A 67,138-nucleotide genomic window follows, 5' to 3' on the forward strand; every position below is an offset into this window, starting at 1 on the left:
TCTTTGCAAAAGAGAGATATCGACAAGGAAAAGCTGTATTGTACCTTTGCATTTTTCTCCCAAACGAAAGACACTAGAATTAAAATTTTAAAGCCTCCTGTTAGTGCTTCATCTACACGTTATAGCCCTGAATTTTCCAATGCCTATCTCTTTGCAAAAGAGAGATATCGGCAAGGAAAAGCTGTATTGTACCTTTGCATTTTTCTCCCAAACGAAGGACACTAGAATGAAAATTTTAAAGCCTCCTGTTAGTGCTTCATCTACACGTAATAGCCCTGAATTTTCCAATGCCTATCTCTTTGCAAAAGAGAGATATCGGCAAGGAAATGCTGTATTGTACCTTTGCATTTTTCTCCCAAACGAAAGACACTAGAATGAAAATTTTAAAGCCTCCTGTTAGTGCTTCATCTACACGTTATAGCCCTGCATTTTCCAATGCCTATCTCTTTGCAAAAGAGAGATATCGGCAAGGAAAAGTTGCATTGTACTTTTGCATTTTTCTCCCAAACGAAAGACACTAGAATGAAAATTGTAAAGCCTCCTGTTAGTGCTTCATCTACACGTTATAGCCCTGAATTTTCCAATGCCTATCTCTTTGCAAAAGAGAGATATCGGCAAGGAAAAGCTGTATTGTACCTTTGCATTTTTCTCCCAAACGAAAGACACTAGAATGAAAATGTTAAAGCCTACTGTTAGTGCTTCATCTACACGTTATAGCCCTGAATTTTCCAATGCCTATCTCTTTGCAAAAGAGATATATCGGCAAGGAAAAGCTGTATTGTACCTTTGCATTTTTCTCCCAAACGAAAGACACTAGAATGAAAATTTTAAAGCCTCCTGTTAGTGCTTCATCTACACGTTATAGCCCTGAATTTTCCAATGCCTAGCTCTTTGCAAAAGAGAGATATCGGCAAGGAAAAGCTGTATTGTACCTTTGCATTTTTCTCCCAAAAGAAAGACACTAGAATGAAAATTTTAAAGCCTCCTGTTAGTGCTTCATCTACACGTTATAGCCCTGAATTTTCCAATGCCTATCTCTTTGCAAAAGAGAGATATCGGCAAGGAAAAGCTGTATTGTACCTTTGCATTTTTCTCCCAAACGAAGGACACTAGAATGAAAATTTTAAAGCCTCCTATTAGTGCTTCATCTACACGTTATAGCCCTGAATTTTCCAATGCCTATCTCTTTGCAAAAGAGAGATATCGGCAAGGAAAAGCTGTATTGTACCTTTGCATTTTTCTCCCAAACGAAGTACACTAGAATGAAAATTTTAAAGCCTCCTGTTAGTGCTTCATCTACACGTTATAGCCCTGAATTTTCCAATGCCTATCTCTTTGCAAAAGAGAGATATCGGCAAGGAAATGCTGTATTGTACCTTTGCATTTTTCTCCCAAACGAAAGACACTAGAATGAAAATTTTAAAGCCTCCTTTTAGTGCTTCATCTACACGTTATAGCCCTGCATTTTCCAATGCCTATCTCTTTGCAAAAGAGAGATATCGGCAAGGAAAAGCTGCATTGTACTTTTGCATTTTTCTCCCAAACGAAAGACACTAGAGTGAAAATTTTAAAGCCTCCTGTTAGTGCTTCATCTACACGTTATAGCCCTGAATTTTCCAATGCCTAGCTCTTTGCAAAAGAGAGATATTGGCAAGGAAAAGCTGTATTGTACCTTTGCATTTTTCTCCCAAACGAAAGACACTAGAATGAAAATTTTAAAGCCTCCTGTTAGTGCTTCATCTACACGATATAGCCCTGAATTTTCCAATGCCTATCTCTTTGCAAAAGAGAGATATCGGCAAGGAAAAGCTGTATTGTACCTTTGCATTTTTCTCCCAAACGAAGGACACTAGAATGAAAATTTTAAAGCCTCCTGTTAGTGCTTCATCTACACGTTATAGCCCTGAATTTTCCAATGCCTATTTCTTTGCAAAAGAGAGATATCGGCAAGGAAAAGCTGTATTGTACCTTTGCATTTTTCTCCCAAACGAAAGACACTAGAATGAAAATTTTAAAGCCTACTGTTAGTGCTTCATCTACACGTTATAGCCCTGAATTTTCCAATGCCTAGCTCTTTGCAAAAGAGAGATATCGGCAAGGAAAAGCTGTATTGTACCTTTGCATTTTTCTCCCAAACGAAAGACACTAGAATGAAAATTTTAAAGCCTCCTGTTAGTGCTTCATCTACACGTTATAGCCCTGAATTTTCCAATGCCTATCTCTTTGCAAAAGAGAGATATCGGCAAGGAAAAGCTGTATTGTACCTTTGCTTTTTTCTCCCAAACGAAAGACACTAGAATGAAAATTTTAAAGCCTCCTATTAGTGCTTCATCTACACGTTATAGCCCTGAATTTTCCAATGCCTATCTCTTTGCAAAAGAGAGATATCGGCAAGGAAAAGCTGCATTGTACTTTTGCATTTTTCTCCCAAACGAAAGACACTAGAATGAAAATTTTAAAGCCTCCTGTTAGTGCTTCATCTACACGTTATAGCCCTGAATTTTCCAATGCCTAGCTCTTTGCAAAAGAGAGATATTGGCAAGGAAAAGCTGTATTGTACCTTTGCATTTTTCTCCCAAACGAAAGACACTAGAATGAAAATTTTAAAGCCTCCTGTTAGTGCTTCATGTACGCGGTATAGCCCTGAATTTTCCAATGCCTAGCTCTTTGCAAAAGAGAGATATCGGCAAGGAAAAGCTGTATTGTACCTTTGCATTTTTCTCCCAAACGAAAGACACTAGAATGAAAATTTTAAAGCCTCCTGTTAGTGCTTCATCTACACGTTATAGCCCTGAATTTTCCAATGCCTATCTCTTTGCAAAAGAGAGATATCGGCAAGGAAATGCTGTATTGTACCTTTGCATTTTTCTCCCAAACGAAAGACACTAGAATGAAAATTTTAAAGCCTCCTGTTAGTGCTTCATCTACACGTTATAGCCCTGCATTTTCCAATGCCTATCTCTTTGCAAAAGAGAGATATCGGCAAGGAAAAGCTGCATTGTACTTTTGCATTTTTCTCCCAAACGAAAGACACTAGAATGAAAATTTTAAAGCCTCCTGTTAGTGCTTCATCTACACGTTATTGCCCTGAATTTTCCAATGCCTAGCTCTTTGCAAAAGAGAGATATTGGCAAGGAAAAGCTGTATTGTACCTTTGCATTTTTCTCCCAAACGAAAGACACTAGAATGAAAATTTTAAAGCCTCCTGTTAGTGCTTCATCTACACGTTATAGCCCTGAATTTTCCAATGCCTATCTCTTTGCAAAAGAGAGATATCGGCAAGGAAAAACTGTATTGTACCTTTGCATTTTTCTCCCAAACGAAAGACACTAGAATGAAAATTTTAAAGCCTCCTGTTAGTGCTTCATCTACACGTTATAGCCCTGAATTTTCCAATGCCTATCTCTTTGCAAAAGAGAGATATCGGCAAGGAAAAGCTGTATTGTACCTTTGCATTTTTCTCCCAAACGAAGGACACTAGAATGAAAATTTTAAAGCCTCCTATTAGTGCTTCATCTACACGTTATAGCCCTGAATTTTCCAATGCCTATCTCTTTGCAAAAGAGAGATATCGGCAAGGAAAAGCTGTATTGTACCTTTGCATTTTTCTCCCAAACGAAGTACACTAGAATGAAAATGTTAAAGCCTCCTGTTAGTGCTTCATCTACACGTTATAGCCCTGAATTTTCCAATGCCTATCTCTTTGCAAAAGAGAGATATCGGCAAGGAAAAGCTGTATTGTACCTTTGCATTTTTCTCCCAAACGAAAGACACTAGAATGAAAATTTTAAAGCCTCCTGTTAGTGCTTCATCTACACGTTATAGCCCTGAATTTTCCAATGCCTATCTCTTTGCAAAAGAGAGATATCGGCAAGGAAATGCTGTATTGTACCTTTGCATTTTTCTCCCAAACGAAAGACACTAGAATGAAAATTTTAAAGCCTCCTGTTAGTGCTTCATCTACACGTTATAGCCCTGCATTTTCCAATGCCTATCTATTTGCAAAAGAGAGATATCGGCAAGGAAAAGCTGCATTGTACTTTTGCATTTTTCTCCCAAACGAAAGACACTAGAATGAAAATTTTAAAGCCTCCTGTTAGTGCTTCATCTACACGTTATAGCCCTGAATTTTCCAATGCCTAGCTCTTTGCAAAAGAGAGATATTGGCAAGGAAAAGCTGTATTGTACCTTTGCATTTTTCTCCCAAACGAAAGACACTAGAATGAAAATTTTAAAGCCTACTGTTAGTGCTTCATCTACACGTTATAGCCCTGAATTTTCCAATGCCTAGCTCTTTGCAAAAGAGAGATATCGGCAAGGAAAAGCTGTATTGTACCTTTGCATTTTTCTCCCAAACGAAAGACACTAGAATGAAAATTTTAAAGCCTCCTGTTAGTGCTTCATCTACACGTTATAGCCCTGAATTTTCCAATGCCTATCTCTTTGCAAAAGAGAGATATCGGCAAGGAAAAGCTGTATTGTACCTTTGCTTTTTTCTCCCAAACGAAAGACACTAGAATGAAAATTTTAAAGCCTCCTATTAGTGCTTCATCTACACGTTATAGCCCTGAATTTTCCAATGCCTATCTCTTTGCAAAAGAGAGATATCGGCAAGGAAATGCTGTATTGTACCTTTGCATTTTTCTCCCAAACGAAAGACACTAGAATGAAAATTTTAAAGCCTCCTGTTAGTGCTTCATCTACACGTTATAGCCCTGCATTTTCCAATGCCTATCTCTTTGCAAAAGAGAGATATCGGCAAGGAAAAGTTGCATTGTACTTTTGCATTTTTCTCCCAAACGAAAGACACTAGAATGAAAATTGTAAAGCCTCCTGTTAGTGCTTCATCTACACGTTATAGCCCTGCATTTTCCAATGCCTATCTCTTTGCAAAAGAGAGATATCGGCAAGGAAAAGCTGTATTGTACCTTTGCATTTTTCTCCCAAACGAAAGACACTAGAATGAAAATGTTAAAGCCTACTGTTAGTGCTTCATCTACACGTTATAGCCCTGAATTTTCCAATGCCTATCTCTTTGCAAAAGAGATATATCGGCAAGGAAAAGCTGTATTGTACCTTTGCATTTTTCTCCCAAACGAAAGACACTAGAATGAAAATTTTAAAGCCTCCTGTTAGTGCTTCATCTACACGTTATAGCCCTGAATTTTCCAATGCCTAGCTCTTTGCAAAAGAGAGATATCGGCAAGGAAAAGCTGTATTGTACCTTTGCATTTTTCTCCCAAACGAAAGACACTAGAATGAAAATTTTAAAGCCTCCTGTTAGTGCTTCATCTACACGATATAGCCCTGAATTTTCCAATGCCTATCTCTTTGCAAAAGAGAGATATCGGCAAGGAAAAGCTGTATTGTACCTTTGCATTTTTCTCCCAAACGAAGGACACTAGAATGAAAATTTTAAAGCCTCCTGTTAGTGCTTCATCTACACGTTATAGCCCTGAATTTCCCAATGCCTATCTCTTTGCAAAAGAGAGATATCAGCAAGGAAAAGCTGTATTGTACCTTTGCATTTTTCTCCCAAACGAAGGAAACTAGAATGAAAATTTTAAAGCCTCCTATTAGTGCTTCATCTACACGTTATAGCCCTGAATTTTCCAATGCCTATCTCTTTGCAAAAGAGAGATATCGGCAAGGAAAAACTGTATTGTACCTTTGCATTTTTCTCCCAAACGAAAGACACTAAAATGAATATTTTAAAGCCTCCTGTTAGTGCTTCATCTACACGTTATAGCCCTGAATTTTCCAATGCCTATCTCTTTGCAAAAGAGAGATATCGGCAAGGAAAAGCTGTATTGTACCTTTGCATTTTTCTCCCAAACGAAAGATACTAGAATGAAAATTTTAAATCCTACTGTTAGTGCTTCATCTGCACGTTATAGCCCTGAATTTTCCAATGCCTAGCTCTTTGCAAAAGAGAGATATCGGCAAGGAAAAGCTGTATTGTACCTTTGCATTTTTCTCCCAAACGAAAGACACTAGAATGAAAATTTTAAAGCCTACTGTTAGTGCTTCATCTACACGTTATAGCCCTGAATTTTCCAATGCCTATCTCTTTTCAAAAGAGAGATATCGGCAAGGAAAAGATGTATTGTACCTTTGCATTTTTCTCCCAAACGAAGGATACTAGAATGAAAATGTTAAAGCCTCCTATTAGTGCTTCATCTACACGTTATAGCCCTGAATTTTCCAATGCCTATCTCTTTGCAAAAGAGAGATATCGGCAAGGAAAAGTGTATTGTACTTTTGCATTTTTCTCCCAAACGAAAGACACTAGAATGATAATTTTAGTGCTTCATCTACACGTTATAGCCCTGCATTTTCCAATGCCTATCTCTTTGCAAAAGAGAGATATCGGCAAGGAAAAGCTGCATTGTACTTTTGCATTTTTCTCCCAAACGAAAGACACTAGAATGAAAATTTTAAAGCCTCCTGTTAGTGCTTCATCTACACGTTATAGCCCTGAATTTTCCAATGCCTATCTCTTTGCAAAAGAGAGATATCGGCAAGGAAAAGCTGTATTGTGCCTTTGCATTTTTCTCCCAAACGAAAGACACTAGAATGAAAATGTTAAAGCCTACTGTTAGTGCTTCATCTACACGTTATAGCCCTGAATTTTCCAATGCCTAGCTCTTTGCAAAAGAGAGATATCGGCAAGGAAAAGCTGTATTGTACCTTTGCATTTTTCTCCCAAACGAAAGACACTAGAATGAAAATTTTAAAGCCTCCTGTTAGTGCTTCATCTACACGTTATAGCCCTGAATTTTCCAATGCCTATCTCTTTGCAAAAGAGAGATATCGGCAAGGAAAAGCTGTATTGTACCTTTGCATTTTTCTCCCAAACGAAGGACACTAGAATGAAAATGTTAAAGCCTCCTATTAGTGCTTCATCTACACGTTATAGCCCTGAATTTTCCAATGCCTATCTCTTTGCAAAAGAGAGATATCGGCAAGGAAAAACTGTATTGTACCTTTGCATTTTTCTCCCAAACGAAAGACACTAGAATGAAAATTTTAAAGCCTCCTGTTAGTGCTTCATCTACACGTTATAGCCCTGAATTTTCCAATGCCTATCTCTTTGCAAAAGAGAGATATCGGCAAGGAAAAGCTGTATTGTACCTTTGCATTTTTCTCCCAAACGAAAGACACTAGAATGAAAATTTTAAATCCTACTGTTAGTGCTTCATCTACACGTTATAGCCCTGAATTTTCCAATGCCTAGCTCTTTGCAAAAGAGAGATATCGACAAGGAAAAGCTGTATTGTACCTTTGCATTTTTCTCCCAAACGAAAGACACTAGAATTAAAATTTTAAAGCCTCCTGTTAGTGCTTCATCTACACGTTATAGCCCTGAATTTTCCAATGCCTATCTCTTTGCAAAAGAGAGATATCGGCAAGGAAAAGCTGTATTGTACCTTTGCATTTTTCTCCCAAACGAAGGACACTAGAATGAAAATTTTAAAGCCTCCTGTTAGTGCTTCATCTACACGTAATAGCCCTGAATTTTCCAATGCCTATCTCTTTGCAAAAGAGAGATATCGGCAAGGAAATGCTGTATTGTACCTTTGCATTTTTCTCCCAAACGAAAGACACTAGAATGAAAATTTTAAAGCCTCCTGTTAGTGCTTCATCTACACGTTATAGCCCTGCATTTTCCAATGCCTATCTCTTTGCAAAAGAGAGATATCGGCAAGGAAAAGTTGCATTGTACTTTTGCATTTTTCTCCCAAACGAAAGACACTAGAATGAAAATTGTAAAGCCTCCTGTTAGTGCTTCATCTACACGTTATAGCCCTGAATTTTCCAATGCCTATCTCTTTGCAAAAGAGAGATATCGGCAAGGAAAAGCTGTATTGTACCTTTGCATTTTTCTCCCAAACGAAAGACACTAGAATGAAAATGTTAAAGCCTACTGTTAGTGCTTCATCTACACGTTATAGCCCTGAATTTTCCAATGCCTATCTCTTTGCAAAAGAGATATATCGGCAAGGAAAAGCTGTATTGTACCTTTGCATTTTTCTCCCAAACGAAAGACACTAGAATGAAAATTTTAAAGCCTCCTGTTAGTGCTTCATCTACACGTTATAGCCCTGAATTTTCCAATGCCTAGCTCTTTGCAAAAGAGAGATATCGGCAAGGAAAAGCTGTATTGTACCTTTGCATTTTTCTCCCAAAAGAAAGACACTAGAATGAAAATTTTAAAGCCTCCTGTTAGTGCTTCATCTACACGTTATAGCCCTGAATTTTCCAATGCCTATCTCTTTGCAAAAGAGAGATATCGGCAAGGAAAAGCTGTATTGTACCTTTGCATTTTTCTCCCAAACGAAGGACACTAGAATGAAAATTTTAAAGCCTCCTATTAGTGCTTCATCTACACGTTATAGCCCTGAATTTTCCAATGCCTATCTCTTTGCAAAAGAGAGATATCGGCAAGGAAAAGCTGTATTGTACCTTTGCATTTTTCTCCCAAACGAAGTACACTAGAATGAAAATTTTAAAGCCTCCTGTTAGTGCTTCATCTACACGTTATAGCCCTGAATTTTCCAATGCCTATCTCTTTGCAAAAGAGAGATATCGGCAAGGAAATGCTGTATTGTACCTTTGCATTTTTCTCCCAAACGAAAGACACTAGAATGAAAATTTTAAAGCCTCCTTTTAGTGCTTCATCTACACGTTATAGCCCTGCATTTTCCAATGCCTATCTCTTTGCAAAAGAGAGATATCGGCAAGGAAAAGCTGCATTGTACTTTTGCATTTTTCTCCCAAACGAAAGACACTAGAGTGAAAATTTTAAAGCCTCCTGTTAGTGCTTCATCTACACGTTATAGCCCTGAATTTTCCAATGCCTAGCTCTTTGCAAAAGAGAGATATTGGCAAGGAAAAGCTGTATTGTACCTTTGCATTTTTCTCCCAAACGAAAGACACTAGAATGAAAATTTTAAAGCCTCCTGTTAGTGCTTCATCTACACGATATAGCCCTGAATTTTCCAATGCCTATCTCTTTGCAAAAGAGAGATATCGGCAAGGAAAAGCTGTATTGTACCTTTGCATTTTTCTCCCAAACGAAGGACACTAGAATGAAAATTTTAAAGCCTCCTGTTAGTGCTTCATCTACACGTTATAGCCCTGAATTTTCCAATGCCTATTTCTTTGCAAAAGAGAGATATCGGCAAGGAAAAGCTGTATTGTACCTTTGCATTTTTCTCCCAAACGAAAGACACTAGAATGAAAATTTTAAAGCCTACTGTTAGTGCTTCATCTACACGTTATAGCCCTGAATTTTCCAATGCCTAGCTCTTTGCAAAAGAGAGATATCGGCAAGGAAAAGCTGTATTGTACCTTTGCATTTTTCTCCCAAACGAAAGACACTAGAATGAAAATTTTAAAGCCTCCTGTTAGTGCTTCATCTACACGTTATAGCCCTGAATTTTCCAATGCCTATCTCTTTGCAAAAGAGAGATATCGGCAAGGAAAAGCTGTATTGTACCTTTGCTTTTTTCTCCCAAACGAAAGACACTAGAATGAAAATTTTAAAGCCTCCTATTAGTGCTTCATCTACACGTTATAGCCCTGAATTTTCCAATGCCTATCTCTTTGCAAAAGAGAGATATCGGCAAGGAAAAGCTGCATTGTACTTTTGCATTTTTCTCCCAAACGAAAGACACTAGAATGAAAATTTTAAAGCCTCCTGTTAGTGCTTCATCTACACGTTATAGCCCTGAATTTTCCAATGCCTAGCTCTTTGCAAAAGAGAGATATTGGCAAGGAAAAGCTGTATTGTACCTTTGCATTTTTCTCCCAAACGAAAGACACTAGAATGAAAATTTTAAAGCCTCCTGTTAGTGCTTCATGTACGCGGTATAGCCCTGAATTTTCCAATGCCTAGCTCTTTGCAAAAGAGAGATATCGGCAAGGAAAAGCTGTATTGTACCTTTGCATTTTTCTCCCAAACGAAAGACACTAGAATGAAAATTTTAAAGCCTCCTGTTAGTGCTTCATCTACACGTTATAGCCCTGAATTTTCCAATGCCTATCTCTTTGCAAAAGAGAGATATCGGCAAGGAAATGCTGTATTGTACCTTTGCATTTTTCTCCCAAACGAAAGACACTAGAATGAAAATTTTAAAGCCTCCTGTTAGTGCTTCATCTACACGTTATAGCCCTGCATTTTCCAATGCCTATCTCTTTGCAAAAGAGAGATATCGGCAAGGAAAAGCTGCATTGTACTTTTGCATTTTTCTCCCAAACGAAAGACACTAGAATGAAAATTTTAAAGCCTCCTGTTAGTGCTTCATCTACACGTTATTGCCCTGAATTTTCCAATGCCTAGCTCTTTGCAAAAGAGAGATATTGGCAAGGAAAAGCTGTATTGTACCTTTGCATTTTTCTCCCAAACGAAAGACACTAGAATGAAAATTTTAAAGCCTCCTGTTAGTGCTTCATCTACACGTTATAGCCCTGAATTTTCCAATGCCTATCTCTTTGCAAAAGAGAGATATCGGCAAGGAAAAACTGTATTGTACCTTTGCATTTTTCTCCCAAACGAAAGACACTAGAATGAAAATTTTAAAGCCTCCTGTTAGTGCTTCATCTACACGTTATAGCCCTGAATTTTCCAATGCCTATCTCTTTGCAAAAGAGAGATATCGGCAAGGAAAAGCTGTATTGTACCTTTGCATTTTTCTCCCAAACGAAGGACACTAGAATGAAAATTTTAAAGCCTCCTATTAGTGCTTCATCTACACGTTATAGCCCTGAATTTTCCAATGCCTATCTCTTTGCAAAAGAGAGATATCGGCAAGGAAAAGCTGTATTGTACCTTTGCATTTTTCTCCCAAACGAAGTACACTAGAATGAAAATGTTAAAGCCTCCTGTTAGTGCTTCATCTACACGTTATAGCCCTGAATTTTCCAATGCCTATCTCTTTGCAAAAGAGAGATATCGGCAAGGAAAAGCTGTATTGTACCTTTGCATTTTTCTCCCAAACGAAAGACACTAGAATGAAAATTTTAAAGCCTCCTGTTAGTGCTTCATCTACACGTTATAGCCCTGAATTTTCCAATGCCTATCTCTTTGCAAAAGAGAGATATCGGCAAGGAAATGCTGTATTGTACCTTTGCATTTTTCTCCCAAACGAAAGACACTAGAATGAAAATTTTAAAGCCTCCTGTTAGTGCTTCATCTACACGTTATAGCCCTGCATTTTCCAATGCCTATCTATTTGCAAAAGAGAGATATCGGCAAGGAAAAGCTGCATTGTACTTTTGCATTTTTCTCCCAAACGAAAGACACTAGAATGAAAATTTTAAAGCCTCCTGTTAGTGCTTCATCTACACGTTATAGCCCTGAATTTTCCAATGCCTAGCTCTTTGCAAAAGAGAGATATTGGCAAGGAAAAGCTGTATTGTACCTTTGCATTTTTCTCCCAAACGAAAGACACTAGAATGAAAATTTTAAAGCCTACTGTTAGTGCTTCATCTACACGTTATAGCCCTGAATTTTCCAATGCCTAGCTCTTTGCAAAAGAGAGATATCGGCAAGGAAAAGCTGTATTGTACCTTTGCATTTTTCTCCCAAACGAAAGACACTAGAATGAAAATTTTAAAGCCTCCTGTTAGTGCTTCATCTACACGTTATAGCCCTGAATTTTCCAATGCCTAGCTCTTTGCAAAAGAGAGATATTGGCAAGGAAAAGCTGTATTGTACCTTTGCATTTTTCTCCCAAACGAAAGACACTAGAATGAAAATTTTAAAGCCTCCTGTTAGTGCTTCATGTACGCGGTATAGCCCTGAATTTTCCAATGCCTAGCTCTTTGCAAAAGAGAGATATCGGCAAGGAAAAGCTGTATTGTACCTTTGCATTTTTCTCCCAAACGAAAGACACTAGAATGAAAATTTTAAAGCCTCCTGTTAGTGCTTCATCTACACGTTATAGCCCTGAATTTTCCAATGCCTATCTCTTTGCAAAAGAGAGATATCGGCAAGGAAATGCTGTATTGTACCTTTGCATTTTTCTCCCAAACGAAAGACACTAGAATGAAAATTTTAAAGCCTCCTGTTAGTGCTTCATCTACACGTTATAGCCCTGCATTTTCCAATGCCTATCTCTTTGCAAAAGAGAGATATCGGCAAGGAAAAGCTGCATTGTACTTTTGCATTTTTCTCCCAAACGAAAGACACTAGAATGAAAATTTTAAAGCCTCCTGTTAGTGCTTCATCTACACGTTATTGCCCTGAATTTTCCAATGCCTAGCTCTTTGCAAAAGAGAGATATTGGCAAGGAAAAGCTGTATTGTACCTTTGCATTTTTCTCCCAAACGAAAGACACTAGAATGAAAATTTTAAAGCCTCCTGTTAGTGCTTCATCTACACGTTATAGCCCTGAATTTTCCAATGCCTATCTCTTTGCAAAAGAGAGATATCGGCAAGGAAAAACTGTATTGTACCTTTGCATTTTTCTCCCAAACGAAAGACACTAGAATGAAAATTTTAAAGCCTCCTGTTAGTGCTTCATCTACACGTTATAGCCCTGAATTTTCCAATGCCTATCTCTTTGCAAAAGAGAGATATCGGCAAGGAAAAGCTGTATTGTACCTTTGCATTTTTCTCCCAAACGAAGGACACTAGAATGAAAATTTTAAAGCCTCCTATTAGTGCTTCATCTACACGTTATAGCCCTGAATTTTCCAATGCCTATCTCTTTGCAAAAGAGAGATATCGGCAAGGAAAAGCTGTATTGTACCTTTGCATTTTTCTCCCAAACGAAGTACACTAGAATGAAAATGTTAAAGCCTCCTGTTAGTGCTTCATCTACACGTTATAGCCCTGAATTTTCCAATGCCTATCTCTTTGCAAAAGAGAGATATCGGCAAGGAAAAGCTGTATTGTACCTTTGCATTTTTCTCCCAAACGAAAGACACTAGAATGAAAATTTTAAAGCCTCCTGTTAGTGCTTCATCTACACGTTATAGCCCTGAATTTTCCAATGCCTATCTCTTTGCAAAAGAGAGATATCGGCAAGGAAATGCTGTATTGTACCTTTGCATTTTTCTCCCAAACGAAAGACACTAGAATGAAAATTTTAAAGCCTCCTGTTAGTGCTTCATCTACACGTTATAGCCCTGCATTTTCCAATGCCTATCTCTTTGCAAAAGAGAGATATCGGCAAGGAAAAGCTGCATTGTACTTTTGCATTTTTCTCCCAAACGAAAGACACTAGAATGAAAATTTTAAAGCCTCCTGTTAGTGCTTCATCTACACGTTATAGCCCTGAATTTTCCAATGCCTAGCTCTTTGCAAAAGAGAGATATTGGCAAGGAAAAGCTGTATTGTACCTTTGCATTTTTCTCCCAAACGAAAGACACTAGAATGAAAATTTTAAAGCCTACTGTTAGTGCTTCATCTACACGTTATAGCCCTGAATTTTCCAATGCCTAGCTCTTTGCAAAAGAGAGATATCGGCAAGGAAAAGCTGTATTGTACCTTTGCATTTTTCTCCCAAACGAAAGACACTAGAATGAAAATTTTAAAGCCTCCTGTTAGTGCTTCATCTACACGTTATAGCCCTGAATTTTCCAATGCCTATCTCTTTGCAAAAGAGAGATATCGGCAAGGAAAAGCTGTATTGTACCTTTGCTTTTTTCTCCCAGACGAAAGACACTAGAATGAAAATTTTAAAGCCTCCTATTAGTGCTTCATCTACACGTTATAGCCCTGAATTTTCCAATGCCTATCTCTTTGCAAAAGAGAGATATCGGCAAGGAAAAGCTGCATTGTACTTTTGCATTTTTCTCCCAAACGAAAGACACTAGAATGAAAATTTTAAAGCCTCCTGTTAGTGCTTCATCTACACGTTATAGCCCTGAATTTTCCAATGCCTAGCTCTTTGCAAAAGAGAGATATTGGCAAGGAAAAGCTGTATTGTACCTTTGCATTTTTCTCCCAAACGAAAGACACTAGAATGAAAATTTAAAAGCCTCCTGTTAGTGCTTCATCTACACGGTATAGCCCTGAATTTTCCAATGCCTAGCTCTTTGCAAAAGAGAGATATCGGCAAGGAAAAGCTGTATTGTACCTTTGCATTTTTCTCCCAAACGAAAGACACTAGAATGCAAACTACAGGTAGTGCTGCAGGGCCCACACCCTTTTACTTGCCTTACAGAGCAGCTCTGGAGCTGTTACAGTGCCCAGCTGCTGCAAGAAATCAGCTTGAATGCTTCAGGGGATGGGGCATGACCAAAGGAGGGGGGAGGTGTTTAATGCGAACTAGGGGTCATCCAAGCACTGCAAAAGGCCGCCATGCCCTGCATGCCCCTTTTCTCTTTTCATATGCAGATGAGGGTTCCAGTCAACTTTGGCCCACTGCTTGGATAACATCACCGTATGCAAATCCGTCTGCTGCAGACCTTCCCCCAGGAGTGCTTGTACTAGTTGTTGCATATGGTTTGATATTTGATGGTGCTTCAGTATTAGGCAGCCTTCCGCCCTCCCATGTTCATCTGAAAAGATGTGGTCTCCCTGCAGTTGTTGTCCCCAGATGAGAGTTCACTTGTGCTGCCTCAGTTGAATCTCCTTTACTTGACAGAGATGTGCCTGAGCAGCTGCCCTCACCAGCCCTATCCCAAATCATACTTATTTTGCATAGGAGATACCATGGTCATGAAGATTGTTCTCCAAGGGTGAGGTTCATTCATTGCATTCTGGGTATGCTGACCCCTGTGATTTTCCCAAATGTGGGAAACTCGACTGCATTATTTGTGGTAGTGGGGGACTGTGTTTGTGCTTTCCTCTGGTCAGCTCTGGTAAAAGTCAGATTTCTTTGTCTCAGATCTTCCTCTAGCCTTGTTCTTCTTTCGAGAGTTCCCTTGTGCTGCCTCAGTTGGATCTCTTTCACTTGACAGGGGGGTGCCCGAACAGCGACCCTCCCCAGCTCTAGCCCAACTCCTACTTACCTGCCAGGTGAGATACTATGATCATGAAGGTGCTTCTCCCAGGGCAAGGCTCACCCATTGCACTCTGGGTGTGCTGCCCCTGCGATTTCCCCAAATGTGGGAAACTTGACTGCATAATTTGTGTTTCCCCTGGTCGGCTCTCGTATAATTCAGATCTCTTTGTCTCAGGTCTCTCTCCAGCCTAGTTTGCTGTCTGTTTCCACTTCTCTTTTCTTCAACCGCTCCCTTCTATACCCTTGTGCACTATCCTGACTTCTCCTCCCGTCTGCTTACTTTGTGCCTTCCAATGCACAATGCAAACTACAGGTAGTGCTGCAGGGCCCACACCCTTTTACTTGCCTTACAGAGCAGCTCTGGAGCTGTTACAGTGCCCAGCTGCTGCAAGAAATCAGCTTGAATGCTTCAGGGGATGGGGCATGGCCAACATGAGCCCCACACCAAAGGAGGGTGGAGGTGTTTAATGCGAACTAGGGGTCATCCAAGCACCGCAAAAGGCCGCCATGCCCTGCACGCCCCTTTTCTCTTTTCATATGCAGATGAGGGTTGAAGCCAACTTTGACCCACTGCTTGGATGACATCACCGTATGCAAATCCGTCTTCTGCAGAACTTCCCCCAGGAATGCTTGCACTAGTTGTTGCATTTGGTTTGTTGTTTGGGGGTGCTTCAGTATTAGGCAGCCTTCTGCCCTCCCATGTTCATCTGAAAATATGTGTTCTCCCTGCAGTTGTTGTCCCCAGATGAGAGTTCCCTTGTGCTGCCTCAGTTGAATCTCCTTTACTTGACAGAGATGTGCCTGAGCAGCGGCCCTCCCCAGCTCTATCCCAAATCATACTTATTTTGCATAGGAGATACCATGGTCATGAAGATTATTCTCCCAGGGTGAGGTTCATTCATTGCATTATGGGTATGCTGACCCCTGTGATTTCCCCAAATGTGGGAAACTCGACTGCATTATTTGTGGTAGTGGGGGACTGTGTTTGTGCTTTCCTCTGGTCAGCTCTGGTAAAAGTCAGATTTCTTTGTCTCAGATCTTCCTCTAGCCTTGTTCTTCTTTCGAGAGTTCCCTGGTGCTGCCTCAGTTGGATCTCCTTCACTTCACAGGGGGGAACCCGAGCAGCGACCCTCCCCAGCTCTAGCCCAACTCCTACTTACCTGCCAGGTGAGATACTATGATCATGAAGGTGCTTCTCCCAGGGCAAGGCTCAACCATTGCACTCTGGGTGTGCTGCTCCTGCGATTTCCCCAAATGTGGGAAACTTGACTGCATAATTTGTGTTTCCCCTCGTCGGCTCTCGTATAATTCAGATCTCTTTGTCTCAGGTCTCTCTCCAGCCTAGTTTGCTGTCTGTTTCCACTTCTCTTTTCTTCAGCCGCTCCCTTCTATACCCTTGTGCACTATCCTGACTTCTCCTCCCGTCTGCTTACTTTGTGCCTTCCAATGCACAATGCAAACTACAGGTAGTGCTGCAGGGCCCACACCCTTTTACTTGCCTTACAGAGCAGCTCTGGAGCTGTTACAGTGCCCAGCTGCTGCAAGAAATCAGCTTGAATGCTTCAGGGGCTGGGGCATAGCCAACATGAGCCCCACACCAAAGGAGGGTGGAGGTGTTTAATGCAAACTAGGGGTCAGCCAAGCGCCGCAAAAGGCCACCATGCCCTGCACGCCCCTTTTCTCTTTTCATATGCAGACGAGGGTTGAAGCCAACTTTGACCCACTGCTTGGATGACATCACCATATGCAAATCCATCTGCGGCAGGCCTTCCCCCAGGAATGCTTGCACTAGTTGTTGCATTTGGTTTGTTGTTTGGGGGTGCTTCAGTATTAGGCAGCCTTCTGCCCTCCCATGTTCATCTTCAGGGGATGGGGCATGGCCAACATGAGCCCCACACCAAAGGAGGGTGGAGGTGTTTAATGCGAACTAGGGGTCATCCAAGCACCGCAAAAGGCCGCCATGCCCTGCACGCCCCTTTTCTCTTTTCATATGCAGATGAAGGTTGAAGCCAACTTTGACCCACTGCTTGGATGACATCACCGTATGCAAATCCGTCTTCTGCAGAACTTCACTTGACAGGGGGGTGCCCGAGCAGCGACCCTCCCCATCTCTAGCCCAACTCCTACTTACCTGCCAGGTGAGATACTATGATCAGGAAGGTGCTTCTCCCAGGGCAAGGCTCACCCATTGCACTCTGGGTGTGCTGCTCCTACGATTTCCCCAAATGTGGGACACTTGACTGCATAATTTGTGTTTCCTCTAGTCGGCTACTCGTATAATTCAGATCTCTTTGTCTCAGGTCTCTCTCCAGCCTAGTTTGCTGTCTGTTTCCACTTCTCTTTTCTTGAGCCGCTGCCTTCTATGCCCTTGTGCACTCTCCTGACTTCTCCTGTCTGCTTACTTTGTGCCTTCCAACGCACAATGCAAACTACAGGTAGTGCTGCAGGGCCCACACCCTTTTACTTGCCTTTCAGAGCAGCTCTGGAGCTGTTACAGTGCCCAGCTGCTGCAAGAAATCAGCTTGAATGCTTCAGGGGCTGGGGCATAGCCAACATGAGCCCCACACCGACGGAGGGTGGAGGTGTTTAATGCGAACTAAGGGTCATCCAAGCGCCGCAAAAGGCCGCCATGCCCTGCATACCCCTTTTCTCTTTTCATATGCAGATGAGGGTTCCAGCCAACTTTGGCCCACTGCTTGGATGACATCACCGTATGCAAATCCGTCTTCTGCAGACCTTCCCCCAGGAATGCTTGTACTAGTTGTTGCATTTGGTTTGTTGTTTGGGGTGCTTCAGTATTAGGCAGCCTTCAGCTCTCCCATGTTCATCTGAAAATATGTGTTCTCCCTGCAGTTGTTGTCCCCAGATGAGAGTTCCCTTGTGCTGCCTCAGTTGAATCTCCTTTACTTGAAAGAGATGTGCCTGAGCAGCGGCCCTCCCCAGCCCTATCCCAAATCATACTTATTTTGCATAGGAGATACCATGGTCATGAAGATTGTTCTCCCAGGGTGAGGTTCATTCATTGCATTCTGGGTATGCTGACCCCTGTGATTTCCCCAAATGTGGGAAACTCGACTGCATTATTTGTGGTAGTGGGGGACTGTGTTTGTGCTTTCCTCTGGTCAGCTCTGGTAAAAGTCAGATTTCTTTGTCTCAGATCTTCCTCTAGCCTTGTTCTTTTTTTGAGAGTTTCCTTGTGCTGCCTCAGTTGGATCTCCTTCACTTGACAGGGGGGTGCCCGAGCAGCGACCCTCCCCAGCTCAAGCCCAACTCCTACTTACCTGCCAAGTGAGATACTATGATCAGGAAGGTGCTTCTACCAGGGCAAGGCTCACCCATTGCACTCTGGGTGTGCTGCTCCTACGATTTCCCCAAATGTGGGACACTTGACTGCATAATTTGTGTTTCCTCTGGTCGGCTACTCGTATAATTCAGATCTCTTTGTCTCAGGTCTCTCTCCAGCCTAGTTTGCTGTCTGTTTCCACTTCTCTTTTCTTGAGCCCCTGCCTTCTATGCCCTTGTGCACTCTCCTGACTTCTCCTGTCTGCTTACTTTGTGCCTTCCAATGCACAATGCAAACTACAGGTAGTGCTGCAGGGCCAACACCCTTTTACTTGCCTTACAGAGCAGCTCTGGAGCTGTTACAGTGCCCAGCTGCTGCAAGAAATCAGCTTGAATGCTTCAGGGGCTGGGGCATAGCCAACATGAGCAGCAAGATGCAGCACTGGACTATTAGTAATGTACTGTTGTATGCTGAGCACCACAATGCAGCACAAGACAATGAGCAGTGATACTGAGCACTGATGAGGATACTACTGAGAACTGACACTGAGCAGGAGAGACACACTACTAGTATTACTGAGCAGCAATAAGTAACCACTGATACTGGGCACTGATATTGAGATTTCCACTGAGAGAACATAGCCACGTCCTCTCCGCTCTCTCTTCAATGCACGAGTAAAAATGGCGGCAACGCGCAGCTCTTTATATGGAATCCGAATCTCGCGAGAATCCGACAGCGGGATGATGACATTTTCCCTTGTTCAGGTTTTCCGAGTCAGGCGGGAACAACCGAGCCTGCCACGGACCAGTGTAAACCACGTGGAGTTCGTCGGGAATTCGGTTCTCGGAGTACCGAACCCGCTCCTCTATATATACTATATTACTATGTTACTGTAGTATACAGAACACCACAATGCAATGAGCAGTGATAGTGAGCACTGATGAGGATACTAGAACTGACACTGAGCAGCAAGATGCAGCACTGGACTATTAGTAATGTACTGTAGTATGCTGAGCACCACAATGCAGCACAAGACAATGAGCAGTGATACTGAGCACTGATGAGGATACTACTGAGAACTGACACTGAGCAGGAGAGACACACTACTAGTATTACTGAGCAGCAATAAGTAACCACTGATACTGAGCACTGATATTGAGATTTCCACTGAGAGAACATAGCCACGTCCTCTCCGCTCTCTCTTCAATGCACGAGTAAAAATGGCAGCAACGCGCAGCTCTTTATATGGAATCCGAATCTCGCAAGAATCCGACAGCGGGATGATGACATTTTCCCTTGTTCAGGTTTTCCGAGTCAGGCGGGAACAACCGAGCCTGCCTCGGACCAGTGTAAACCACGTGGAGTTCGTGGGGAATTCGGTTCTCGGAGAACCGAACCCGCTCCTCTCTACCTTATACCCATCAATTTTTTTATTTTCAATCTAAGCCCCTGCAGTTTTCTGTAAGCATCTGCTTCGCTATGATGATCAACAAGTCACAAGGGCAAACACTCAGGGCTTGAGGCGTAGATCTTAGGACCAGCTGCTACAAGCATGGCAGAGGTGTCACTATCACTGGTGACACCCAGAAAGGTGGCGAGGGAGATTGTAATGCAGTGCGCGCAGATAAACAGCGCAATGGTAAAAAGGAGGCATGGTTTCATAGGTAGGGGCGTGGCCTGGTGGCCTGAATCTACATTTTGTTGCTCCGGGTGTCCCGGGGGTTGGGGGCTGCACCCGGGGACTAGTGTGTGAGCTGTGCTGGCTCCTGCACAGTGACAGGGCATGGCCACCCAGCATGACGCCTCCCTTCTTGACCATGCTGTAATTGCAGTCGCACTGCAGTTCAGCGTGATCATAAAAAATGGTGTAGGCTCCTGCTGGTGCAGGCTGTAGAGAAAAGCTGCTGTGACCACGCCCCCTGTGTCTCCTCCGTTGCAGACCCCATTTTGAAGCCTTGCCCCCGGACTAAGAGAAAAGTATGCCCTTGCGCACTATCCTGACTTCTCCTCCCGTCTGCTTAATTTGTGCCTTCCAACGCACAATGCGAACAACAGGTGGTGCTGCAGGGCCCACACCCTTTTACTTGCCTTACAGAACAGCTCTGGAGCTGTTACAGTGCCCAGCTGCTGCAAGAAATCAGCTTGAATGCTTCAGGGGATGGGGCATGGCCAACATGAGCCCCACACCAAAGGAGGGTGGGGGTGTTTAATGCGAACTAGGGGTCATCCAAGCACTGCAAAAGGCCGCCATGCCCTGCATGCCCCTTTTCTCTTTTCATATGCAGATGAGGGTTCCAGTCAACTTTGGCCCACTGCTTGGATAACATCACCGTATGCAAATCCGTCTGCTGCAGACCTTCCCCAAGGAGTGCTTGTACTAGTTGTTGCATATGGTTTGATATTTGATGGTGCTTCAGTATTAGGCAGCCTTCCGCCCTCCCATGTTCATCTGAAAAGATGTGGTCTCCCTGCAGTTGTTGTCCCCAGATGAGAGTTCCCTTGTGCTGCCTCAGTTGAATCTCCTTTACTTGACAGAGATGTGCCTGAGCAGCGGCCCTCACCAGCCCTATCCCAAATCATACTTATTTTGCATAGGAGATACCATGGTCATGAAGATTGTTCTCCCAGGGTGAGGTTCATTCATTGCATTCTGGGTATGCTGACCCCTGTGATTTTCCCAAATGTGGGAAACTCGACTGCATTATTTGTGGTAGTGGGGGACTGTGTTTGTGCTTTCCTCTGGTCAGCTCTGGTAAAAGTCAGATTTCTTTGTCTCAGATCTTCCTCTAGCCTTGTTCTTCTTTCGAGAGTTCCCTTGTGCTGCCTCAGTTGGATCTCTTTCACTTGACAGGGGGGTGCCCGAACAGCGACCCTCCCCAGCTCTAGCCCAACTCCTACTTACCTGCCAGGTGAGATACTATGATCATGAAGGTGCTTCTCCCAGGGCAAGGCTCACCCATTGCACTCTGGGTGTGCTGCCCCTGCGATTTCCCCAAATGTGGGAAACTTGACTGCATAATTTGTGTTTCCCCTGGTCGGCTCTCGTATAATTCAGATCTCTTTGTCTCAGGTCTCTCTCCAGCCTAGTTTGCTGTCTGTTTCCACTTCTCTTTTCTTCAACCGCTCCCTTCTATACCCTTGTGCACTATCCTGACTTCTCCTCCCGTCTGCTTACTTTGTGCCTTCCAATGCACAATGCAAACTACAGGTAGTGCTGCAGGGCCCACACCCTTTTACTTGCCTTACAGAGCAGCTCTGGAGCTGTTACAGTGCCCAGCTGCTGCAAGAAATCAGCTTGAATGCTTCAGGGGATGGGGCATGGCCAACATGAGCCCCACACCAAAGGAGGGTGGAGGTGTTTAATGCGAACTAGGGGTCATCCAAGCACCGCAAAAGGCCGCCATGCCCTGCACGCCCCTTTTCTCTTTTCATATGCAGATGAGGGTTGAAGCCAACTTTGACCCACTGCTTGGATGACATCACCGTATGCAAATCCGTCTTCTGCAGAACTTCCCCCAGGAATGCTTGCACTAGTTGTTGCATTTGGTTTGTTGTTTGGGGGTGCTTCAGTATTAGGCAGCCTTCTGCCCTCCCATGTTCATCTGAAAATATGTGTTCTCCCTGCAGTTGTTGTCCCCAGATGAGAGTTCCCTTGTGCTGCCTCAGTTGAATCTCCTTTACTTGACAGAGATGTGCATGAGCAGCGGCCCTCCCCAGCCCTATTCCAAATCATACTTATTTTGCATAGGAGATACCATGGTCATGAAGATTGTTCTCCCAGGGTGAGGTTCATTCATTGCATTTTGGGTATGCTGACCCCTGTGATTTCCCCAAATGTGGGAAACTTGACTGCATTATTTGTGGTAGTGGGGGACTGTGTTTGTGCTTTCCTCTGGTCAGCTCTGGTAAAAGTCAGATTTCTTTGTCTCAGATTTTCCTCTAGCCTTGTTCTTCTTTCGAGAGTTCCATTGTGCTGCCTCAGTTGGATCTCCTTCACTTTACAGGGGGGTACCCGAGCAGCGACCCTCCCCAGCTCTAGCCCAACTCCTACTTACCTGCCAGGTGAGATACTATGATCATGAAGGTGCTTCTCCCAGGGCAAGGCTCACCCATTGCACTCTGGGTGTGCTGCCCCTGCGATTTCCCCAAATGTGGGAAACTTGACTGCATAATTTGTGTTTCCCCTGGTCGGCTCTCGTATAATTCAGATCTATTTGTCTCAGGTCTCTCTCCAGCCTAGTTTGCTGTCTGTTTCCACTTCTCTTTTCTTCAGCCGCTCCCTTCTATACCCTTGTGCACTATCCTGACTTCTCCTCCCGTCTGCTTACTTTGTGCCTTCCAATGCACAATGCAAACTACAGGTAGTGCTGCAGGGCCCACACCCTTTTACTTGCCTTACAGAGCAGCTCTGGAGCTGTTACAGTGCCCAGCTGCTGCAAGAAATCAGCTTGAATGCTTCAGGGGATGGGGCATGGCCAACATGAGCCCCACACCAAAGGAGGGGGGAGGTGTTTAATGCGAACTAGGGGTCATCCAAGCACTGCAAAAGGCCGCCATGCCCTGCATGCCCCTTTTCTCTTTTCATATGCAGATGAGGGTTCCAGTCAACTTTGGCCCACTGCTTGGATAACATCACCGTATGCAAATCCGTCTGCTGCAGACCTTCCCCCAGGAGTGCTTGTACTAGTTGTTGCATATGGTTTGATATTTGATGGTGCTTCAGTATTAGGCAGCCTTCCGCCCTCCCATGTTCATCTGAAAAGATGTGGTCTCCCTGCAGTTGTTGTCCCCAGATGAGAGTTCACTTGTGCTGCCTCAGTTGAATCTCCTTTACTTGACAGAGATGTGCCTGAGCAGCTGCCCTCACCAGCCCTATCCCAAATCATACTTATTTTGCATAGGAGATACCATGGTCATGAAGATTGTTCTCCCAGGGTGAGGTTCATTCATTGCATTCTGGGTATGCTGACCCCTGTGATTTTCCCAAATGTGGGAAACTCGACTGCATTATTTGTGGTAGTGGGGGACTGTGTTTGTGCTTTCCTCTGGTCAGCTCTGGTAAAAGTCAGATTTCTTTGTCTCAGATCTTCCTCTAGCCTTGTTCTTCTTTCGAGAGTTCCCTGGTGCTGCCTCAGTTGGATCTCCTTCACTTCACAGGGGGGAACCCGAGCAGCGACCCTCCCCAGCTCTAGCCCAACTCCTACTTACCTGCCAGGTGAGATACTATGATCATGAAGGTGCTTCTCCCAGGGCAAGGCTCAACCATTGCACTCTGGGTGTGCTGCTCCTGCGATTTCCCCAAATGTGGGAAACTTGACTGCATAATTTGTGTTTCCCCTGGTCGGCTCTCGTATAATTCAGATCTCTTTGTCTCAGGTCTCTCTCCAGCCTAGTTTGCTGTCTGTTTCCACTTCTCTTTTCTTCAGCCGCTCCCTTCTATACCCTTGTGCACTATCCTGACTTCTCCTCCCGTCTGCTTACTTTGTGCCTTCCAATGCACAATGCAAACTACAGGTAGTGCTGCAGGGCCCACACCCTTTTACTTGCCTTACAGAGCAGCTCTGGAGCTGTTACAGTGCCCAGCTGCTGCAAGAAATCAGCTTGAATGCTTCAGGGGCTGGGGCATAGCCAACATGAGCCCCACACCAAAGGAGGGTGGAGGTGTTTAATGCAAACTAGGGGTCAGCCAAGCGCCGCAAAAGGCCACCATGCCCTGCACGCCCCTTTTCTCTTTTCATATGCAGACGAGGGTTGAAGCCAACTTTGACCCACTGCTTGGATGACATCACCATATGCAAATCCATCTGCGGCAGGCCTTCCCCCAGGAATGCTTGCACTAGTTGTTGCATTTGGTTTGTTGTTTGGGGGTGCTTCAGTATTAGGCAGCCTTCTGCCCTCCCATGTTCATCTGAAAATATATGTTCTCCCTGCAGTTGTTGTCCCAAGATGAGAGTTCCCTTGTGCTGCCTCAGTTGAATCTCCTTTACTTGACAGAGATGTGCATGAGCAGCGGCCCTCCCCAGCCCTATTCCAAATCATACTTATTTTGCATAGGAGATACCATGGTCATGAAGATTTTTCTCCCAGGGTGAGGTTCATTCATTGCATTTTGGGTATGCTGACCCCTGTGATTTCCCCAAATGTGGGAAACTTGACTGCAATATTTGTGGTAGTGGGAGACTGTGTTTGTGCTTTCCTCTGGTCAGCTCTGGTAAAAGTCAGATTTCTTTGTCTCAGATTTTCCTTTAGCCTTGTTCTTTTTTCGAGAGTTCCCTTGTGCTGCCTCAGTTGGATCTCCTTCACTTTACAGGGGGGTACCCGAGCAGCGACCCTCCCCAGCTCTAGCCCAACTCCTACTTACCTGCCAGGTGAGATACTATGATCATGAAGGTGCTTCTCCCAGGGCAAGGCTCACCCATTGTACTCTGGGTGTGCTGCTCCTGTGATTTCCCCAAATGTGGGAAACTTGACTGCATAATTTGTGTTTCCCCTGGTCGGCTCTCGTATAATTCAGATCTCTTTGTCTCAGGTCTCTCTCCAGCCTAGTTTGCTGTCTGTTTCCACTTCTCTTTTCTTCAGCCGCTCCCTTCTATACCCTTGTGCACTATCCTGACTTCTCCTCCCGTCTGCTTACTTTGTGCCTTCCAATGCACAATGCAAACTACAGGTAGTGCTGCAGGGCCCACACCCTTTTACTTGCCTTACAGAGCAGCTCTGGAGCTGTTACAGTGCCCAGCTGCTGCAAGAAATCAGCTTGAATGCTTCAGGGGATGGGGCATGGCCAACATGAGCCCCACACCAAAGGAGGGTGGAGGTGTTTAATGCGAACTAGGGGTCATCCAAGCACCGCAAAAGGCCGCCATGCCCTGCACGCCCCTTTTCTCTTTTCATATGCAGATGAGGGTTGAAGCCAACTTTGACCCACTGCTTGGATGACATCACCGTATGCAAATCCGTCTTCTGCAGAACTTCCCCCAGGAATGCTTGCACTAGTTGTTGCATTTGGTTTGTTGTTTGGGGGTGCTTCAGTATTAGGCAGCCTTCTGCCCTCCCATGTTCATCTGAAAATATGTGTTCTCCCTGCAGTTGTTGTCCCCAGATGAGAGTTCCCTTGTGCTGCCTCAGTTGAATCTCCTTTACTTGACAGAGATGTGCATGAGCAGCGGCCCTCCCCAGCCCTATTCCAAATCATACTTATTTTGCATAGGAGATACCATGGTCATGAAGATTATTCTCCCAGGGTGAGGTTCATTCATTGCATTATGGGTATGCTGACCCCTGTGATTTCCCCAAATGTGGTAAACTCGCCTGCTTTATTTGTGGTAGTGGGGGACTGTGTTTGTGTTTTCCTCTGGTCAGCTCTGGTAAAAGTCAGATTTCTTTGTTCAGATCTTCCTCTAGCCTTGTTCTTCTTTCGAGAGTTCCCTTGTGCTGCCTCAGTTGGATCTCCTTCACTTGACAGGGGGGTGCCCAAGCAGAGACCCTCCCCAGCTCTAGCCCAACTCCTACTTACCTGCCAGGTGAGATACTATGATCATGAAGGTGCTTCTCCCAGGGCAAGGCTCACCCATTGCACTCTGGGTGTGCTGCCCCTGCGATTTCCCCAAATGTGGGAAACTTGACTGCATAATTTGTGTTTCCCCTGGTCGGCTCTCGTGTAATTCAGATCTCTTTGTCTCAGGTCTCTCTCCAACCTAGTTTGCTGTCTGTTTCCACTTCTCTTTTCTTCAGCCGCTCCCTTCTATACCCTTGTGCACTATCCTGACTTCTCCTCCCGTCTGCTTACTTTGTGCCTTCCAATGCACAATGCAAACTACAGGTAGTGCTGCAGGGCCCACACCCTTTTACTTGCCTTACAGAGCAGCTCTGGAGATGTTACAGTGCCCAGCTGCTGCAAGAAATCAGCTTGAATGCTTCAGGGGATGGGGCATGGCCAACATGAGCCCCACACCAAAGGAGGGTGGAGGTGTTTAATGCGAACTAGGGGTCATCCAAGCACCGCAAAAGGCCGCCATGCCCTGCACGCTCCTTTTCTCTTTTCATATGCAGATGAGGGTTGAAGCCAACTTTGACCCACTGCTTGGATGACATCACCGTATGCAAATCCGTCTTCTGCAGAACTTCCCCCCGGAATGCTTGCACTAGTTGTTGCATTTGGTTTGTTGTTTGGGGGTGCTTCAGTATTAGGCAGCCTTCTGCCCTCCCATGTTCATCTGAAAATATGTGTTCTCCCTGCAGTTGTTGTCCCCAGATGAGAGTTCCCTTGTGCTGCCTCAGTTGAATCTCCTTTACTTGACAGAGATGTGCATGAGCAGCGGCCCTCCCCAGCCCTATTCCAAATCATACTTATTTTGCATAGGAGATACCATGGTCATGAAGATTGTTCTCCCAGGGTGAGGTTCATTCATTGCATTTTGGGTATGCTGACCCCTGTGATTTCCCCAAATGTGGGAAACTTGACTGCATTATTTGTGGTAGTGGGGGACTGTGTTTGTGCTTTCCTCTGGTCAGCTCTGGTAAAAGTCAGATTTCTTTGTCTCAGATTTTCCTCTAGCCTTGTTCTTCTTTCGAGAGTTCCCTTGTGCTGCCTCAGTTGGATCTCCTTCAGTTTACAGGGGGGTACCCGAGCAGCGATCCTCCCCAGCTCTAGCCCAACTCCTACTTACCTGCCAGGTGAGATACTATGATCATGAAGGTGCTTCTCCCAGGGCAAGGCTCACCCATTGCACTCTAGGTGTGCTGCTCCTGCGATTTCCCCAAATGTGGGAAACTTGACTGCATAATTTGTGTTTCCCCTGGTCGGCTCTCGTATAATTCAGATCTCTTTGTCTCAGGTCTCTCTCCAGCCTAGTTTGCTGTTTGTTTCCACTTCTCTTTTCTTGAGCCGCTCCCTTCTATGCCCTTGCGCACTATCCTGACTTCTCCTCCTGTCTGCTTACTTTGTGCCTTCCAACGCACAATGCGAACTACAGGTAGTGCTGCAGGGCCCACACCCTTTTACTTGCCTTACAGAGCAGCTCTGGAGCTGTTACAGTGCCCAGCTGCTGCAAGACATCAGCTTGAATGCTTCAGGGGCTGGGGCATAGCCAACATGAGCCCCACACCGAAGAAGGGTGGAGGTGTTTAATGCAAACTAGGGGTCAGACAAGCGCAGCAAAAGGCCACCATGCCCTGCACGCCCCTTTTCTGTTTTCATATGCAGACGAGGGTTGAAGCCAACTTTGACCCACTGCTTGGATGACATCACCATATGCAAATCCATCTGCGGCAGGCCTTCCCCCAGGAATGCTTGCACTAGTTGTTGCATTTGGTTTGTTGTTTGGGGGTGCTTCAGTATTAGGCAGCCGTCTGCCCTCCCATGTTCATCTGAAAATATGTGTTCTCCCTGCAGTTGTTGTCCCTAGATGAGAGTTCCCTTGTGCTGCCTCAGTTGAATCTCCTTAACTTGACAGAGATGTGCCTGAGCAGCGGCCCTCCCCAGCTCTATCCCAAATCATACTTATTTTGCATAGGAGATACCATGGTCATGAAGATTATTCTCCCAGGGTGAGGTTCATTCATTGCATTCTGGGTATGCTGACCCCTGTGATTTCCCCAAATGTGGGAAACTCGACTGCTTTATTTGTGGTAGTGGGGGACTGTGTTTGTGTTTTCCTCTGGTCAGCTCTGGTAAAAGTCAGATTTCTTTGTTTCAGAGCCTTGTTCTTCTTTTGAGAGTTCCCTTGTGCTGCCTCAGTTGGATCTCCTTCACTTGACAGGGGGGTGCCCGAGCAGAGACCCTCCCCAGCTCTAGCCCAACTCCTACTTACCTGCCAGGTGAGATACTATGATCATGAAGGTGCTTCTCCCAGGGCAAGGCTCACCCATTGCACTCTGGGTGTGCTGCCCCTGCGATTTCCCCAAATGTGGGAAACTTGACTGCATAATTTGTGTTTCCCCTGGTCGGCTCTCGTATAATTCAGATCTCTTTGTCTCAGGTCTCTCTCCAGCCTAGTTTGCTGTCTGTTTCCACTTCTCTTTTCTTCAGCCGCTCCCTTCTATACCCTTGTGCACTATCCTGACTTCTCCTCCCGTCTGCTTACTTTGTGCCTTCCAATGCACAATGCAAACTACAGGTAGTGCTGCAGGGCCCACACCCTTTTACTTGCCTTACAGAGCAGCTCTGGAGCTGTTACAGTGCCCAGCTGCTGCAAGAAATCTGCTTGAATGCTTCAGGGGATGGGGCATGGCCAACATGAGCCCCGCACCAAAGGAGGGTGGAGGTGTTTAATGCGAACTAGGGGTCATCCAAGCACCGCAAAAGGCCGCCATGCCCTGCACGCCCCTTTTCTCTTTTCATATGCAGATGAGGGTTGAAGCCAACTTTGACCCACTGCTTGTATGACATCACCGTATGCAAATCCGTCTTCTGCAGAACTTCCCCCAGGAATGCTTGCACTAGTTGTTGCATTTGGTTTGTTGTTTGGGGGTGCTTCAGTATTAGGCAGCCTTCTGCCCTCCCATGTTCATCTGAAAATATGTGTTCTCCCTGCAGTTGTTGTCCCCAGATGAGAGTTCCCTTGTGCTGCCTCAGTTGAATCTCCTTTACTTGACAGAGATGTGCATGAGCAGCGGCCCTCCCCAGCCCTATTCCAAATCATACTTATTTTGCATAGGAGATACCATGGTCATGAAGATTGTTCTCCCAGGGTGAGGTTCATTCATTGCATTTTGGGTATGCTGACCCCTGTGATTTCCCCAAATGTGGGAAACTCAACTGCATTATTTGTGGTAGTGGGGGACTGTGTTTGTGCTTTCCTCTGGTCAGCTCTGGTAAAAGTCAGATTTCTTTGTCTCAGATTTTCCTCTTGCCTTGTTCTTCTTTCGAGAGTTCCCTTGTGCTGCCTCAGTTGGATCTCCTTCACTTGACAGGGGGGTACCCGAGCAGCGACCCTCCCCAGCTCTAGCCCAACTCCTACTTACCTGCCAGGTGAGATACTATGATCATGAAGGTGCTTCTCCCAGGGCAAGGCTCACCCATTGCACTCTGGGTGTGCTGCTCCTGCGATTTCCCCAAATGTGGGAAACTTGACTGCATAATTTGTGTTTCCCCTGGTCGGCTCTCGTATAATTCAGATCTCTTTGTCTCAGGTCTCTCTCCAGCCTAGTTTGCTGTCTGTTTCCACTTCTCTTTTCTTCAGCCGCTCCCTTCTATACCCTTGTGCACTATCCTGACTTCTCCTCCCGTCTGCTTACTTTGTGCCTTCCAATGCACAATGCAAACTACAGGTAGTGCTGCAGGGCCCACACCCTTTTACTTGCCTTACAGAGCAGCTCTGGAGCTGTTAAAGTGCCCAGCTGCTGCAAGAAATCAGCTTGAATGCTTCAGGGGCTGGGGCATAGCCAACATGAGCCCCACACCGAAGGAGGGTGGAGGTGTTTAATGCAAACTAGGGGTCGGTCAAGCGCCGCAAAAGGCCACCATGCCCTGCACGCCCCTTTTCTGTTTTCATATGCAGACGAGGGTTGAAGCCAACTTTGACCCACTGCTTGGATGACATCACCATATGCAAATCCATCTGCGGCAGGCCTTCCCCCAGGAATGCTTGCACTAGTTGTTGCATTTGGTTTGTTGTTTGGGGGTGCTTCAGTATTAGTCAGCCTTCTGCTCCACCCTCCTTTGGTGTGGGGCTCATGTTGGCCATGTCCCATCCCCTGAAGCATTCAAGCAGATTTCTTGCAGCAGCTGGGCACTGTAACAGCTCCAGAGCTGCTCTGTAAGGCAAGTAAAAGGGTGTGGGCCCTGCAGCACTACCTGTAGTTTGCATTGTGCATTGGAAGGCACAAAGTAAGCAGACGGGAGGAGAAGTCAGGATAGTGCACAAGGGTGTAGAAGGGAGCGGCTGAAGAAAAGAGAAGTGGAAACAGACAGCAAACTAGGCTGGAGAGAGATCTGAGACAAAGAGATCTGAATTATACGAGAGCCGACCAGGGGAAACACAAATTATGCAGTCAAGTTTCCCACATTTGGGGAAATCGCAGGGGCTGCACACCCAGAGTGCAATGGGTGAGCCTTGCCCTGGGAGAAGCACCTTCATGATCATAGTATCTCACCTGGCAGGTAAGTAGGAGTTGGGCTAGAGCTGGGGAGGGTCGCTGCTCGGGCACCCCCCTGTTAAGTGAAGGAGATCCAACTGAGGCAGCACAAGGGAACTCTCAAAAGAAAAACAAGGCTAGAGGAAGATCTGAAACAAAGAAATCTGACTTTTACCAGAGCTGACCAGAAGAAAACACAAACACAGTCCCCCACTACCACAAATAAAGCAGTCGAGTTTCCCACATTTGGGGAAATCACAGGGGTCAGCATACCCAAAATGCAATGAATGAACCTCACCTCGACTGCTTTATTTGTGGTAGTGGGGGACTGTGTTTGTGTTTTCTTCTGGTCAGCTCTGGTAAAAGTCAGATTTCTTTGTTTCAGATCTTCCTCTAGCCTTGTTCTTCTTTTGAGAGTTCCCTTGTGCTGCCTCAGTTGGATCTCCTTCACTTAACAGGGGGGTGCCCGAGCAGCGACCCTCCCCAGCTCTAGCCCAACTCATACTTACCTGCCAGGTGAGATACTATGATCATGAAGGTGCTTCTCCCAGGGCAAGGCTCACCCATTGCACTCTGGGTGTGCTGCCCCTGCGATTTCCCCAAATGTGGGAAACTTGACTGCATAATTTGTGTTTCCCCTGGTCGGCTATCGTATAATTCAGATCTCTTTGTCTCAGATCTCTCTCCAGCCTAGTTTGCTGTCTGTTTCCACTTCTCTTTTCTTCAGCCGCTCCCTTCTATACCCTTGTGCACTATCCTGACTTCTCCTCCCGTCTGCTTACTTTGTGCCTTCCAATGCACAATGCAAACTACAGGTAGTGCTGCAGGGCCCACACCCTTTTACTTGCCTTACAGAGCAGCTCTTGAGCTGTTACAGTGCCCAGCTGCTGCAAGAAATCTGCTTGAAAGCTTCAGGGGATGGGGCATGGCCAACATGAGCCCCACACCAAAGCAGGGTGCAGCAGAAGGCTGCCTAATACTGAAGCACCCCCAAACAACAAACCAAATGCAACAACTAGTGCAAGCATTCCTGGGGGAAGGCCTGCCGCAGATGGATTTGCATATGGTGATGTCATCCAAGCAGTGGGTCAAAGTTGGCTTCAACCCTCATCTGCATATGAAAACAGAAAAGGGGCGTGCAGGGCATGGTGGCCTTTTGCGGCGCTTGACTGACCCCTAGTTTGCATTAAACACCTCCACCCTCCTTCGGTGTGGGGCTGATGTTGGCTATGCCCCAGCCCCTGAAGCATTCAAGCTGATTTCTTGCAGCAGCTGGGCACTGTAACAGCTCCAGAGCTGCTCTGTAAGGCAAGTAAAAGGGTGTGGGCCCTGCAGCACTACCTGTAGTTTGCATTGTGCATTGGAAGGCACAAAGTAAGCAGACGGGAGGAGAAGTCAGGATAGTGCACAAGGGTATAGAAGGGAGCGGCTAAAGAAAAGAGAAGTGGAAACAGACAGCAAACTAGGCTGGAGAGAGACCTGAGACAAAGAGATCTGAATTATACGAGAGCCGACGAGGGGAAACACAAATTATGCAGTCAAGTTTCCCACATTTGGGGAAATCGCAGGAGCAGCACACCCAGAGTACAATGGGTGAGCCTTGCCCTGGGAGAAGCACCTTAATGATCATAGTATCTCACCTGGCAGGTAAGTAGGAGTTGGGCTAGAGCTGGGGAGGGTCGCTGCTCGGGTACCCCCCTGTAAAGTGAAGGAGATCCAACAAAGGCAGCACAAGGGAACTCTCGAAAGAAGAACAAGGCTAGAGGAAAATGTGAGACAAAGAAATCTGACTTTTACTAGAGCTGACCAGAGGAAAGCACAAACACAGTCCCCCACTACCACAAATAATGCAGTTGAGTTTCCCACATTTGGGGAAATCACAGGGGTCAGCATACCCAAAATGCAATGAATGAACCTCACCCTGGGAGAAAAATCTTCATGACCATGGTATCTCCTATGCAAAATAAGTATGATTTGGAATAGGGCTGGGGAGGGCCGCTGCTCATGCACATCTCTGTCAAGTAAAGGAGATTCAACTGAGGCAGCACAAGGGAACTCTCATCTGGGGACAACAACTGCAGGGAGAACATATATTTTCAGATGAACATGGGAGGGCAGAAAGCTGCCTAATACTGAAGCACCCCCAAACAACAAACCAAATGCAACAACTAGTGCAAGCATTCCTGGGGGAAGGCCTGCCGCAGATGGATTTGCATATGGTGATGTCATCCAAGCAGTGGGTCAAAGTTGGCTTCAACCCTCGTCTGCATATGAAAAGAGAAAAGGGGCGTGCAGGGCATGGTGGCCTTTTGCGGCACTTGGCTGACCCCTAGTTTGCATTAAACACCTCCACCCTCCTTTGGTGTGGGGCTCATGTTGGCTATGCCCCAGCCCCTGAAGCATTCAAGCTGATTTCTTGCAGCAGCTGGGCACTGTAACAGCTCCAGAGCTGCTCTGTAAGGCAAGTAAAAGGGTGTGGGCCCTGCAGCACTACCTGTAGTTCGCATTGTGCGTTGGAAGGCACAAAGTAAGCAGACAGGAGGAGAAGTCAGGATAGTGCGCAAGGGCATAGAAGGGAGCGGCTCAAGAAAAGAGAAGTGGAAACAGACAGCAAACTAGGCTGGAGAGAGACCTGAGACAAAGAGATCTGAATTATACGAGAGCCGACCAGGGGAAACACAAATTATGCAGTCAAGTTTCCCACATTTGGGGAAATCGCAGGAGCAGCACACCTAGAGTGCAATGGGTGAGCCTTGCCCTGGGAGAAGCACCTTCATGATCATAGTATCTCACCTGGCACGTAAGTAGGAGTTGGGCTAGAGCTGGGGAGGATCGCTGCTCGGGTACCCCCCTGTAAACTGAAGGAGATCCAACTGAGGCAGCACAAGGGAACTCTCGAAAGAAGAACAAGGCTAGAGGAAAATCTGAGACAAAGAAATCTGACTTTTACCAGAGCTGACCAGAGGAAAGCACAAACACAGTCCCCCACTACCACAAATAATGCAGTCAAGTTTCCCACATTTGGGGAAATCACAGGGGTCAGCATACCCAAAATGCAATGAATGAACCTCACCCTGGGAGAACAATCTTCATGACCATGGTATCTCCTATGCAAAATAAGTATGATTTGGAATAGGGCTGGGGAGGGCCGCTGCTCATGCACATCTCTGTCAAGTAAAGGAGATTCAACTGAGGCAGCACAAGGGAACTCTCATCTGGGGACAACAACTGCAGGGAGAACACATATTTTCAGATGAACATGGGAGGGCAGAAGGCTGCCTAATACTGAAGCACCCCCAAACAACAAACCAAATGCAACAACTAGTGCAAGCATTCCTGGGGGAAGTTCTGCAGAAGACGGATTTGCATACGGTGATGTCATCCAAGCAGTGGGTCAAAGTTGGCTTCAACCCTCATCTGCATATGAAAAGAGAAAAGGAGCGTGCAGGGCATGGCGGCCTTTTGCGGTGCTTGGATGACCCCTAGTTCGCATTAAACACCTCCACCCTCCTTTGGTGTGGGGCTCATGTTGGCCATGCCCCATCCCCTGAAGCATTCAAGCTGATTTCTTGCAGCAGCTGGGCACTGTAACATCTCCAGAGCTGCTCTGTAAGGCAAGTAAAAGGGTGTGGGCCCTGCAGCACTACCTGTAGTTTGCATTGTGCATTGGAAGGCACAAAGTAAGCAGACGGGAGGAGAAGTCAGGATAGTGCACAAGGGTATAGAAGGGAGCGGCTGAAGAAAAGAGAAGTGGAAACAGACAGCAAACTAGGTTGGAGAGAGACCTGAGACAAAGAGATCTGAATTACACGAGAGCCGACCAGGGGAAACACAAATTATGCAGTCAAGTTTCCCACATTTGGGGAAATCGCAGGGGCAGCACACCCAGAGTGCAATGGGTGAGCCTTGCCCTGGGAGAAGCACCTTCATGATCATAGTATCTCACCTGGCAGGTAAGTAGGAGTTGGGCTAGAGCTGGGGAGGGTCTCTGCTTGGGCACCCCCCTGTCAAGTGAAGGAGATCCAACTGAGGCAGCACAAGGGAACTCTCGAAAGAAGAACAAGGCTAGAGGAAGATCTGAACAAAGAAATCTGACTTTTACCAGAGCTGACCAGAGGAAAACACAAACACAGTCCCCCACTACCACAAATAAAGCAGTCGAGTTTCCCACATTTGGGGAAATCACAGGGGTCAGCATACCCATAATGCAATGAATGAACCTCACCCTGGGAGAATAATCTTCATGACCATGGTATCTCCTATGCAAAATAAGTATGATTTGGGATAGAGCTGGGGAGGGCCGCTGCTCAGGCACATCTCTGTCAAGTAAAGGAGATTCAACTGAGGCAGCACAAGGGAACTCTCATCTGGGGACAACAACTGCAGGGAGAACACATATTTTCAGATGAACATGGGAGGGCAGAAGGCTGCCTAATACTGAAGCACCCCCAAACAACAAACCAAATGCAACAACTAGTGCAAGCATTCCTGGGGGAAGTTCTGCAGAAGACGGATTTGCATACGGTGATGTCATCCAAGCAGTGGGTCAAAGTTGGCTTCAACCCTCATCTGCATATGAAAAGAGAAAAGGGGCGTGCAGGGCATGGCGGCCTTTTGCGGTGCTTGGATGACCCCTAGTTCGCATTAAACACCTCCACCCTCCTTTGGTGTGGGGCTCATGTTGGCCATGCCCCATCCCCTGAAGCATTCAAGCTGATTTCTTGCAGCAGCTGGGCACTGTAACAGCTCCAGAGCTGCTCTGTAAGGCAAGTAAAAGGGTGTGGGCCCTGCAGCACTACCTGTAGTTTGCATTGTGCATTGGAAGGCACAAAGTAAGCAGACGGGAGGAGAAGTCAGGATAGTGCACAAGGGTATAGAAGGGAGCGGCTGAAGAAAAGAGAAGTGGAAACAGACAGCAAACTAGGCTGGAGAGAGACCTGAGACAAAGAGATCTGAATTATACGAGAGCCGACCAGGGGAAACACAAATTATGCAGTCAAGTTTCCCACATTTGGGGAAATCACAGGAGCAGCACACCCAGAGTACAATGGGTGAGCCTTGCCCTGGGAGAAGCACCTTCATGATCATAGTATCTCACCTGGCAGGTAAGTAGGAGTTGGGCTAGAGCTGGGGAGGGTCGCTGCTCGGGTACCCCCCTGTAAAGTGAAGGAGATCCAACTGAGGCAGCACAAGGGAACTCTCGAAAAAAGAACAAGGCTAAAGTAAAATCTGAGACAAAGAAATCTGACTTTTACCAGAGCTGACCAGAGGAAAGCACAAACACAGTCTCCCACTACCACAAATAATGCAGTCAAGTTTCCCACATTTGGGGAAATCACAGGGGTCAGCATACCCAAAATGCAATGAATGAACCTCACCCTGGGAGAAAAATCTTCATGACCATGGTATCTCCTATGCAAAATAAGTATGATTTGGAATAGGGCTGGGGAGGGCCGCTGCTCATGCACATCTCTGTCAAGTAAAGGAGATTCAACTGAGGCAGCACAAGGGAACTCTCATCTTGGGACAACAACTGCAGGGAGAACATATATTTTCAGATGAACATGGGAGGGCAGAAGGCTGCCTAATACTGAAGCACCCCCAAACAACAAACCAAATGCAACAACTAGTGCAAGCATTCCTGGGGGAAGGCCTGCCGCAGATGGATTTGCATATGGTGATGTCATCCAAGCAGTGGGTCAAAGTTGGCTTCAACCCTCATCTGCATATGAAAAGAGAAAAGGGGCGTGCAGGGCATGGTGGCCTTTTGCGGCGCTTGGCTGACCCCTAGTTTGCATTAAACACCTCCACCCTCCTTTGGTGTGGGGCTCATGTTGGCTATGCCCCAGCCCCTGAAGCATTCAAGCTGATTTCTTGCAGCAGCTGGGCACTGTAACAGCTCCAGAGCTGCTCTGTAAGGCAAGTAAAAGGGTGTGGGCCCTGCAGCACTACCTGTAGTTTGCATTGTGCATTGGAAGGCACAAAGTAAGCAGACGGGAGGAGAAGTCAGGATAGTGCACAAGGGTATAGAAGGGAGCGGCTGAAGAAAAGAGAAGTGGAAACAGACAGCAAACTAGGCTGGAGAGAGACCTGAGACAAAGAGATCTGAATTATACGAGAGCCGACGAGGGGAAACACAAATTATGCAGTCAAGTTTCCCACATTTGGGGAAATCGCAGGAGCAGCACACCCAGAGTGCAATGGTTGAGCCTTGCCCTGGGAGAAGCACCTTCATGATCATAGTATCTCACCTGGCAGGTAAGTAGGAGTTGGGCTAGAGCTGGGGAGGGTCGCTGTTCGGGCACCCCCCTGTCAAGTGAAAGAGATCCAACTGAGGCAGCACAAGGGAACTCTCGAAAGAAGAACAAGGCTAGAGGAAGATCTGAGACAAAGAAATCTGACTTTTACCAGAGCTGACCAGAGGAAAGCACAAACACAGTCCCCCACTACCACAAATAATGCAGTCGAGTTTCCCACATTTGGGAAAATCACAGGGGTCAGCATACCCAGAATGCAATGAATGAACCTCACCCTTGGAGAACAATCTTCATGACCATGGTATCTCCTATGCAAAATAAGTATGATTTGGGATAGGGCTGGTGAGGGCAGCTGCTCAGGCACATCTCTGTCAAGTAAAGGAGATTCAACTGAGGCAGCACAAGTGAACTCTCATCTGGGGACAACAACTGCAGGGAGACCACATCTTTTCAGATGAACATGGGAGGGCGGAAGGCTGCCTAATACTGAAGCACCATCAAATATCAAACCATATGCAACAACTAGTACAAGCACTCCTGGGGGAAGGTCTGCAGTAGACGGATTTGCATACGGTGATGTTATCCAAGCAGTGGGCCAAAGTTGACTGGAACCCTCATCTGCATATGAAAAGAGAAAAGGGGCATGCAGGGCATGGCGGCCTTTTGCAGTGCTTGGATGACCCCTAGTTCGCATTAAACACCTCCCCCCTCCTTTGGTGTGGGGCTCATGTTGGCCATGCCCCATCCCCTGAAGCATTCAAGCTGATTTCTTGCAGCAGCTGGGCACTGTAACAGCTCCAGAGCTGCTCTGTAAGGCAAGTAAAAGGGTGTGGGCCCTGCAGCACTACCTGTAGTTTGCATTCTAGTGTCTTTCGTTTGGGAGAAAAATGCAAAGGTACAATACAGCTTTTCCTTGCCGATATCTCTCTTTTGTAAAGAGCTAGGCATTGGAAAATTCAGGGCTATACCGTGTAGATGAAGCACTAACAGGAGGCTTTTAAATTTTCATTCTAGTGTCTTTCGTTTGGGAGAAAAATGCAAAGGTACAATACAGCTTTTCCTTGCCAATATCTCTCTTTTGCAAAGAGCTAGGCATTGGAAAATTCAGGGCTATAACGTGTAGATGAAGCACTAGCAGGAGGCTTTAAAATTTTCATTCTAGTGTCTTTCGTTTGGGAGAAAAATGCAAAAGTACAATGCAGCTTTTCCTTGCCGATATCTCTCTTTTGCAAAGAGATAGGCATTGGAAAATTCAGGGCTATAACGTGTAGATGAAGCACTAATAGGAGGCTTTAAAATTTTCATTCTAGTGTCTTTCGTTTGGGAGAAAAAAGCAAAGGTACAATACAGCTTTTCCTTGCCGATATCTCTCTTTTGCAAAGAGATAGGCATTGGAAAATTCAGGGCTATAACGTGTAGATGAAGCACTAACAGGAGGCTTTAAAATTTTCATTCTAGTGTCTTTCGTTTGGGAGAAAAATGCAAAGGTACAATACAGCTTTTCCTTGCCGATATCTCTCTTTTGCAAAGAGCTAGGCATTGGAAAATTCAGGGCTATAACGTGTAGATGAAGCACTAACAGTAGGCTTTAAAATTTTCATTCTAGTGTCTTTCGTTTGGGAGAAAAATGCAAAGGTACAATACAGCTTTTCCTTGCCAATATCTCTCTTTTGCAAAGAGCTAGGCATTGGAAAATTCAGGGCTATAACGTGTAGATGAAGCACTAACAGGAGGCTTTAAAATTTTCATTCTAGTGTCTTTCGTTTGGGAGAAAAATGCAAAAGTACAATGCAGCTTTTCCTTGCCGATATCTCTCTTTTGCAAAGAGATAGGCATTGGAAAATGCAGGGCTATAACGTGTAGATGAAGCACTAACAGGAGGCTTTAAAATTTTCATTCTAGTGTCTTTCGTTTGGGAGAAAAATGCAAAGGTACAATACAGCATTTCCTTGCCGATATCTCTCTTTTGCAAAGAGATAGGCATTGGAAAATTCAGGGCTATAACGTGTAGATGAAGCACTAACAGGAGGCTTTAAAATTTTCATTCTAGTGTCTTTCGTTTGGGAGAAAAATGCAAAGGTACAATACAGCTTTTCCTTGCCGATATCTCTCTTTTGCAAAGAGATAGGCATTGGAAAATTCAGGGCTATAACGTGTAGATGAAGCACTAACAGGAGGCTTTAAAATTTTCATTCTAGTGTCTTTCGTTTGGGAGAAAAATGCAAAGGTACAATACAGTTTTTCCTTGCCGATATCTCTCTTTTGCAAAGAGATAGGCATTGGAAAATTCAGGGCTATAACGTGTAGATGAAGCACTAACAGGAGGCTTTAAAATTTTCATTCTAGTGTCTTTCGTTTGGGAGAAAAATGCAAAAGTACAATGCAGCTTTTCCTTGCCGATATCTCTCTTTTGCAAAGAGATAGGCATTGGAAAATGCAGGGCTATAACGTGTAGATGAAGCACTAACAGGAGGCTTTAAAATTTTCATTCTAGTGTCTTTCGTTTGGGAGAAAAATGCAAAGGTACAATACAGCATTTCCTTGCCGATATCTCTCTTTTGCAAAGAGATAGGCATTGGAAAATTCAGGGCTATAACGTGTAGATGAAGCACTAACAGGAGGCTTTAAAATTTTCATTCTAGTGTCTTTCGTTTGGGAGAAAAATGCAAAGGTACAATACAGCTTTTCCTTGCCGATATCTCTCTTTTGCAAAGAGCTAGGCATTGGAAAATTCAGGGCTATACCGCGTACATGAAGCACTAACAGGAGGCTTTTAAATTTTCATTCTAGTGTCTTTCGTTTGGGAGAAAAATGCAAATACAATACAGCTTTTCCTTGCCAATATCTCTCTTTTGCAAAGAGCTAGGCATTGGAAAATTCAGGGCTATAACGTGTAGATGAAGCACTAACAGGAGGCTTTAAAATTTTCATTCTAGTGTCTTTCGTTTGGGAGAAAAATGCAAAAGTACAATGCAGCTTTTCCTTGCCGATATCTCTCTTTTGCAAAGAGATAGGCATTGGAAAATTCAGGGCTATAACGTGTAGATGAAGCATTAATAGGAGGCTTTAAAATTTTCATTCTAGTGTCTTTCGTTTGGGAGAAAAAAGCAAAGGTACAATACAGCTTTTCCTTGCCGATATCTCTCTTTTGCAAAGAGATAGGCATTGGAAAATTCAGGGCTATAACGTGTAGATGAAGCACTAACAGGAGGCTTTAAAATTTTCATTCTAGTGTCTTTCGTTTGGGAGAAAAATGCAAAGGTACAATACAGCTTTTCCTTGCCAATATCTCTCTTTTGCAAAGAGCTAGGCATTGGAAAATTCAGGGCTATAACGTGTAGATGAAGCACTAACAGGAGGCTTTAAAATTTTCATTCTAGTGTCTTTCGTTTGGGAGAAAAATGCAAAAGTACAATGCAGCTTTTCCTTGCCGATATCTCTCTTTTGCAAAGAGATAGGCATTGGAAAATGCAGGGCTATAACGTGTAGATGAAGCACTAACAGGAGGCTTTAAAATTTTCATTCTAGTGTCTTTCGTTTGGGAGAAAAATGCAAAGGTACAATACAGCATTTCCTTGCCGATATCTCTCTTTTGCAAAGAGATAGGCATTGGAAAATTCAGGGCTATAACGTGTAGATGAAGCACTAACAGGAGGCTTTAAAATTTTCATTCTAGTGTACTTCGTTTGGGAGAAAAATGCAAAGGTACAATACAGCTTTTCCTTGCCGATATCTCTCTTTTGCAAAGAGATAGGCATTGGAAAATTCAGGGCTATAACGTGTAGATGAAGCACTAATAGGAGGCTTTAAAATTTTCATTCTAGTGTCCTTCGTTTGGGAGAAAAATGCAAAGGTACAATACAGCTTTTCCTTGCCGATATCTCTCTTTTGCAAAGAGATAGGCATTGGAAAATTCAGGGCTATAACGTGTAGATGAAGCACTAACAGGAGGCTTTAAAATTTTCATTCTAGTGTCTTTCGTTTGGGAGAAAAATGCAAAGGTACAATACAGCTTTTCCTTGCCGATATCTCTCTTTTGCAAAGAGATAGGCATTGGAAAATTCAGGGCTATAACGTGTAGATGAAGCACTAACAGTAGGCTTTAACATTTTCATTCTAGTGTCTTTCGTTTGGGAGAAAAATGCAAAGGTACAATACAGCTTTTCCTTGCCGATATCTCTCTTTTGCAAAGAGATAGGCATTGGAAAATGCAGGGCTATAACGTGTAGATGAAGCACTAACAGGAGGCTTTACAATTTTCATTCTAGTGTCTTTCGTTTGGGAGAAAAATGCAAAAGTACAATGCAACTTTTCCTTGCCGATATCTCTCTTTTGCAAAGAGATAGGCATTGGAAAATGCAGGGCTATAACGTGTAGATGAAGCACTAACAGGAGGCTTTAAAATTTTCATTCTAGTGTCTTTCGTTTGGGAGAAAAATGCAAAGGTACAATACAGCATTTCCTTGCCGATATCTCTCTTTTGCAAAGAGATAGGCATTGGAAAATTCAGGGCTATTACGTGTAGATGAAGCACTAACAGGAGGCTTTAAAATTTTCATTCTAGTGTCCTTCGTTTGGGAGAAAAATGCAAAGGTACAATACAGCTTTTCCTTGCCGATATCTCTCTTTTGCAAAGAGATAGGCATTGGAAAATTCAGGGCTATAACGTGTAGATGAAGCACTAACAGGAGGCTTTAAAATTTTCATTCTAGTGTCTTTCGTTTGGGAGAAAAATGCAAAGGTACAATACAGCTTTTCCTTGTCGATATCTCTCTTTTGCAAAGAGCTAGGCATTGGAAAATTCAGGGCTATAACGTGTAGATGAAGCACTAACAGTAGGATTTAAAATTTTCATTCTAGTGTCTTTCGTTTGGGAGAAAAATGCAAAGGTACAATACAGCTTTTCCTTGCCGATATCTCTCTTTTGCAAAGAGATAGGCATTGGAAAATTCAGGGCTATAACGTGTAGATGAAGCACTAACAGGAGGCTTTAAAATTTTCATTCTAGTGTCTTTCGTTTGGGAGAAAAATGCAAAGGTACAATACAGTTTTTCCTTGCCGATATCTCTCTTTTGCAAAGAGATAGGCATTGGAAAATTCAGGGCTATAACGTGTAGATGAAGCACTAATAGGAGGCTTTAACATTTTCATTCTAGTGTCCTTCGTTTGGGAGAAAAATGCAAAGGTACAATACAGCTTTTCCTTGCCGATATCTCTCTTTTGCAAAGAGATAGGCATTGGAAAATTCAGGGCTATAACGTGTAGATGAAGCACTAAGAGGAGGCTTTAAAATTTTCATTCTAGTGTCTTTCGTTTGGGAGAAAAATGCAAAGGTACAATACAGCTTTTCCTTGCCGATATCTCTCTTTTGCAAAGAGCTAGGCATTGGAAAATTCAGGGCTATAACGTGTAGATGAAGCACTAACAGTAGGCTTTAACATTTTCATTCTAGTGTCTTTCGTTTGGGAGAAAAATGCAAAGGCACAATACAGCTTTTCCTTGCCGATATCTCTCTTTTGCAAAGAGATAGGCATTGGAAAATTCAGGGCTATAACGTGTAGATGAAGCACTAACAGGAGACTTTAAAATTTTCATTCTAGTGTCTTTCGTTTGGGAGAAAAATGCAAAAGTACAATGCAGCTTTTCCTTGCCGATATCTCTCTTTTGCAAAGAGATAGGCATTGGAAAATGCAGGGCTATAACGTGTAGATGAAGCACTAACAGGAGGCTTTAAAATTATCATTCTAGTGTCTTTCGTTTGGGAGAAAAATGCAAAAGTACAATACACTTTTCCTTGCCGATATCTCTCTTTTGCAAAGAGATAGGCATTGGAAAATTCAGGGCTATAACGTGTAGATGAAGCACTAATAGGAGGCTTTAACATTTTCATTCTAGTATCCTTCGTTTGGGAGAAAAATGCAAAGGTACAATACATCTTTTCCTTGCCGATATCTCTCTTTTGAAAAGAGATAGGCATTGGAAAATTCAGGGCTATAACGTGTAGATGAAGCACTAACAGGAGGCTTTAAAATTTTCATTCTAGTGTCTTTCGTTTGGGAGAAAAATGCAAAGGTACAATACAGCTTTTCCTTGCCGATATCTCTCTTTTGCAAAGAGCTAGGCATTGGAAAATTCAGGGCTATAACGTGTAGATGAAGCACTAACAGTAGGCTTTAAAATTTTCATTCTAGTGTCTTTCGTTTGGGAGAAAAATGCAAAGGTACAATACAGCTTTTCCTTGCCGATATCTCTCTTTTGCAAAGAGCTAGGCATTGGAAAATTCAGGGCTATAACGTGCAGATGAAGCACTAACAGTAGGATTTAAAATTTTCATTCTAGTATCTTTCGTTTGGGAGAAAAATGCAAAGGTACAATACAGCTTTTCCTTGCCGATATCTCTCTTTTGCAAAGAGATAGGCATTGGAAAATTCAGGGCTATAACGTGTAGATGAAGCACTAACAGGAGGCTTTAAAATTTTCATTTTAGTGTCTTTCGTTTGGGAGAAAAATGCAAAGGTACAATACAGTTTTTCCTTGCCGATATCTCTCTTTTGCAAAGAGATAGGCATTGGAAAATTCAGGGCTATAACGTGTAGATGAAGCACTAATAGGAGGCTTTAAAATTTTCATTCTAGTGTCCTTCGTTTGGGAGAAAAATGCAAAGGTACAATACAGCTTTTCCTTGCTGATATCTCTCTTTTGCAAAGAGATAGGCATTGGAAAATTCAGGGCTATAACGTGTAGATGAAGCACTAACAGGAGGCTTTAAAATTTTCATTCTAGTGTCTTTCGTTTGGGAGAAAAATGCAAAGGTACAATACAGTTTTTCCTTGCCGATATCTCTCTTTTGCAAAGAGCTAGGCATTGGAAAATTCAGGGCTATAACGTGTAGATGAAGCACTAACAGTAGGCTTTAACATTTTCATTCTAGTGTCTTTCGTTTGGGAGAAAAATGCAAAGGTACAATACAGCATTTCCTTGCCGATATCTCTCTTTTGCAAAGAGCTAGGCATTGGAAAATTCAGGGCTATAACGTGTAGATGAAGCACTAACAGTAGGCTTTAAAATTTTCATTCTAGTGTCTTTCGTTTGGGAGAAAAATGCAAAGGTATAATACAGCTTTTCCTTGCCGATATCTCTCTTTTGCAAAGAGATAGGCATTGGAAAATTCAGGGCTATAACGTGTAGATGAAGCACTAACAGGAGGCTTTAAATTTTTCATTCTAGTGTCCTTCGTTTGGGAGAAAAATGCAAAGGTACAATACAGCTTTTCCTTGCCGATATCTCTCTTTTGCAAAGAGATAGGCATTGGAAAATTCAGGGCTATAACGTATAGATGAAGCACTAACAGGAGGCTTTAAAATTTTCATTCTAGTGTCTTTCGTTTGGGAGAAAAATGCAAAAGTACAATGCAGCTTTTCCTTGCCGATATCTCTCTTTTGCAAAGAGATAGGCATTGGAAAATGCAGGGCTATAACGTGTAGATGAAGCACTAACAGGAGTCTTTAAAATTTTCATTCTAGTGTCTTTCGTTTGGGAGAAAAATGCAAAGGTACAATACAGCTTTTCCTTGCCGATATCTCTCTTTTGCAAAGAGATAGGCATTGGAAAATTCAGGGCTATAACGTGTAGATGAAGCACTAACAGGAGGCTTTAACATTTTCATTCTAGTGTACTTCGTTTGGGAGAAAAATGCAAAGGTACAATACAGCTTTTCCTTGCCGATATCTCTCTTTTGCAAAGAGATAGGCATTGGAAAATTCAGGGCTATAACGTGTAGATGAAGCACTAATAGGAGGTTTTAAAATTTTCATTCTAGTGTCCTTCGTTTGGGAGAAAAATGCAAAGGTACAATACAGCTTTTCCTTGCCGATATCTCTCTTTTGCAAAGAGATAGGCATTGGAAAATTCAGGGCTATAACGTGTAGATGAAGCACTAACAGGAGGCTTTAAAATTTTCATTCTAGTGTCTTTCGTTTGGGAGAAAAATGCAAAGGTACAATACAGCTTTTCCTTGCCGATATCTCTCTTTTGCAAAGAGCTAGGCATTGGAAAATTCAGGGCTATAACGTGTAGATGAAGCACTAACAGGAGGCTTTAAAATTTTCATTCTAGTGTCTTTCGTTTGGGAGAAAAATGCAAAGGTACTATACAGCTTTTCCTTGCCGATATCTCTCTTTTGCAAAGAGATAGGCATTGGAAAATTCAGGGCTATAACGTGTAGATGAAGCACTAATAGGAGGCTTTAAAATTTTCATTCTAGTGTCCTTCGTTTGGGAGAAAAATGCAAAGGTACAATACAGCTTTTCCTTGCCGATATCTCTCTTTTGCAAAGAGATAGGCATTGGAAAATTCAGGGCTATAACGTGTAGATGAAGCACTAACAGGAGGCTTTAAAATTTTCATTCTAGTGTCTTTCGTTTGGGAGAAAAATGCAAAGGTACAATACAGCATTTCCTTGCCGATATCTCTCTTTTGCAAAGAGATAGGCATTGGAAAATTCAGGGCTATAACGTGTAGATGAAGCACTAACAGGAGGCTTTAAAATTTTCATTCTAGTGTACTTCGTTTGGGAGAAAAATGCAAAGGTACAATACAGCTTTTCCTTGCCGATATCTCTCTTTTGCAAAGAGATAGGCATTGGAAAATTCAGGGCTATAACGTGTAGATGAAGCACTAATAGGAGGCTTTAAAATTTTCATTCTAGTGTCCTTCGTTTGGGAGAAAAATGCAAAGGTACAATACAGCTTTTCCTTGCCGATATCTCTCTTTTGCAAAGAGATAGGCATTGGAAAATTCAGGGCTATAACGTGTAGATGAAGCACTAACAGGAGGCTTTAAAATTTTCATTCTAGTGTCTTTCGTTTGGGAGAAAAATGCAAAGGTACAATACAGCTTTTCCTTGCCGATATCTCTCTTTTGCAAAGAGATAGGCATTGGAAAATTCAGGGTTATAACGTGTAGATGAAGCACTAACAGTAGGCTTTAACATTTTCATTCTAGTGTCTTTCGTTTGGGAGAAAAATGCAAAGGTACAATACAGCTTTTCCTTGCCGATATCTCTCTTTTGCAAAGAGATAGGCATTGGAAAATGCAGGGCTATAACGTGTAGATGAAGCACTAACAGGAGGCTTTACAATTTTCATTCTAGTGTCTTTCGTTTGGGAGAAAAATGCAAAAGTACAATGCAACTTTTCCTTGCCGATATCTCTCTTTTGCAAAGAGATAGGCATTGGAAAATGCAGGGCTATAACGTGTAGATGAAGCACTAACAGGAGGCTTTAAAATTTTCATTCTAGTGTCTTTCGTTTGGGAGAAAAATGCAAAGGTACAATACAGCATTTCCTTGCCGATATCTCTCTTTTGCAAAGAGATAGGCATTGGAAAATTCAGGGCTATTACGTGTAGATGAAGCACTAACAGGAGGCTTTAAAATTTTCATTCTAGTGTCCTTCGTTTGGGAGAAAAATGCAAAGGTACAATACAGCTTTTCCTTGCCGATATCTCTCTTTTGCAAAGAGATAGGCATTGGAAAATTCAGGGCTATAACGTGTAGATGAAGCACTAACAGGAGGCTTTAAAATTTTCATTCTAGTGTCTTTCGTTTGGGAGAAAAATGCAAAGGTACAATACAGCTTTTCCTTGTCGATATCTCTCTTTTGCAAAGAGCTAGGCATTGGAAAATTCAGGGCTATAACGTGTAGATGAAGCACTAACAGTAGGATTTAAAATTTTCATTCTAGTGTCTTTCGTTTGGGAGAAAAATGCAAAGGTACAATACAGCTTTTCCTTGCCGATATCTCTCTTTTGCAAAGAGATAGGCATTGGAAAATTCAGGGCTATAACGTGTAGATGAAGCACTAACAGGAGGCTTTAAAATTTTCATTCTAGTGTCTTTCGTTTGGGAGAAAAATGCAAAGGTACAATACAGTTTTTCCTTGCCGATATCTCTCTTTTGCAAAGAGATAGGCATTGGAAAATTCAGGGCTATAACGTGTAGATGAAGCACTAATAGGAGGCTTTAACATTTTCATTCTAGTGTCCTTCGTTTGGGAGAAAAATGCAAAGGTACAATACAGCTTTTCCTTGCCGATATCTCTCTTTTGCAAAGAGATAGGCATTGGAAAATTCAGGGCTATAACGTGTAGATGAAGCACTAAGAGGAGGCTTTAAAATTTTCATTCTAGTGTCTTTCGTTTGGGAGAAAAATGCAAAGGTACAATACAGCTTTTCCTTGCCGATATCTCTCTTTTGCAAAGAGCTAGGCATTGGAAAATTCAGGGCTATAACGTGTAGATGAAGCACTAACAGTAGGCTTTAACATTTTCATTCTAGTGTCTTTCGTTTGGGAGAAAAATGCAAAGGCACAATACAGCTTTTCCTTGCCGATATCTCTCTTTTGCAAAGAGATAGGCATTGGAAAATTCAGGGCTATAACGTGTAGATGAAGCACTAACAGGAGACTTTAAAATTTTCATTCTAGTGTCTTTCGTTTGGGAGAAAAATGCAAAAGTACAATGCAGCTTTTCCTTGCCGATATCTCTCTTTTGCAAAGAGATAGGCATTGGAAAATGCAGGGCTATAACGTGTAGATGAAGCACTAACAGGAGGCTTTAAAATTATCATTCTAGTGTCTTTCGTTTGGGAGAAAAATGCAAAAGTACAATACACTTTTCCTTGCCGATATCTCTCTTTTGCAAAGAGATAGGCATTGGAAAATTCAGGGCTATAACGTGTAGATGAAGCACTAATAGGAGGCTTTAACATTTTCATTCTAGTATCCTTCGTTTGGGAGAAAAATGCAAAGGTACAATACATCTTTTCCTTGCCGATATCTCTCTTTTGAAAAGAGATAGGCATTGGAAAATTCAGGGCTATAACGTGTAGATGAAGCACTAACAGGAGGCTTTAAAATTTTCATTCTAGTGTCTTTCGTTTGGGAGAAAAATGCAAAGGTACAATACAGCTTTTCCTTGCCGATATCTCTCTTTTGCAAAGAGCTAGGCATTGGAAAATTCAGGGCTATAACGTGTAGATGAAGCACTAACAGTAGGCTTTAAAATTTTCATTCTAGTGTCTTTCGTTTGGGAGAAAAATGCAAAGGTACAATACAGCTTTTCCTTGCCGATATCTCTCTTTTGCAAAGAGCTAGGCATTGGAAAATTCAGGGCTATAACGTGCAGATGAAGCACTAACAGTAGGATTTAAAATTTTCATTCTAGTATCTTTCGTTTGGGAGAAAAATGCAAAGGTACAATACAGCTTTTCCTTGCCGATATCTCTCTTTTGCAAAGAGATAGGCATTGGAAAATTCAGGGCTATAACGTGTAGATGAAGCACTAACAGGAGGCTTTAAAATTTTCATTTTAGTGTCTTTCGTTTGGGAGAAAAATGCAAAGGTACAATACAGTTTTTCCTTGCCGATATCTCTCTTTTGCAAAGAGATAGGCATTGGAAAATTCAGGGCTATAACGTGTAGATGAAGCACTAATAGGAGGCTTTAAAATTTTCATTCTAGTGTCCTTCGTTTGGGAGAAAAATGCAAAGGTACAATACAGCTTTTCCTTGCTGATATCTCTCTTTTGCAAAGAGATAGGCATTGGAAAATTCAGGGCTATAACGTGTAGATGAAGCACTAACAGGAGGCTTTAAAATTTTCATTCTAGTGTCTTTCGTTTGGGAGAAAAATGCAAAGGTACAATACAGTTTTTCCTTGCCGATATCTCTCTTTTGCAAAGAGCTAGGCATTGGAAAATTCAGGGCTATAACGTGTAGATGAAGCACTAACAGTAGGCTTTAACATTTTCATTCTAGTGTCTTTCGTTTGGGAGAAAAATGCAAAGGTACAATACAGCATTTCCTTGCCGATATCTCTCTTTTGCAAAGAGCTAGGCATTGGAAAATTCAGGGCTATAACGTGTAGATGAAGCACTAACAGTAGGCTTTAAAATTTTCATTCTAGTGTCTTTCGTTTGGGAGAAAAATGCAAAGGTATAATACAGCTTTTCCTTGCCGATATCTCTCTTTTGCAAAGAGATAGGCATTGGAAAATTCAGGGCTATAACGTGTAGATGAAGCACTAACAGGAGGCTTTAAATTTTTCATTCTAGTGTCCTTCGTTTGGGAGAAAAATGCAAAGGTACAATACAGCTTTTCCTTGCCGATATCTCTCTTTTGCAAAGAGATAGGCATTGGAAAATTCAGGGCTATAACGTATAGATGAAGCACTAACAGGAGGCTTTAAAATTTTCATTCTAGTGTCTTTCGTTTGGGAGAAAAATGCAAAAGTACAATGCAGCTTTTCCTTGCCGATATCTCTCTTTTGCAAAGAGATAGGCATTGGAAAATGCAGGGCTATAACGTGTAGATGAAGCACTAACAGGAGTCTTTAAAATTTTCATTCTAGTGTCTTTCGTTTGGGAGAAAAATGCAAAGGTACAATACAGCTTTTCCTTGCCGATATCTCTCTTTTGCAAAGAGATAGGCATTGGAAAATTCAGGGCTATAACGTGTAGATGAAGCACTAACAGGAGGCTTTAACATTTTCATTCTAGTGTACTTCGTTTGGGAGAAAAATGCAAAGGTACAATACAGCTTTTCCTTGCCGATATCTCTCTTTTGCAAAGAGATAGGCATTGGAAAATTCAGGGCTATAACGTGTAGATGAAGCACTAATAGGAGGTTTTAAAATTTTCATTCTAGTGTCCTTCGTTTGGGAGAAAAATGCAAAGGTACAATACAGCTTTTCCTTGCCGATATCTCTCTTTTGCAAAGAGATAGGCATTGGAAAATTCAGGGCTATAACGTGTAGATGAAGCACTAACAGGAGGCTTTAAAATTTTCATTCTAGTGTCTTTCGTTTGGGAGAAAAATGCAAAGGTACAATACAGCTTTTCCTTGCCGATATCTCTCTTTTGCAAAGAGCTAGGCATTGGAAAATTCAGGGCTATAACGTGTAGATGAAGCACTAACAGGAGGCTTTAAAATTTTCATTCTAGTGTCTTTCGTTTGGGAGAAAAATGCAAAGGTACTATACAGCTTTTCCTTGCCGATATCTCTCTTTTGCAAAGAGATAGGCATTGGAAAATTCAGGGCTATAACGTGTAGATGAAGCACTAATAGGAGGCTTTAAAATTTTCATTCTAGTGTCCTTCGTTTGGGAGAAAAATGCAAAGGTACAATACAGCTTTTCCTTGCCGATATCTCTCTTTTGCAAAGAGATAGGCATTGGAAAATTCAGGGCTATAACGTGTAGATGAAGCACTAACAGGAGGCTTTAAAATTTTCATTCTAGTGTCTTTCGTTTGGGAGAAAAATGCAAAGGTACAATACAGCATTTCCTTGCCGATATCTCTCTTTTGCAAAGAGATAGGCATTGGAAAATTCAGGGCTATAACGTGTAGATGAAGCACTAACAGGAGGCTTTAAAATTTTCATTCTAGTGTACTTCGTTTGGGAGAAAAATGCAAAGGTACAATACAGCTTTTCCTTGCCGATATCTCTCTTTTGCAAAGAGATAGGCATTGGAAAATTCAGGGCTATAACGTGTAGATGAAGCACTAATAGGAGGCTTTAAAATTTTCATTCTAGTGTCCTTCGTTTGGGAGAAAAATGCAAAGGTACAATACAGCTTTTCCTTGCCGATATCTCTCTTTTGCAAAGAGATAGGCATTGGAAAATTCAGGGCTATAACGTGTAGATGAAGCACTAACAGGAGGCTTTAAAATTTTCATTCTAGTGTCTTTCGTTTGGGAGAAAAATGCAAAGGTACAATACAGCTTTTCCTTGCCGATATCTCTCTTTTGCAAAGAGATAGGCATTGGAAAATTCAGGGTTATAACGTGTAGATGAAGCACTAACAGTAGGCTTTAACATTTTCATTCTAGTGTCTTTCGTTTGGGAGAAAAATGCAAAGGTACAATACAGCTTTTCCTTGCCGATATCTCTCTTTTGCAAAGAGATAGGCATTGGAAAATGCAGGGCTATAACGTGTAGATGAAGCACTAACAGGAGGCTTTACAATTTTCATTCTAGTGTCTTTCGTTTGGGAGAAAAATGCAAAAGTACAATGCAACTTTTCCTTGCCGATATCTCTCTTTTGCAAAGAGATAGGCATTGGAAAATGCAGGGCTATAACGTGTAGATGAAGCACTAACAGGAGGCTTTAAAATTTTCATTCTAGTGTCTTTCGTTTGGGAGAAAAATGCAAAGGTACAATACAGCATTTCCTTGCCGATATCTCTCTTTTGCAAAGAGATAGGCATTGGAAAATTCAGGGCTATTACGTGTAGATGAAGCACTAACAGGAGGCTTTAAAATTTTCATTCTAGTGTCCTTCGTTTGGGAGAAAAATGCAAAGGTACAATACAGCTTTTCCTTGCCGATATCTCTCTTTTGCAAAGAGATAGGCATTGGAAAATTCAGGGCTATAACGTGTAGATGAAGCACTAACAGGAGGCTTTAAAATTTTCATTCTAGTGTCTTTCGTTTGGGAGAAAAATGCAAAGGTACAATACAGCTTTTCCTTGTCGATATCTCTCTTTTGCAAAGAGCTAGGCATTGGAAAATTCAGGGCTATAACGTGTAGATGAAGCACTAACAGTAGGATTTAAAATTTTCATTCTAGTGTCTTTCGTTTGGGAGAAAAATGCAAAGGTACAATACAGCTTTTCCTTGCCGATATCTCTCTTTTGCAAAGAGATAGGCATTGGAAAATTCAGGGCTATAACGTGTAGATGAAGCACTAACAGGAGGCTTTAAAATTTTCATTCTAGTGTCTTTCGTTTGGGAGAAAAATGCAAAGGTACAATACAGTTTTTCCTTGCCGATATCTCTCTTTTGCAAAGAGATAGGCATTGGAAAATTCAGGGCTATAACGTGTAGATGAAGCACTAATAGGAGGCTTTAACATTTTCATTCTAGTGTCCTTCGTTTGGGAGAAAAATGCAAAGGTACAATACAGCTTTTCCTTGCCGATATCTCTCTTTTGCAAAGAGATAGGCATTGGAAAATTCAGGGCTATAACGTGTAGATGAAGCACTAAGAGGAGGCTTTAAAATTTTCATTCTAGTGTCTTTCGTTTGGGAGAAAAATGCAAAGGTACAATACAGCTTTTCCTTGCCGATATCTCTCTTTTGCAAAGAGCTAGGCATTGGAAAATTCAGGGCTATAACGTGTAGATGAAGCACTAACAGTAGGCTTTAACATTTTCATTCTAGTGTCTTTCGTTTGGGAGAAAAATGCAAAGGCACAATACAGCTTTTCCTTGCCGATATCTCTCTTTTGCAAAGAGATAGGCATTGGAAAATTCAGGGCTATAACGTGTAGATGAAGCACTAACAGGAGACTTTAAAATTTTCATTCTAGTGTCTTTCGTTTGGGAGAAAAATGCAAAAGTACAATGCAGCTTTTCCTTGCCGATATCTCTCTTTTGCAAAGAGATAGGCATTGGAAAATGCAGGGCTATAACGTGTAGATGAAGCACTAACAGGAGGCTTTAAAATTATCATTCTAGTGTCTTTCGTTTGGGAGAAAAATGCAAAAGTACAATACACTTTTCCTTGCCGATATCTCTCTTTTGCAAAGAGATAGGCATTGGAAAATTCAGGGCTATAACGTGTAGATGAAGCACTAATAGGAGGCTTTAACATTTTCATTCTAGTATCCTTCGTTTGGGAGAAAAATGCAAAGGTACAATACATCTTTTCCTTGCCGATATCTCTCTTTTGAAAAGAGATAGGCATTGGAAAATTCAGGGCTATAACGTGTAGATGAAGCACTAACAGGAGGCTTTAAAATTTTCATTCTAGTGTCTTTCGTTTGGGAGAAAAATGCAAAGGTACAATACAGCTTTTCCTTGCCGATATCTCTCTTTTGCAAAGAGCTAGGCATTGGAAAATTCAGGGCTATAACGTGTAGATGAAGCACTAACAGTAGGCTTTAAAATTTTCATTCTAGTGTCTTTCGTTTGGGAGAAAAATGCAAAGGTACAATACAGCTTTTCCTTGCCGATATCTCTCTTTTGCAAAGAGCTAGGCATTGGAAAATTCAGGGCTATAACGTGCAGATGAAGCACTAACAGTAGGATTTAAAATTTTCATTCTAGTATCTTTCGTTTGGGAGAAAAATGCAAAGGTACAATACAGCTTTTCCTTGCCGATATCTCTCTTTTGCAAAGAGATAGGCATTGGAAAATTCAGGGCTATAACGTGTAGATGAAGCACTAACAGGAGGCTTTAAAATTTTCATTTTAGTGTCTTTCGTTTGGGAGAAAAATGCAAAGGTACAATACAGTTTTTCCTTGCCGATATCTCTCTTTTGCAAAGAGATAGGCATTGGAAAATTCAGGGCTATAACGTGTAGATGAAGCACTAATAGGAGGCTTTAAAATTTTCATTCTAGTGTCCTTCGTTTGGGAGAAAAATGCAAAGGTACAATACAGCTTTTCCTTGCTGATATCTCTCTTTTGCAAAGAGATAGGCATTGGAAAATTCAGGGCTATAACGTGTAGATGAAGCACTAACAGGAGGCTTTAAAATTTTCATTCTAGTGTCTTTCGTTTGGGAGAAAAATGCAAAGGTACAATACAGTTTTTCCTTGCCGATATCTCTCTTTTGCAAAGAGCTAGGCATTGGAAAATTCAGGGCTATAACGTGTAGATGAAGCACTAACAGTAGGCTTTAACATTTTCATTCTAGTGTCTTTCGTTTGGGAGAAAAATGCAAAGGTACAATACAGCATTTCCTTGCCGATATCTCTCTTTTGCAAAGAGCTAGGCATTGGAAAATTCAGGGCTATAACGTGTAGATGAAGCACTAACAGTAGGCTTTAAAATTTTCATTCTAGTGTCTTTCGTTTGGGAGAAAAATGCAAAGGTATAATACAGCTTTTCCTTGCCGATATCTCTCTTTTGCAAAGAGATAGGCATTGGAAAATTCAGGGCTATAACGTGTAGATGAAGCACTAACAGGAGGCTTTAAATTTTTCATTCTAGTGTCCTTCGTTTGGGAGAAAAATGCAAAGGTACAATACAGCTTTTCCTTGCCGATATCTCTCTTTTGCAAAGAGATAGGCATTGGAAAATTCAGGGCTATAACGTATAGATGAAGCACTAACAGGAGGCTTTAAAATTTTCATTCTAGTGTCTTTCGTTTGGGAGAAAAATGCAAAAGTACAATGCAGCTTTTCCTTGCCGATATCTCTCTTTTGCAAAGAGATAGGCATTGGAAAATGCAGGGCTATAACGTGTAGATGAAGCACTAACAGGAGTCTTTAAAATTTTCATTCTAGTGTCTTTCGTTTGGGAGAAAAATGCAAAGGTACAATACAGCTTTTCCTTGCCGATATCTCTCTTTTGCAAAGAGATAGGCATTGGAAAATTCAGGGCTATAACGTGTAGATGAAGCACTAACAGGAGGCTTTAACATTTTCATTCTAGTGTACTTCGTTTGGGAGAAAAATGCAAAGGTACAATACAGCTTTTCCTTGCCGATATCTCTCTTTTGCAAAGAGATAGGCATTGGAAAATTCAGGGCTATAACGTGTAGATGAAGCACTAATAGGAGGTTTTAAAATTTTCATTCTAGTGTCCTTCGTTTGGGAGAAAAATGCAAAGGTACAATACAGCTTTTCCTTGCCGATATCTCTCTTTTGCAAAGAGATAGGCATTGGAAAATTCAGGGCTATAACGTGTAGATGAAGCACTAACAGGAGGCTTTAAAATTTTCATTCTAGTGTCTTTCGTTTGGGAGAAAAATGCAAAGGTACAATACAGCTTTTCCTTGCCGATATCTCTCTTTTGCAAAGAGCTAGGCATTGGAAAATTCAGGGCTATAACGTGTAGATGAAGCACTAACAGGAGGCTTTAAAATTTTCATTCTAGTGTCTTTCGTTTGGGAGAAAAATGCAAAGGTACTATACAGCTTTTCCTTGCCGATATCTCTCTTTTGCAAAGAGATAGGCATTGGAAAATTCAGGGCTATAACGTGTATATGAAGCACTAACAGGAGGCTTTAAAATTTTCATTCTAGTGTCTTTCGTTTGGGAGAAAAATGCAAAGGTACAATACAGCTTTTCCTTGCCGATATCTCTCTTTTGCAAAGAGATAGGCATTGGAAAATTCAGGGCTATAACGTGTAGATGAAGCACTAACAGTAGACTTTAAAATTTTCATTCTAGTGTCTTTCGTTTGGGAGAAAAATGCAAAGGTACAATACAGCTTTTCCTTGCCAATATCTCTCTTTTGCAAAGAGCTAGGCATTGGAAAATTCAGGGCTATAACGTGTAGATGAAGCACTAACAGGAGGCTTTAAAATTTTCATTCTAGTGTCTTTCGTTCGGGAGAAAAATGCAAAGGTACAATACAGTTTTTCCTTGCCGATATCTCTCTTTTGCAAAGAGATAGGCATTGGAAAATTCAGGGCTATAACGTGTAGATGAAGCACTAACAGGAGGCTTTAAAATTTTCATTCTAGTGTCCTTCGTTTGGGAGAAAAATGCAAAGGTACAATACAGCTTTTCCTTGCCAATATCTCTCTTTTGCAAAGAGCTAGGCATTGGAAAATTCAGGGCTATAACGTGTAGATGAAGCACTAAAAGGAGGCTTTAAAATTTTCATTCTAGTGTCTTTCGTTTGGGAGAAAAATGTAAAAGTACAATGCAGCTTTTCCTTGCCGATATCTCTCTTTTGCAAAGAGATAGGCATTGGAAAATTCAGGGCTATAACGTGTAGATGAAGCACTAACAGGAGGCTTTAAAATTTTCATTCTAGTGTCCTTCGTTTGGGAGAAAAATGCAAAGGTACAATACAGCTTTTCCTTGCCGATATCTCTCTTTTGCAAAGAGATAGGCATTGGAAAATTCAGGGCTATAACGTGTAGATGAAGCACTAACAGGAGGCTTTAAAATTTTCATTCTAGTGTCTTTCGTTTGGGAGAAAAATGCAAAGGTACAATACAGCTTTTCCTTGCCGATATCTCTCTTTTGCAAAGAGCTAGGCATTGGAAAATTCAGGGCTATAACGTGTAGATGAAGCACTAACAGTAGACTTTAAAATTTTCATTCTAGTGTCTTTCGTTTGGGAGAAAAATACAGCTTTTCCTTGCCAATATCTCTCTTTTGCAAAGAGCTAGGCATTGGAAAATTCAGGGCTATAACGTGTAGATGAAGCACTAACAGGAGGCTTTAAAATTTTCATTCTAGTGTCTTTCGTTTGGGAGAAAAATGCAAATGTACAATACAGTTTTTCCTTGCCGATATCTCTCTTTTGCAAAGAGATAGGCATTGGAAAATTCAGGGCTATAACGTGTAGATGAAGCACTAACAGGAGGCTTTAAAATTTTCATTCTAGTGTCTTTCGTTTGGGAGAAAAATGCAAAGGTACAATACAGCTTTTCCTTGCCGATATCTCTCTTTTGCAAAGAGATAGGCATTGGAAAATTCAGGGCTATAACGTGTAGATGAAGCACTAACAGGAGGCTTTAAAATTTTCATTCTAGTGTCCTTCGTTTGGGAGAAAAATGCAAAGGTACAATACAGCTTTTCCTTGCCGATATCTCTCTTTTGCAAAGAGATAGGCATTGGAAAATTCAGGGCTATAACGTGTAGATGAAGCACTAATAGGAGGCTTTAAAATTTTCATTCTAGTGTCCTTCGTTTGGGAGAAACATGCAAAGGTACAATACAGCTTTTCCTTGCCGATATCTCTCTTTTGCAAAGAGATAGGCATTGGAAAATTCAGGGCTATAACGTGTAGATGAAGCACTAACAGGAGGCTTTAAAATTTTCATTCTAGTGTCTTTCGTTTGGGAGAAAAATGCAAAGGTACAATACAGCTTTTCCTTGCCGATATCTCTCTTTTGCAAAGAGATAGGCATTGGAAAATTCAGGGCTATAACGTGTAGATGAAGCACTAATAGGAGGCTTTAAAATTTTCATTCTAGTGTCTTTCGTTTGGGAGAAAAATGCAAAAGTACAATGCTGCTTTTCCTTGCCGATATCTCTCTTTTGCAAAGAGATAGGCATTGGAAAATTCAGGGCTATAACGTGTAGATGAAGCACTAACAGGAGGCTTTAAAATTTTCATTCTAGTGTCCTTCGTTTGGGAGAAAAATGTAAAGGTACATTACAGCTTTTCCTTGCCAATATCTCTCTTTTGCAAAGAGCTAGGCATTGGAAAATTCAGGGCTATAACGTGTAGATGAAGCACTAACAGGAGGCTTTAAAATTTTCATTCTAGTGTCCTTCGTTTGGGAGAAAAATGCAAAGGTACAATACAGCTTTTCCTTGCCGATATCTCTCTTTTGCAAAGAGATAGGCATTGGAAAATTCAGGGCTATAACGTGTAGATGAAGCACTAACAGGAGGCTTTAAAATTTTCATTCTAGTGTCTTTCTTTTGGGAGAAAAATGCAAAGGTACAATACAGCTTTTCCTTGCCGATATCTCTCTTTTGCAAAGAGCTAGGCATTGGAAAATTCAGGGCTATAACGTGTAGATGAAGCACTAACAGTAGACTTTAAAATTTTCATTCTAGTGTCTTTCGTTTGGGAGAAAAATGCAAAGGTACAATACAGCTTTTCCTTGCCAATATCTCTCTTTTGCAAAGAGCTAGGCATTGGAAAATTCAGGGCTATAACGTGTAGATGAAGCACTAACAGGAGGCTTTAAAATTTTCATTCTAGTGTCTTTCGTTTGGGAGAAAAATGCAAAGGTACAATACAGTTTTTCCTTGCCGATATCTCTCTTTTGCAAAGAGATATGCATTGGAAAATTCAGGGCTATAACGTGTAGATGAAGCACTAACAGGAGGCTTTAAAATTTTCATTCTAGTGTCTTTCGTTTGGGAGAAAAATGCAAAGGTACAATACAGCTTTTCCTTGCCGATATCTCTCTTTTGCAAAGAGATAGGCATTTGAAAATTCAGGGCTATAACGTGTAGATGAAGCACTAACAGGAGGCTTTAAAATTTTCATTCTAGTGTCCTTCGTTTGGGAGAAAAATGCAAAGGTACAATACAGCTTTTCCTTGCCGATATCTCTCTTTTGCAAAGAGATAGGCATTGGAAAATTCAGGGCTATAACGTGTAGATGAAGCACTAATAGGAGGCTTTAAAATTTTCATTCTAGTGTCCTTCGTTTGGGAGAAACATGCAAAGGTACAATACAGCTTTTCCTTGCCGATATCTCTCTTTTGCAAAGAGATAGGCATTGGAAAATTCAGGGCTATAACGTGTAGATGAAGCACTAACAGGAGGCTTTAAAATTTTCATTCTAGTGTCTTTCGTTTGGGAGAAAAATGCAAAGGTACAATACAGCTTTTCCTTGCCGATATCTCTCTTTTGCAAAGAGCTAGGCATTGGAAAATTCAGGGCTATAACGTGTAGATGAAGCACTAATAGGAGGCTTTAAAATTTTCATTCTAGTGTCTTTCGTTTGGGAGAAAAATGCAAAAGTACAATGCTGCTTTTCCTTGCCGATATCTCTCTTTTGCAAAGAGATAGGCATTGGAAAATTCAGGGCTATAACGTGTAGATGAAGCACTAACAGGAGGCTTTAAAATTTTCACTCTAGTGTCCTTCGTTTGGGAGAAAAATGCAAAGGTACATTACAGCTTTTCCTTGCCAATATCTCTCTTTTGCAAAGAGCTAGGCATTGGAAAATTCAGGGCTATAACGTGTAGATGAAGCACTAACAGGAGGCTTTAAAATTTTCATTCTAGTGTCTTTCGTTTGGGAGAAAAATGCAAAGGTACAATACAGCATTTCCTTGCCGATATCTCTCTTTTGCAAAGAGATAGGCATTGGAAAATTCAGGGCTATTACGTGTAGATGAAGCACTAAAAGGAGGCTTTAAAATTTTCATTCTAGTGTCTTTCGTTTGGGAGAAAAATGTAAAAGTACAATGCCGCTTTTCCTTGCCATTATCTCTCTTTTGCAAAGAGATAGGCATTGGAAAATTCAGGGCTATAACGTGTAGATGAAGCACTAACAGGAGGCTTTAAAATTTTCATTCTAGTGTCTTTCGTTTGGGAGAAAAATGTAAAAGTACAATGCAGCTTTTCCTTGCCGATATCTCTCTTTTGCAAAGAGATAGGCATGAGAAAATTCAGGGCTATAAAGTGTATATGAAGCACTAACAGGAGGCTTTAAAATTTTCATTCTAGTGTCTTTCGTTTGGGAGAAAAATGCAAAGGTACAATACAGCTTTTCCTTGCTGATATCTCTCTTTTGCTAAGAGATAGGCATTGGAAAATTCAGGGCTATAACGTGTAGATGAAGCACTAACAGGAGGCTTTAAAATTTTCATTCTAGTGTCCTTCGTTTGGGAGAAAAATGCAAAGGTACAATACAGCTTTTCCTTGCCGATATCTCTCTTTTGCAAAGAGATAGGCATTGGAAAATTCAGGGCTATAACGTGTAGATGAAGCACTAATAGGAGGCTTTAAAATTTTCATTCTAGTGTCCTTCGTTTGGGAGAAAAATGCAAAGGTACAATACAGCTTTTCCTTGCCGATATCTCTCTTTTGCAAAGAGATAGGCATTGGAAAATTCAGGGCTATAACGTGTAGATGAAGCACTAACAGGAGGCTTTAAAATTTTCATTCTAGTGTCTTTCGTTTGGGAGAAAAATGCAAAGGTACAATACAGCTTTTCCTTGCCGATATCTCTCTTTTGCAAAGAGCTAGGCATTGGAAAATTCAGGGCTATAACGTGTAGATGAAACACTAACAGGAGGCTTTAAAATTTTCATTCTAGTGTCTTTCGTTTGGGAGAAAAATGCAAAGGTACAATAAAGTTTTTCCTTGCCGATATCTCTCTTTTGCAAAGAGATAGGCATTGGAAAATTCAGGGCTATAACGTGTAGATGAAGCACTAACAGGAGGCTTTAAAATTTTCATTCTAGTGTCCTTCGTTTGGGAGAAAAATGCAAAGGTACAATACAGCTTTTCCTTGCCAATATCTCTCTTTTGCAAAGAGCTAGGCATTGGAAAATTCAGGGCTATAACGTGTAGATGAAGCACTAACAGGAGGCTTTAAAATTTTCATTCTAGTGTCTTTCGTTTGGGAGAAAAATGCAAAGGTACAATACAGCATTTCCTTGCCGATATCTCTCTTTTGCAAAGAGATAGGCATTGGAAAATTCAGGGCTATTACGTGTAGATGAAGCACTAAAAGGAGGCTTTAAAATTTTCATTCTAGTGTCTTTCGTTTGGGAGAAAAATGTAAAAGTACAATGCAGCTTTTCCTTGCCGATATCTCTCTTTTGCAAAGAGATAGGCATTGGAAAATTCAGGGCTATAACGTGTAGATGAAGCACTAACAGGAGGCTTTAAAATTTTCACTCTAGTGTCCTTCGTTTGGGAGAAAAATGCAAAGGTACATTACAGCTTTTCCTTGCCAATATCTCTCTTTTGCAAAGAGCTAGGCATTGGAAAATTCAGGGCTATAACGTGTAGATGAAGCACTAACAGGAGGCTTTAAAATTTTCATTCTAGTGTCTTTCGTTTGGGAGAAAAATGCAAAGGTACAATACAGCATTTCCTTGCCGATATCTCTCTTTTGCAAAGAGATAGGCATTGGAAAATTCAGGGCTATTACGTGTAGATGAAGCACTAAAAGGAGGCTTTAAAATTTTCATTCTAGTGTCTTTCGTTTGGGAGAAAAATGTAAAAGTACAATGCCGCTTTTCCTTGCCATTATCTCTCTTTTGCAAAGAGATAGGCATTGGAAAATTCAGGGCTATAACGTGTAGATGAAGCACTAACAGGAGGCTTTAAAATTTTCATTCTAGTGTCTTTCGTTTGGGAGAAAAATGTAAAAGTACAATGCAGCTTTTCCTTGCCGATATCTCTCTTTTGCAAAGAGATAGGCATGAGAAAATTCAGGGCTATAAAGTGTATATGAAGCACTAACAGGAGGCTTTAAAATTTTCATTCTAGTGTCTTTCGTTTGGGAGAAAAATGCAAAGGTACAATACAGCTTTTCCTTGCTGATATCTCTCTTTTGCTAAGAGATAGGCATTGGAAAATTCAGGGCTATAACGTGTAGATGAAGCACTAACAGGAGGCTTTAAAATGTTCATTCTAGTGTCCTTCGTTTGGGAGAAAAATGCAAAGGTACAATACAGCTTTTCCTTGCCGATATCTCTCTTTTGCAAAGAGATAGGCATTGGAAAATTCAGGGCTATAACGTGTAGATGAAGCACTAATAGGAGGCTTTAAAATTTTCATTCTAGTGTCCTTCGTTTGGGAGAAAAATGCAAAGGTACAATACAGCTTTTCCTTGCCGATATCTCTCTTTTGCAAAGAGATAGGCATTGGAAAATTCAGGGCTATAACGTGTAGATGAAGCACTAACAGGAGGCTTTAAAATTTTCATTCTAGTGTCTTTCGTTTGGGAGAAAAATGCAAAGGTACAATACAGCTTTTCCTTGCCGATATCTCTCTTTTGCAAAGAGCTAGGCATTGGAAAATTCAGGGCTATAACGTGTAGATGAAACACTAACAGGAGGCTTTAAAATTTTCATTCTAGTGTCTTTCGTTTGGGAGAAAAATGCAAAGGTACAATACAGTTTTTCCTTGCCGATATCTCTCTTTTGCAAAGAGATAGGCATTGGAAAATTCAGGGCTATAACGTGTAGATGAAGCACTAACAGGAGGCTTTAAAATTTTCATTCTAGTGTCTTTCGTTTGGGAGAAAAATGCAAAGGTACAATACAGCATTTCCTTGCCGATATCTCTCTTTTGCAAAGAGATAGGCATTGGAAAATTCAGGGCTATTACGTGTAGATGAAGCACTAAAAGGAGGCTTTAAAATTTTCATTCTAGTGTCTTTCGTTTGGGAGAAAAATGTAAAAGTACAATGCAGCTTTTCCTTGCCGATATCTCTCTTTTGCAAAGAGATAGGCATTGGAAAATTCAGGGCTATAACGTGTAGATGAAGCACTAACAGGAGGCTTTAAAATTTTCACTCTAGTGTCCTTCGTTTGGGAGAAAAATGCAAAGGTACATTACAGCTTTTCCTTGCCAATATCTCTCTTTTGCAAAGAGCTAGGCATTGGAAAATTCAGGGCTATAACGTGTAGATGAAGCACTAACAGGAGGCTTTAAAATTTTCATTCTAGTGTCTTTCGTTTGGGAGAAAAATGCAAAGGTACAATACAGCATTTCCTTGCCGATATCTCTCTTTTGCAAAGAGATAGGCATTGGAAAATTCAGGGCTATTACGTGTAGATGAAGCACTAAAAGGAGGCTTTAAAATTTTCATTCTAGTGTCTTTCGTTTGGGAGAAAAATGTAAAAGTACAATGCCGCTTTTCCTTGCCATTATCTCTCTTTTGCAAAGAGATAGGCATTGGAAAATTCAGGGCTATAACGTGTAGATGAAGCACTAACAGGAGGCTTTAAAATTTTCATTCTAGTGTCTTTCGTTTGGGAGAAAAATGTAAAAGTACAATGCAGCTTTTCCTTGCCGATATCTCTCTTTTGCAAAGAGATAGGCATGAGAAAATTCAGGGCTATAAAGTGTATATGAAGCACTAACAGGAGGCTTTAAAATTTTCATTCTAGTGTCTTTCGTTTGGGAGAAAAATGCAAAGGTACAATACAGCTTTTCCTTGCTGATATCTCTCTTTTGCTAAGAGATAGGCATTGGAAAATTCAGGGCTATAACGTGTAGATGAAGCACTAACAGGAGGCTTTAAAATGTTCATTCTAGTGTCCTTCGTTTGGGAGAAAAATGCAAAGGTACAATACAGCTTTTCCTTGCCGATATCTCTCTTTTGCAAAGAGATAGGCATTGGAAAATTCAGGGCTATAACGTGTAGATGAAGCACTAATAGGAGGCTTTAAAATTTTCATTCTAGTGTCCTTCGTTTGGGAGAAAAATGCAAAGGTACAATACAGCTTTTCCTTGCCGATATCTCTCTTTTGCAAAGAGATAGGCATTGGAAAATTCAGGGCTATAACGTGTAGATGAAGCACTAACAGGAGGCTTTAAAATGTTCATTCTAGTGTCCTTCGTTTGGGAGAAAAATGCAAAGGTACAATACAGCTTTTCCTTGCCGATATCTCTCTTTTGCAAAGAGATAGGCATTGGAAAATTCAGGGCTATAACGTGTAGATGAAGCACTAATAGGAGGCTTTAAAATTTTCATTCTAGTGTCCTTCGTTTGGGAGAAAAATGCAAAGGTACAATACAGCTTTTCCTTGCCGATATCTCTCTTTTGCAAAGAGATAGGCATTGGAAAATTCAGGGCTATAACGTGTAGATGAAGCACTAACAGGAGGCTTTAAAATTTTCATTCTAGTGTCTTTCGTTTGGGAGAAAAATGCAAAGGTACAATACAGCTTTTCCTTGCCGATATCTCTCTTTTGCAAAGAGCTAGGCATTGGAAAATTCAGGGCTATAACGTGTAGATGAAACACTAACAGGAGGCTTTAAAATTTTCATTCTAGTGTCCTTCGTTTGGGAGAAAAATGCAAAGGTACAATACAGCTTTTCCTTGCCAATATCTCTCTTTTGCAAAGAGCTAGGCATTGGAAAATTCAGGGCTATAACGTGTAGATGAAGCACTAACAGGAGGCTTTAAAATTTTCATTCTAGTGTCTTTCGTTTGGGAGAAAAATGCAAAGGTACAATACAGCATTTCCTTGCCGATATCTCTCTTTTGCAAAGAGATAGGCATTGGAAAATTCAGGGCTATTACGTGTAGATGAAGCACTAAAAGGAGGCTTTAAAATTTTCATTCTAGTGTCTTTCGTTTGGGAGAAAAATGTAAAAGTACAATGCAGCTTTTCCTTGCCGATATCTCTCTTTTGCAAAGAGATAGGCATTGGAAAATTCAGGGCTATAACGTGTAGATGAAGCACTAACAGGAGGCTTTAAAATTTTCATTCTAGTGTCTTTCGTTTGGGAGAAAAATGTAAAAGTACAATGCAGCTTTTCCTTGCCGATATCTCTCTTTTGCAAAGAGATAGGCATTGGAAAATTCAGGGCTATAACGTGTATATGAAGCACTAACAGGAGGCTTTAAAATTTTCATTCTAGTGTCTTTCGTTTGGGAGAAAAATGCAAAGGTACAATACAGCTTTTCCTTGCCGATATATCTCTTTTGTTAAGAGATAGGCATTGGAAAATTCAGGGCTATAACGTGTAGATGAAGCACTAAAAGGAGGCTTTAAAATTTTCATTCTAGTGTCCTTCTTTTGGGAGAAAAATGCAAAGGTACAATACAGCTTTTCCTTGCCGATATCTCTCTTTTGCAAAGAGATAGGCATTGGAAAATTCAGGGCTATAACGTGTAGATGAAGCACTAACAGGAGGCTTTAAAATTTTCATTCTAGTGTCTTTCGTTTGGGAGAAAAATGCAAAGGTACAATACAGCATTTCCTTGCCGATATCTCTCTTTTGCAAAGAGATAGGCATTGGAAAATTCAGGGGTATTACGTGTAGATGAAGCACTAAAAGGAGGCTTTAAAATTTTCATTCTAGTGTCTTTCGTTTGGGAGAAAAATGTAAAAGTACAATGCAGCTTTTCCTTGCCGATATCTCTCTTTTGCAAAGAGATAGGCATTGGAAAATTCAGGGCTATAACGTGTAGATGAAGCACTAACAGGAGGCTTTAAAATTTTCATTCTAGTGTCTTTCGTTTGGGAGAAAAATGTAAAAGTACAATGCAGCTTTTCCTTGCCGATATCTCTCTTTTGCAAAGAGATAGGCATTGGAAAATTCAGGGCTATAACGTGTATATGAAGCACTAACAGGAGGCTTTAAAATTTTCATTCTAGTGTCTTTCGTTTGGGAGAAAAATGCAAAGGTACAATACAGCTTTTCCTTGCCGATATCTCTCTTTTGCAAAGAGATAGGCATTGGAAAATTCAGGGCTATAACGTGTAGATGAAGCACTAACAGGAGGCTTTAAAATTTTCATTCTAGTGTCTTTCGTTTGGGAGAAAAATGCAAAGGTACAATACAGCTTTTCCTTGCCGATATCTCTCTTTTGCAAAGAGCTAGGCATTTGAAAGTTCAGGGCTATAACGTGTAGATGAAGCACTAACAGTAGACTTTAAAATTTTCATTCTAGTGTCTTTCGTTTGGGAGAAAAATGCAAAGGTACAATACAGCTTTTCCTTGCCGATATCTCTCTTTTGCTAAGAGATAGGCATTGGAAAATTCAGGGCTATAACGTGTAGATGAAGCACTAAAAGGAGGCTTTAAAATTTTCATTCTAGTGTCCTTCGTTTGGGAGAAAAATGCAAAGGTACAATACAGCTTTTCCTTGCCGATATCTCTCTTTTGCAAAGAGATAGGCATTGGAAAATTCAGGGCTATTACGTGTAGATGAAGCACTAAAAGGAGGCTTTAAAATTTTCATTCTAGTGTCTTTCGTTTGGGAGAAAAATGTAAAAGTACAATGCAGCTTTTCCTTGCCGATATCTCTCTTTTGCAAAGAGATAGGCATTGGAAAATTCAGGGCTATAACGTGTAGATGAAGCACTAACAGGAGGCTTTAAAATTTTCATTCTAGTGTCTTTCGTTTGGGAGAAAAATGTAAAAGTACAATGCAGCTTTTCCTTGCCGATATCTCTCTTTTGCAAAGAGATAGGCATTGGAAAATTCAGGGCTATAACGTGTAGATGAAGCACTAACAGGAGGCTTTAAAATTTTCATTCTAGTGTCTTTCGTTTGGGAGAAAAATGCAAAGGTACAATACAGCTTTTCCTTGCCGATATCTCTCTTTTGCTAAGAGATAGGCATTGGAAAATTCAGGGCTATAACGTGTAGATGAAGCACTAAAAGGAGGCTTTAAAATTTTCATTCTAGTGTCCTTCGTTTGGGAGAAAAATGCAAAGGTACAATACAGCTTTTCCTTGCCGATATCTCTCTTTTGCAAAGAGATAGGCATTGGAAAATTCAGGGCTATAACGTGTAGATGAAGCACTAACAGGAGGCTTTAAAATTTTCATTCTAGTGTCTTTCGTTTGGGAGAAAAATGCAAAGGTACAATACAGCTTTTCCTTGCCGATATCTCTCTTTTGCAAAGAGCTAGGCATTGGAAAATTCAGGGCTATAACGTGTAGATGAAGCACTAACAGTAGACTTTAAAATTTTCATTCTAGTGTCTTTCGTTTGGGAGAAAAATGCAAAGGTACAATACAGCTTTTCCTTGCCAATATCTCTCTTTTGCAAAGAGCTAGGCATTGGAAAATTCAGGGCTATAACGTGTAGATGAAGCACTAACAGGAGGCTTTAAAATTTTCATTCTAGTGTCTTTCGTTTGGGAGAAAAATGCAAAGGTACAATACAGTTTTTCCTTGCCGATATCTCTCTTTTGCAAAGAGATAGGCATTGGAAAATTCAGGGCTATAACGTGTAGATGAAGCACTAACAGGAGGCTTTAAAATTTTCATTCTAGTGTCTTTCGTTTGGGAGAAAAATGCAAAGGTACAATACAGCTTTTCCTTGCCGATATCTCTCTTTTGCAAAGAGATAGGCATTTGAAAATTCAGGGCTATAACGTGTAGATGAAGCACTAACAGAAGGCTTTAAAATTTTCATTCTAGTGTCCTTCGTTTGGGAGAAAAATGCAAAGGTACAATACAGCTTTTCCTTGCCGATATCTCTCTTTTGCAAAGAGATAGGCATTGGAAAATTCAGGGCTATAACGTGTAGATGAAGCACTAATAGGAGGCTTTAAAATTTTCATTCTAGTGTCCTTCGTTTGGGAGAAACATGCAAATGTACAATACAGCTTTTCCTTGCCGATATCTCTCTTTTGCAAAGAGATAGGCATTGGAAAATTCAGGGCTATAACGTGTAGATGAAGCACTAACAGGAGGCTTTAACATTTTCATTCTAGTGTCTTTCGTTTGGGAGAAAAATGCAAAGGTACAATACAGCTTTTCCTTGCCGATATCTCTCTTTTGCAAAGAGCTAGGCATTGGAAAATTCAGGGCTATAACGTGTAGATGAAGCACTAATAGGAGGCTTTAAAATTTTCATTCTAGTGTCTTTCGTTTGGGAGAAAAATGCAAAAGTACAATGCTGCTTTTCCTTGCCGATATCTCTCTTTTGCAAAGAGATAGGCATTGGAAAATTCAGGGCTATTACGTGTAGATGAAGCACTAACAGGAGGCTTTAAAATTTTCATTCTAGTGTCCTTCGTTTGGGAGAAAAATGCAAAGGTACAATACAGCTTTTCCTTGCCAATATCTCTCTTTTGCAAAGAGCTAGGCATTGGAAAATTCAGGGCTATTACGTGTAGATGAAGCACTAACAGGAGGCTTTAAAATTTTCATTCTAGTGTCTTTCGTTTGGGAGAAAAATGCAAAGGTACAATACAGCATTTCCTTGCCGATATCTCTCTTTTGCAAAGAGATAGGCATTGGAAAATTCAGGGCTATTACGTGTAGATGAAGCACTAAAAGGAGGCTTTAAAATTTTCATTCTAGTGTCTTTCGTTTGGGAGAAAAATGTAAAAGTACAATGCAGCTTTTCCTTGCCGATATCTCTCTTTTGCAAAGAGATAGGCATTGGAAAATTCAGGGCTATAACGTGTAGATGAAG

General features: G+C 42.1%; 32 non-coding genes and 3 pseudogenes across 32 annotated transcripts; 24 read left to right on the top strand and 11 right to left on the bottom strand.

Moving 5' to 3' along the window:
• Nucleotides 1–14,643: 14,643 nt before the first annotated feature.
• On the top strand, nt 14,644–14,807 carry LOC135007002 (U1 spliceosomal RNA). Its single transcript, XR_010207062.1, has one exon. It is a non-coding gene; the product is annotated as a U1 spliceosomal RNA (small nuclear RNA).
• Nucleotides 14,808–14,959: 152 nt separating this feature from the next.
• On the top strand, nt 14,960–15,122 carry LOC135007199 (U1 spliceosomal RNA). The gene has a single exon (XR_010207251.1). It is a non-coding gene; the product is annotated as a U1 spliceosomal RNA (small nuclear RNA).
• Nucleotides 15,123–15,796: 674 nt separating this feature from the next.
• Nucleotides 15,797–15,960, top strand: LOC135007048 (U1 spliceosomal RNA). Its single transcript, XR_010207105.1, has one exon. It is a non-coding gene; the product is annotated as a U1 spliceosomal RNA (small nuclear RNA).
• Nucleotides 15,961–16,112: 152 nt separating this feature from the next.
• LOC135007372 (U1 spliceosomal RNA) lies at nt 16,113–16,248 on the top strand (annotated as a pseudogene).
• An 835-nt stretch (nt 16,249–17,083) lies between these two features.
• Nucleotides 17,084–17,247, top strand: LOC135007360 (U1 spliceosomal RNA). Its single transcript, XR_010207395.1, has one exon. It is a non-coding gene; the product is annotated as a U1 spliceosomal RNA (small nuclear RNA).
• Nucleotides 17,248–17,917: 670 nt separating this feature from the next.
• LOC135007079 (U1 spliceosomal RNA) lies at nt 17,918–18,081 on the top strand. The gene has a single exon (XR_010207135.1). It is a non-coding gene; the product is annotated as a U1 spliceosomal RNA (small nuclear RNA).
• Nucleotides 18,082–18,233: 152 nt separating this feature from the next.
• On the top strand, nt 18,234–18,397 carry LOC135007448 (U1 spliceosomal RNA). The gene has a single exon (XR_010207437.1). It is a non-coding gene; the product is annotated as a U1 spliceosomal RNA (small nuclear RNA).
• A 2,424-nt stretch (nt 18,398–20,821) lies between these two features.
• LOC135007273 (U1 spliceosomal RNA) lies at nt 20,822–20,985 on the top strand. The gene has a single exon (XR_010207323.1). It is a non-coding gene; the product is annotated as a U1 spliceosomal RNA (small nuclear RNA).
• A 152-nt stretch (nt 20,986–21,137) lies between these two features.
• LOC135007200 (U1 spliceosomal RNA) lies at nt 21,138–21,300 on the top strand. Its single transcript, XR_010207252.1, has one exon. It is a non-coding gene; the product is annotated as a U1 spliceosomal RNA (small nuclear RNA).
• A 674-nt stretch (nt 21,301–21,974) lies between these two features.
• LOC135007005 (U1 spliceosomal RNA) lies at nt 21,975–22,138 on the top strand. The gene has a single exon (XR_010207065.1). It is a non-coding gene; the product is annotated as a U1 spliceosomal RNA (small nuclear RNA).
• Nucleotides 22,139–22,290: 152 nt separating this feature from the next.
• On the top strand, nt 22,291–22,453 carry LOC135007233 (U1 spliceosomal RNA). Its single transcript, XR_010207284.1, has one exon. It is a non-coding gene; the product is annotated as a U1 spliceosomal RNA (small nuclear RNA).
• Nucleotides 22,454–23,127: 674 nt separating this feature from the next.
• LOC135007285 (U1 spliceosomal RNA) lies at nt 23,128–23,291 on the top strand. The gene has a single exon (XR_010207329.1). It is a non-coding gene; the product is annotated as a U1 spliceosomal RNA (small nuclear RNA).
• A 152-nt stretch (nt 23,292–23,443) lies between these two features.
• On the top strand, nt 23,444–23,606 carry LOC135007325 (U1 spliceosomal RNA). Its single transcript, XR_010207367.1, has one exon. It is a non-coding gene; the product is annotated as a U1 spliceosomal RNA (small nuclear RNA).
• A 674-nt stretch (nt 23,607–24,280) lies between these two features.
• On the top strand, nt 24,281–24,444 carry LOC135007163 (U1 spliceosomal RNA). Its single transcript, XR_010207215.1, has one exon. It is a non-coding gene; the product is annotated as a U1 spliceosomal RNA (small nuclear RNA).
• A 152-nt stretch (nt 24,445–24,596) lies between these two features.
• Nucleotides 24,597–24,759, top strand: LOC135007354 (U1 spliceosomal RNA). The gene has a single exon (XR_010207390.1). It is a non-coding gene; the product is annotated as a U1 spliceosomal RNA (small nuclear RNA).
• Nucleotides 24,760–25,433: 674 nt separating this feature from the next.
• LOC135007157 (U1 spliceosomal RNA) lies at nt 25,434–25,597 on the top strand. Its single transcript, XR_010207209.1, has one exon. It is a non-coding gene; the product is annotated as a U1 spliceosomal RNA (small nuclear RNA).
• Nucleotides 25,598–25,748: 151 nt separating this feature from the next.
• LOC135007177 (U1 spliceosomal RNA) lies at nt 25,749–25,911 on the top strand. The gene has a single exon (XR_010207229.1). It is a non-coding gene; the product is annotated as a U1 spliceosomal RNA (small nuclear RNA).
• A 674-nt stretch (nt 25,912–26,585) lies between these two features.
• Nucleotides 26,586–26,749, top strand: LOC135007006 (U1 spliceosomal RNA). The gene has a single exon (XR_010207066.1). It is a non-coding gene; the product is annotated as a U1 spliceosomal RNA (small nuclear RNA).
• A 152-nt stretch (nt 26,750–26,901) lies between these two features.
• Nucleotides 26,902–27,064, top strand: LOC135007415 (U1 spliceosomal RNA). The gene has a single exon (XR_010207418.1). It is a non-coding gene; the product is annotated as a U1 spliceosomal RNA (small nuclear RNA).
• Nucleotides 27,065–27,738: 674 nt separating this feature from the next.
• Nucleotides 27,739–27,902, top strand: LOC135007098 (U1 spliceosomal RNA). Its single transcript, XR_010207154.1, has one exon. It is a non-coding gene; the product is annotated as a U1 spliceosomal RNA (small nuclear RNA).
• A 142-nt stretch (nt 27,903–28,044) lies between these two features.
• Nucleotides 28,045–28,207, top strand: LOC135007201 (U1 spliceosomal RNA). The gene has a single exon (XR_010207253.1). It is a non-coding gene; the product is annotated as a U1 spliceosomal RNA (small nuclear RNA).
• Nucleotides 28,208–28,881: 674 nt separating this feature from the next.
• LOC135006913 (U1 spliceosomal RNA) lies at nt 28,882–29,045 on the top strand. The gene has a single exon (XR_010206977.1). It is a non-coding gene; the product is annotated as a U1 spliceosomal RNA (small nuclear RNA).
• A 152-nt stretch (nt 29,046–29,197) lies between these two features.
• LOC135007251 (U1 spliceosomal RNA) lies at nt 29,198–29,360 on the top strand. The gene has a single exon (XR_010207302.1). It is a non-coding gene; the product is annotated as a U1 spliceosomal RNA (small nuclear RNA).
• Nucleotides 29,361–30,188: 828 nt separating this feature from the next.
• LOC135007282 (U1 spliceosomal RNA) lies at nt 30,189–30,351 on the bottom strand. The gene has a single exon (XR_010207326.1). It is a non-coding gene; the product is annotated as a U1 spliceosomal RNA (small nuclear RNA).
• A 468-nt stretch (nt 30,352–30,819) lies between these two features.
• Nucleotides 30,820–30,982, top strand: LOC135007187 (U1 spliceosomal RNA). Its single transcript, XR_010207239.1, has one exon. It is a non-coding gene; the product is annotated as a U1 spliceosomal RNA (small nuclear RNA).
• Nucleotides 30,983–31,837: 855 nt separating this feature from the next.
• On the bottom strand, nt 31,838–31,973 carry LOC135007402 (U1 spliceosomal RNA; annotated as a pseudogene).
• Nucleotides 31,974–32,125: 152 nt separating this feature from the next.
• On the bottom strand, nt 32,126–32,289 carry LOC135006942 (U1 spliceosomal RNA). Its single transcript, XR_010207005.1, has one exon. It is a non-coding gene; the product is annotated as a U1 spliceosomal RNA (small nuclear RNA).
• A 674-nt stretch (nt 32,290–32,963) lies between these two features.
• LOC135007433 (U1 spliceosomal RNA) lies at nt 32,964–33,126 on the bottom strand. Its single transcript, XR_010207430.1, has one exon. It is a non-coding gene; the product is annotated as a U1 spliceosomal RNA (small nuclear RNA).
• Nucleotides 33,127–33,278: 152 nt separating this feature from the next.
• On the bottom strand, nt 33,279–33,442 carry LOC135007008 (U1 spliceosomal RNA). The gene has a single exon (XR_010207068.1). It is a non-coding gene; the product is annotated as a U1 spliceosomal RNA (small nuclear RNA).
• A 674-nt stretch (nt 33,443–34,116) lies between these two features.
• Nucleotides 34,117–34,279, bottom strand: LOC135007178 (U1 spliceosomal RNA). Its single transcript, XR_010207230.1, has one exon. It is a non-coding gene; the product is annotated as a U1 spliceosomal RNA (small nuclear RNA).
• Nucleotides 34,280–34,430: 151 nt separating this feature from the next.
• Nucleotides 34,431–34,594, bottom strand: LOC135007112 (U1 spliceosomal RNA). The gene has a single exon (XR_010207167.1). It is a non-coding gene; the product is annotated as a U1 spliceosomal RNA (small nuclear RNA).
• A 674-nt stretch (nt 34,595–35,268) lies between these two features.
• LOC135007355 (U1 spliceosomal RNA) lies at nt 35,269–35,431 on the bottom strand. Its single transcript, XR_010207391.1, has one exon. It is a non-coding gene; the product is annotated as a U1 spliceosomal RNA (small nuclear RNA).
• Nucleotides 35,432–35,583: 152 nt separating this feature from the next.
• On the bottom strand, nt 35,584–35,747 carry LOC135007128 (U1 spliceosomal RNA). Its single transcript, XR_010207182.1, has one exon. It is a non-coding gene; the product is annotated as a U1 spliceosomal RNA (small nuclear RNA).
• A 701-nt stretch (nt 35,748–36,448) lies between these two features.
• LOC135007373 (U1 spliceosomal RNA) lies at nt 36,449–36,584 on the bottom strand (annotated as a pseudogene).
• Nucleotides 36,585–36,736: 152 nt separating this feature from the next.
• On the bottom strand, nt 36,737–36,900 carry LOC135007003 (U1 spliceosomal RNA). The gene has a single exon (XR_010207063.1). It is a non-coding gene; the product is annotated as a U1 spliceosomal RNA (small nuclear RNA).
• Nucleotides 36,901–67,138: the final 30,238 nt, after the last annotated feature.

This window comes from Pseudophryne corroboree, unplaced genomic scaffold (assembly GCF_028390025.1).
Source record: "Pseudophryne corroboree isolate aPseCor3 unplaced genomic scaffold, aPseCor3.hap2 scaffold_218, whole genome shotgun sequence".
Taxonomy (NCBI): domain Eukaryota; kingdom Metazoa; phylum Chordata; class Amphibia; order Anura; family Myobatrachidae; genus Pseudophryne; species Pseudophryne corroboree.